The sequence below is a fragment of the Malus sylvestris genome, chromosome 10 (genome assembly GCF_916048215.2).
Source record: "Malus sylvestris chromosome 10, drMalSylv7.2, whole genome shotgun sequence".
In the NCBI taxonomy this organism is placed as follows: Eukaryota; Viridiplantae; Streptophyta; class Magnoliopsida; order Rosales; family Rosaceae; genus Malus; species Malus sylvestris.
In genome coordinates this window covers 30,582,630-30,643,577 of record NC_062269.1, presented here as the reverse complement: position 1 = coordinate 30,643,577, position 60,948 = coordinate 30,582,630, and the positions used below count along the sequence as shown (strand labels likewise).

The following is a 60,948-nucleotide window of genomic DNA, read 5'->3' as shown; positions in this document are numbered from 1 at the left end:
AATTCTATCTTTTCTTCTTAAAATTTTCCTGCAGAATTAGTCTCAATCGATCTTCTTATATAACTCTTAAACTCTTTTTCTTCTACTTGAAGCCAAAATTGAACGATAAAGATTAACATCAAATGGGGGTATGTCCACTCGTTCTTTTAAACCACTATGCACCTTTTTGTCGCCCACATCAGAAAAGGATATGATACAATGATTAATTTGAATTAATCACATAGAAAATTAGTGTTTCTTCGATTATTTTTATACATATTCAATAGTAAGATAACAAGGTAGAAGTTGTATCATGGATTCATAGTAAAAGCTTGAACCACATATATGATTATATAGTGACACGTGTTCATTCAAGCACACAGACTGAATTTCATTTCTTTTGAGGAAAATATATAATTTGTCATTTCTGCAGAAGATTATGTTAATTATTAACTAATATAGTCACAATATTTAGTCCAGTCATTTTTCATGTAATTTGCAAACGACATATACCTAAAGCCAGTAACCTGCTACACTAAATTAATATATTTTGGCCTGCATACATATTATATATACACATATGATATTATACAATACATAGGTGTGAGAGAGAGCTAGCTATGTTTCACATACCACATATAAAATCCTCATGAGTTACGATGAATAAAACAGTACTAACAAATTTCACATTATAAACATTTTACGTTGCAAAACAATCTGCCGAAAGAAACATTTATGTAGAAATATATAGAGGTTAAGTCTAGTCGTGCTCAGAGTTTTTCCTTGAGTAGTATACCGTGGAACCAGAAACATGATCTTAAAGCAGGATTAGCTATATGATATACTGAAGTTAGGGCATGATTTTGATTGTGATGGCATAAAACTGATGTATGTTTTGTAATTGATTTATGTGTGTGTGTAATATATAACTATATGGTGTAAAATGTTACACTTACGTATAACTGTAAGCTCCAAAATGCGAGGTTTATTGCTTATTATATATCATGAAGAGGAATTTCCTACACCTTTCCTGCCGATTGCTATAAGCAACGTCGATCAGTTCAGCATGAAATACTGTTTCTGTACAATTCTTTATCACCTAATGGAGTAAAAGGTGTTGTAAGTGGTCATTTATCATAGTGGTGGAAATGAGTTGAACTCTTGTATTTCGGAGTGAGTTCAAATTCCGTCGATGACTAATCTAAAATCTAATCTAAAAAAATTTATTGTTTGACAAAAATATGGAGTAAAAGGTGTTAGAAAGTCATGTACGATTATTTTAATTTGTTTTTGTATCTGCATGTCATCTTTTAATTTGTGGCATTGTTCAAACTTGGCTACGTCTTAATTGGTCTCAAATGGTAAAAGTTTCTTTTGAACTAAAAGTTTCTAATTTATGTGTGTGTATACAATCATCAGGTGCATTAATCTAAAAGGGTTTGTTTCTATATATTTTGAAAATTAAAGTTGTTTTGAAAATGTGCAAATTAACCATAAATAATATATAGTAGTAATTGTTAGGAATGAATCTCACATTGATGGGAGGAGGGATCTTGCATGGGCTTATAAGCAAGTTGAGTTACTCTACATATTGCGAATTGGTTTTATAGTAGAACCTTAACTTTTTTCATGATATCAGAGCCAGGTTGGCTCGCGTGTGAAGCCCAATGGCACACATACTCCACGTCACCCAATTCATGTTATTCACTTGTTTGGCTTGAAAATCCACCACACGTGAGGGATCCTATGAGAATGTGAAGGTAAATGATGAGTCCCACATTGGTGAAAGGAGAAACATTGCAAGAGGTTGGGTTACTCTCCATATTGCCAATTGATTTTATGGTGAAACCTCAATTTTTTTCATGGTAATAGAGCAGGTTATCCTGCATGTGAAGCTCAATGGCCACATATGTTCCACGTCACTCCGTTGTGTTGTCCACGTGTTAAGCTTAGAAATTTCTCACATGTAAAGGAGCGTGTTGAGAATGAATCCCACATTGGTGAAAATAGAGGCTTTGCATGAGATTATAAGTAAGTTTGATTACTCCCTATATTGCCAATTGGTTTTACGGTGAAACCTCAACTTTCGTTATCAATATAGTATGCACTTGTGTATAGAAGCATGTTTTACAATGACTAATTTATCACCTTCCTTGTGTATAGAAATAGAAAATCTTACTTCATTATATCTTTTTCGTATTTAACTTGCCTGTCAACCAATTGTCATAAGTTTCACCACAAAAAACAAAAAAAACATTTTAAAACCCAAACTAACTAACTTTGTTAATCCCTAATTAACCAACCTGAAACTAAAAGCATAAAAAGGTAATAAAATTCAAAATCTAGATTAATGTACTAGAACACCAAATTTCACTCAATTTATTTATATAACAATTCCACAATCATCGTACTAAAATTCAATATATATTGGACTATTCGACTATAATAAAACATAAACTGCAACACATAGTCTGAATTCACGTAACTGCAGGATAGAAACTGCAATGTATTATGTAGTTTATGATTTGAGCTTCAAGGACGAGCTAGCACGTCAAGTTTCAATTTTCAAGTCTCAGTCAGATCATTAAGAGTGAAAGAGTCATATTTTAACTATTCACAAGGGCATGAAAACCCATATGACATTTTGCATTAACCTATACTAATTAATAGCAAGGCCCATTGACCTTGCCCAAAATCAAAATTAACTATTATATTGACTTTTACCTATATTTCCTTATTACTTATACAATAATATTATTTGAACACACAAAAATGACACGTACTTATTGGCTGATTGGTTCTTACCCCCCCCCCCCTCTTCTAACAACATAAGTTTATAGGTTAGATACTTCAGAGCTATCAAGTGTAGGTCACCCAAGACCTACGCATGCAATAATCTATTTGTAAGTAAAAAAAATAAAATAGGAAACATGTCAAATTATCAAAGAGACAGGCTAAATGCCCATTTCCAACAACACCGATATTATCCTCAACTTGGTAATTGTTATTTGCACAACATCAATATTAGTTGAAGTGAGGTTATGATATTTAAACTCTTCTTTTCTTAGAGCTACTGTTGATGTGAGATATTTTGACATGCTCCCTCACGTGGGACCTAATTAGTGGGCCACACATCACATAGGAGATTTACACATCGGCAACCATGTGGAGCCAAGGGATCCACCATCATCGCGTGGGGCCAAGGGGATCCACTGATTACATGGCAGTACGGGCCCGTTCTCTGCCTCTGATACCATGTTAAATTATCAGAAGAGACGAGCCAAAGTCCCACTTCTAGCAACACTCATATTGTTCCCAACTTGATAATTACCACTTGCGCACAATTTGTCACGTGTGAGTTTTAACACAAAAGGTCTCGATATTAGTTGGAGTGAGGTTAAGATATTTAAAGTTTTATTTTCTAGAAAATAAGGTCGTTTTGAGATATTTTAATAACATTATCTGACCGTGACTGTGTGACAATTACACTTAAAAAATTACAATGACGGTATAATAAAAAGATATGACAAAGAAATACCGCTCTCTAGTTACATGGGGAGACAAATGAGGATAAGGAAATAGATATTAAATAAGAAAAGTAAACAAGAAGAATCCAGTTTCGGCCGGCTTAACAGAAAAATCTCTGAGCAAAGTTCTAAGAAAGTTCCCAACCCTCTTGTATGACAATACCTATGCCTTGTGCTTGTCTCCTGTCCCCCGCCTTCACCAACACCTCCTCTCTATAATTACAAACCGTAATTTCCGATATTTCATATTACCATCATATATCCTAGAAAACTAAAACTTGAAGTTTTGTTTTGAAGTATGAAGTCCAACCATCAGGATCATCAAGATTCAAAGACCTCCAGTACTGATGAAGAGGCTGATCATCAACCGGATGCGAACGATGACATGGGCACAGGGCGGTCGTACGAGTGTGTATTTTGCAAGAGAGGTTTCACAACGGCGCAGGCCTTGGGAGGACACATGAATATTCACCGGAAAGAGAGAGCCAAGACCAGACCTAGTTCAATTCCTACAAGTTTGGCTTCGTCGATTAGCACGGCAGTAGAAGATCAGAATCATCCGAGGGCAGCATTATACCGTGCAATTCAAAGCTACCGGCCAGGGCCGCCTCATTATTTTATAGCTCCTCTGGATGACCATATGAACTATAGAACAGATGTGCCTGCATCTAATACATCAGGGGTGTTAAGGCCCCCACATGCAAATCATATTAGTGATGAGGACTTGTGTGCAAGAAATTATATTCCCAGGCACCGGAATCTGCTAAGAGATGATCATCGGGATTGGAGATCAGGGAGTAGTTTGAGCTTGGGAATGGGCCAGCCATCGGATGATTACAAGGAGAGAGTGATTAATGGTGGCCTTGAAGAAACGGACGATGAATTGGATTTGGAGCTTCGACTTGGTCATGATCCCTAAGTTTATTTGTTAATTTTATCAAACATTTGAGAGAACATAAATTATACATTTTTATTAATTAATTTGCACACCACTTTTTAGTTGTGCGTACAGTTATGGATTTATCTGTACAAATTTCAATGTGATATTTTTTTTCATGGAAAAAAAGTGAGGAGTTATAGAATATCTCAACATCCCAAATTTTCATGGCAATTTTACTCTAACGGCCGGCAGGATTTAACGGCAGGAAGAAGGAGCAATTTTACCCAGGTACGTATAGTAAGGAAGGTATTTTGCTTCATCCATCAACACACCTAGCCCTAATTTTTGTTAGATTTTTTAAGAAGTTGTCTTATAATTTATGTCTTCTTCTTCCTTCCATTGTATATGTCTCTTAATTACAACACGCCCCCCCCCCCCCCCCCCTCCTCCTCTCTCTCTCTCTCTCTCTCTCTCTCTCTCTCTCTCTCTCTCTTATTTTACACCTAGCCAGCTAGCCCAAGTTTTGCGTATAAATTTGTACTGCTGTACTTCGTATCATATTGTATGAAGAGATTAAAATTTCTTGTTATCCAGAATTACATAATTAATTTGCTTGAATTCTTGCTTCATTAACCCATATCATCAGTTATGTTTAATTGCTTTTTTTTCAAGAAAATGAATCAACAAGTACAGGAAAACTGTTAATACTAACTGGGAAACCTTGCTTAATTCCCTGTTCAAGTTTCTCTTGTGCCCTCTGATCCGTGCCAAATGGTCCTGTGTACGTCTAAATCATCGCATACCATTGGCCGTTGTAGCTCGACTGTTCAATCCCAACTTACCATACACATTTCAGGTTAGCTCTGAGATTTTAGACTAAATTATTCTTTTTAAAGTTCCTTAAGTTACATTGGAGGGTGAAAATCCGTATATGAACATGGTATCAAATTTAGGTTGTACAAGCTTAATTTGTGCCGACAAAACTTGTTTCGTAGGCTCATTCAACTGGATTTTAGGGTCACTCTCCTGTGCTGTAAACAAATTAGTTTTCATTGTTAAGTTGTATCTGTCTTCATAAACTTGGCAATCTTTTAGATTTGTATGTAATATATAGTAATATTTGTACAAATTAAACGAAGATACTAGTATATACCCAGGTAAGATGTTAACCATTTATAACCATCATGTATAGTTTTTCTAATTTTATGAAATGATGATAACGGATTAGGCGAGTTAAACTACATATAAGGCTTGATCATCGGACTACAAAGAATAATGTTAGCTGTAGCCCTTGATGTTAATTAGGAAAATTAGTAATGTTTGAAGTGGCCAGCTGATAATTATAAACAGCGGATCTCGAATTGATGTGTTAAAGTTTTGATTATTTGGGATTGCGAATGGCATGCTTTGTGGGACTTTGGGATAATTTTCAGACTACATCTTAGATATATAATTCTTAATAATTATATGGTTTTTGTTCAATTCTATTGCTTTTTAATAATTTTGGCTTTAAAACTCTTTACTCGCTTGGAAAGGGATTGTAAAATCAAGGATGAAAAATCTTTTACTTTATACAAACGATATGTGGAAAAACAAAAATCGAACTTAACTGACTTCGAATGCAAGAATAAACGAGTCTAACCATTTCAGCTATACTCCCCTTGCAAGAATGAGAGATCTTAGACTGGAGTTTTTGTGCAAGTTAAATAGCTGCGCTGATGAGTAGTGATCCCTGCAATTATATTTCTTGCATTTGGTTTTATATTTTGGCTATCAGTTAATTTGATATTCTGAAGTGCGCATATATATATACACGTTGGAAGATTATAAATAAATTCGGAAGGACGTGTGTACGTTTTATGTGGAAGCTTGCTTGAATCTCGACACGCTCCTACAAACATGAACAATTGCTATGACCCTCCGCGCATGTCTAGAACCTTGCAGATCATTGGGTTGGCTATGGTATGTCGAGTTGCCCCTTGGTTTTCGCCTCCCAAGACCTAGGGCCGAAAGTGATAGCCCTAAAGACCTAACTAGAATATTTGAACTGTGGAAAAACTTGTGTTTCTTGTATTTTCTCTCTTCCTAAAGCCTCCTTATATAGTGGTTGGAAAATGTATATAAAGATTGAAAAGTCCATGAAAATCTCAAGTATATTATAATATGAATATCTCTTAATTTTCATCTAATTATCACATAGATAATTAGAAAGTTAATATCCTCATATGGATCCTTTGATATTTATTTATCCCATAAAATAAATCCTACAATATTAATAGCAATTACTGGAAGTTGAATATATACTAAACTATAAATAAAATATTGTACGTACATAATCGGCTAAGCATATAATTAAATATATAAAAGAGAAATCTGACTTGACCAAATGAAGTAATATTTAAATGGAGCGGTTTCATGACGATCGACTGACTTTGACCTGCCACAAGATCAACACATGTCATGCTCAGGAATGCCGACCAGCCTGCAGGGCTGTGCAGGGAACAACTTGATATTTTGATGATATGATACTCTAAACCACTTTAATTTATATTGACAAAAATACATATTAGGTCACAAAATCACCGTAACAGTTACTCAAATTTGGCTGCAAAAGGGCTACACTCTGGTCTGGCTAACTCAGATAACTCACGTTTGTTAGATGGACTTGATGTTGAAATTATATTTTAATTTTTATAATTTATATTCGTTATACATACATTCCTCCATTTGAGTTGATTGTATAAACATACATATCGATCGCTTCTAGATTGCATTTTTTAACGTTCTAAATTAACTTCCCGAAAGGTTAATGCTCCAAAGAGGTTGATCACCATCCTTGGTTCTCTTCCTGTTCTACGAGTTGATGCTCGACAAGTTCAAATCTTGTCTTTCAAACAACTAGCGACACATTATTAATACACGACTCAAAGAACTTACAATCTAGATGGAGCTTAGAGGACACTGACTTGACTGGTTGAACGACTCGCCGGAACGAAGATTTATGGACTTAGGTTAGCTCTGCAGCTAAACATAATTAGAAGATTGATAACCTCTGTCTGACGATACGGAGGCAGAGTACTTTGTACTTTGTCATGTGGTTGATGAAACGACGTATAACCTGATGCAAATTTCTGGCATTCAACTCCTACTTCATACATTCGAATATCTTTATACAAACATACCAGAATATCTTTACAAGCAGAAGGTAAACATCGATTACAAGGAAAAGCAAGCGTCTTCCATATTCAACTCAAAACTAGTGGCTGTACCAAATCCATCATGGATTAGTTACCTGGTGAGATAATATACGACTAGGAATACGACCACAAACGATGCGACTAGTGTAAACATTCTCTTGCTTGACTTGGTCTCGAAAACCTGACCAAAATGAAACCCATCACAATGTCATGAGTTACGAGGGAACCCTAGGGAGGATAAATGATGAAAAGATGCATATAATTTCGAAAGGGAAAACGAAAAATTTGGAAAGGTGTACAACGGCAGAAATCTAGAGAATGTACCATCTTAAACTTGTCCATTGTACCAGATAGCACCCCCCTCGATGAATCCATATCATTTCCCTGAATTAGATGATGCACGGTATTACAAACAACATATACCACTGTCCGGCCAAAACAAATCTAAATTATAGAGAAAAAGATTTATTAGCTGCAGCATACATACCATTCTGTCCAACATGTGATTATGGCTCTCCACCTCCTCATGTATATCACCTGACAACTGTTTGAGAGAAATGGATAAGTATTTGGCAGGGACATACTAAAACCTATGAAGCTATCTATAAATACTGACATCAATTGCTATTATCTTCAGATAATATTTTGTTAAATCGATAACTTCATAACAAAACTAGTCTTAAACAATGGAGGATTCGAGACAAACATTAAGTTCAACAGGTGATGTTTAATTACATTGTTAAAAGACAAAGGCAAAGAACCATCCGGATCTATACTCGTACTTGAATGATGTCATTGTTGCTGTATGTGTTGCCAATAAAGCATAGGGTAAAGATAAAGAAATTACGCAAAATTTTAAGACATCACCGTACTACAAATTCAAAAGCTATATTTTTCCTCCTCAACCTATTCAAACAGTTGAAGAAAGCATACCGCTGATTACGCAACAACACAGAATCTTATTGATATCATGACATAAAAACCATATATACTGAAGTCAGTCAAAAAAACTAGTAAACAATTGTATTACAACTTTACAAAGTTTCCAGGCATTGAAAGACAAGGGAATGAAGAGGGTAGGGGGAGGGGAGCTTACTCTCTTCAGCAAATTGACTCTATCTTGCAACCCGTCCACTGCCCTCTCATTATCATGTTCATCAATTTCATGGGAGTAGGAAGCTGAGGCCCTGATGCCACCCTCCTCAATGCCATCAAAAAGAGCAACTTTGTTGCCGCGGAAGTCCCTAAATATAAAGAAGATGATTTCGGTAATGTCAGAATGATCAGCAAAACATGCCATTAACAACGGATATTATTTCCTCAAATGTAACATGGGAAAACTCCACAAAATTTAACAGAATCCTTTTTTCGAAAATTTAAAAAAAGCTTCGGTAACAATCATGAGCAATCAAAGTGGTTGCAGTATCCAATCAATCAAACCATTTTCTCATCAAATTATTGCAAAGACATCCCAAACAGGCAATACCATGTCGAATGAACGCTTACTCGTATATAAATCTCGTTTTATTTTGTACAACCGAAGCAATTCGTACACGAATTGGTCCAAAACAGCCTAAACATAACTTAGCAGAAACACTGACTGAACCCGAAAACTAACCCAAAAATGCTCCAAGACCCAATTCCAATATGGGTTTTCGAGTTCACGAAATTCCCAATGTTTATCACTCAGTTACCAATCAGTACACACAACAAACAGCAAAATCGCACAGCTAAAACCACACCACTACACAGATCCAAATACAAATTTACTATTTACGTCACACGATCAGGTAAATTAGCTTCAGAATGTTCTGGAAAACGAAAGATGAAAATTACAAAACACCAAATGAATCGGATTCGTATGGGAACCGGAATCGAGCTAACCTTCGAGCATTCATGACTGCAATTCGATCCCGTCGCTGCTTCTTTGATCCTCAAATTCGAATTTTTCCAAAAATCTTAAAACTGAAACCGAAAATTAAAATCATGATAAAAGCAGAGGTGATGAATGTTTCAGATCTGAGATATTGGGAGCGACGAAACGTACCGTTTTGGAGGAAAGCGGAGGATTTTTCCCTGCGGAGTAAGAAAGGAGGGGGAAAATGGAGGGGAGGAGGAGGAGTTTTAACGACTGATCTAGCGGGGGGAGGAAGGAAGAAAGATTTTACGTTTCTGGGTCCCAAATGGATGATGGGTATGAATATTGGATAAGAATGGGAATGTTTTTAGGATTGGTTTGGTATTGTTGTGCTTTGAAAAAATGATGCTGTGAGAATAAGTGACTGTGCTGTGAGAATAAGTGACTGTAATGTGAGAATAAGTGGTTGTGAAATAAATCAGCAGAATGTTTAGTAAACTTTTTTGTAAAAGTGATTTTGGAAAAAAAAAGCAGTCTGATAGTGGATCTTTCATTAAAGGAGCACTGTACCTCCGTATGCTTTGAAAAAAAGCCAGTTTTCCAAAGCTGCATATAGCATCTTCAGTTTTTTTCTTTGATTTCAGCTTATTCTCATAGCAGCTTCCAAAATAAGCCTTTTTTTTTCAGTTTACCAAACACCTAAAACCCTCACAACTTTTTTTCATGAGTGCTTTTTTTTTTAAACACCTCACTTCCAAACCACCCCTTACTGCACTGGGATTTATTACTACTGTACTGGCAGTAAATGAATTTTTCGACTTGCAATAGCAGAATACAATCATGTTTATGCATTTTGGCGTGGTTTCATTGGCCGATTCGCCAACTAAAAATTTAACAGATAATGCTATTGCTTTGTCAAAAAAAAAGAAAAATTAAAATAGCACCATAATGTAACCAGTTACAAGTGCGTATCGAACTTGCGTTCATGTACATTAAATCTAAATCCTATTCGACTAAGTGGAAGCAATTATTAGAAGACAAAGATCGACCTTAATTATTTGACAATTATGCATATAATAAGTTACTCTACTCCAAAAATTCGTAGCGACGAGAAGGATTGACATTTACATTTTGGTTTTTTTACCACTTAAGTTGTAGTATGTACTAATGGTTAGATTGTTCAACTATTAAAGTGATATGTGAGTTAAACGAACTTGAATAAGACATAAAGATGGAGTAAACTGTTAAATTTTCTTATTAGGTTAGATTTTGCTACATGAAAACTGGTGACGCTACATAACAAATATTTATTGACTTGTTAGGTAATTTTCGAAAACGTAACAAACATCTATGGACGGGTGATACTTTTAAGAACTATTGGGCTGGGGTGGAATCTGAATAGGGTTTTTCTAACCCGGACACAGCCCATAATATATAAAATAAAAATAAAAAGTGTAAAAAAGCAAAAAATGGTGGGAATTTCATCGTCGTCTTCAATTGGCGAGCATCCAATTCTGGCCGGACTGTGATAAACAAAACCCTAATCCGTACAAGGTAGGGCTTGTTGGAATCCGAATACCTCACATCTCAAGCTCAATGGGCTCACTGAATGATGACGCCGCCGCCACCACGGCCACCACCTTCGAGTCCTCACCGGAGATGGTGAAATTTCTCTGCGACCGGTTGCTTGACCGTGCCCAGCCCATCTCGGAGCGTTTCAGAGCCTTGTTCTCTCTCCGCAACCTTAAAGGCCCTGCCCCTCGCGACGCCCTCATTGCCGGTTCGTTTTCTGTACTTGTCTGCAAGTATTGATTGTTAATCATTATATTTTCCGGAGCCAATTTGCTTGGAAATTCAGGACTTGTTTTGGATTTTCAATTTCTAGAATAAGGGTAAACTTTTTTGATGGATTGATGAGAAATTTGGAAGTAGTTGTTTTGATTCTTAAAGCGAAATTCACTATTTTATCTTTGAGCTGAAGTAAAAGTTTGGACATTGGGCAAGGGGCTGGTAGCTCGGTTATTTAAGAGCATTCTTTGTTAGAACCAAAGAACAACCACACGAGTTTCAGCAATGCAACACTAGAGAGCTTTCACAATTCAGGGAGAGTTCTTATTAGATTGAATAACACTTGTGGCTGTTAAATAGCCTTACAATGAAACTGAAAAAGGATAACAGCTGCCCACGATTTTACAGCTCCTAGAATCGTGGTAAAGACTATGTCAAAACAGAAAATGCATACTTGTCCCTTAAGTATAGGGATTATTGAATAACAACCCTAAAAGCTAGGAACCCTAGCACTAACAGAAAAACCCTAGCGATAACAGAAAACCCTAATAACTTTAACATCTTCCCTTAAACTGAATACTTCAAACATTCAGTTTACTTCTGAAAACTTGCAGATGCCCAGTAATCCTCGCAACTTCAAGAAAACATCACCCTTCAAAGGTTTTGTGAAAATATCTGCAATTTGTTCTAGAGTTGAACACTGTACCAGCTCCAGAACTTCACTTTTAACTAAGTCTCGAAGAAAATGAAACCTTACATCAATATGCTTACTACGACCGTGCATCACAGGATTCCTTGAAAGTTTGATTGTTGAGACATTATCACAATACACTAGGCTGGGACCATTTTGTTCCTGACCAAGACTGTTAAGAATTCTTCTTAACCATACAACTTGACAAGCGCTCGAAGCTGCAGCTATGAATTCTGCTTCTGTCGTGGATAAGGTTACAACTGGCTGTTTCTTTGAGGACCAAGAAACAGCCCCTGAGCTTATTATAAACACATAACCTGAAGTGCTCTTTCTATCGTCTTGATCACCTGCATAATCACTATCGGTATATCCAGTAAGCTCTTCAGTTCCTTCCTTTTTGTAGAATATCCCTAAATCAACAATCCCTTTCACATATCTCAGAGCTCTTTTTACTGCCTGCATATGAGACTCAGTTGGTCGTTCCATGTATCGACTTATCAAACTTACAATAAACATTAGATCAGGTTGTGTAGTTGTTAGGTACATGAGACTTCCCACCATCTGCTTATAGACAGTGCTGTCCACCTCAATACCTCCCTCATCCTTCGTGAGTTTAAAGCCGGGAACCACAGGATTTAGTACTGGGTTACATTGATCCATGTTGAATCGTTCTAAGACTTCCTGAGCATATTTCCGTTGACTGATGAAGATCCCTCCAGAACTTTGATTTACTTCAATACCAAGAAAGTATCTCATTTTGCCAAGATCGGTCATGTCGAATTCCTCCATCATCGATTTTTTAAATTGTTCAAACATTGCATAATCATTTCCAGTAAAGATGAGATCATCAACATAGAGACATACTATTAAAATCTTACCTCCTTCTGCTGACTTTATGAACAAAGTATGCTCATAAGGACACTTGTTGAATCCTTCCTTTATGAAATATGACTCTATACGACTGTACCAGGCTCGGGGGGCCTGTTTCAGTCCATATAAAGCCTTCTTGAGTCGATACACCTTTGACTCTTGGCCCTTTTGTTCATATCCCGGTGGCTGATCAACAAACACCTCTTCATCAATCTCCCCATGCAGAAATGCAGATTTAACATCAAGCTAGTATATCACCCAATTCCTTTGTGCAGCGAGAGAGATGACAATTCGAATGGTATCTAGACGTGCTACTGGTGCAAACACCTCTGCATAGTCAATTCCATACTGTTGACAGTAGCCCTTGGCAACCAAACGAGCTTTGTACTTGTCCACTTTGCCATTCTCGTTCAGCTTTGTATTAAACACCCACTTCACTCCAATAGTTTTCCCTCCTGGTGGTAGCTCTACCAATTCCCACGTATTGTTTTTCTCTATGGCCTGTATTTCTTGATCCATGGCATGTCTCCACTTCTCAGACTTCACTGCATCTTCAAAGGTAGTGGGATCTTGTGTAATACACAACGCCAAGTGAGCCATGCTAGCACCCTCCTCATCAGATAAGCCTTGACCCGTCTCATAATCTCTCATCCACACTGGTGGTCTTCGAGTTCGTCCCTCGTGGGGTGAACTCTCATTACTTTGCATGTACCGTTCAACCAATGAGTCACTGGAATCTGAATCAGGTTCAATTTCTCCCACAGCTTCATCTTCATCAGACTCGGGGTCATTCTCCTCCCTTGATGAGTTATTCTCTTCATCAGTGTCCCATTCAAGTTCTGTCACTATGGCTTCCTTGTGACTGTCTCCCCATTTCCACTGTTGATCCTCTTCAAACACAACATCTCGACTAATAATTATTTTCTGAGAAACAGGTTCATACAGTCGATATGCTTTAGATTCTTCACTCACCCCAAGCAAGATACACTTACAGCTTTTGGCATCGAGCTTTACCCTTCTATTGTCAGGAACATGAGCATGTGCAATGCAACCAAAATTCCTGAAGTGATCCACAGATGGTTTGTGTCCATTCCAAGCCTCCTCTGGTGTTTTGTTCTTTACAGCAAGGGTAGGGCATCGATTCAACACATGCACCGTCCAATTCACTGCTTCAGGCCAGAAAGTTTTAGGAATTTGTTTTGCTGACAGCATGCTTCGCACCATGTTCATGATGGTGCGATTCTTCCTTTCTGCAACCCCGTTCTGTTGGGGAGTATAGGCTGCAGTTAGTTGCCTGTGAATTCCATTCTCAAGACAGAAGTTTGCAAACTCATGTGAGTTGAATTCTCCTCCTCGATCTGTCCTCAGACCTTTTATAAATGCTCCAGTCTCTTTTTCAACCCGTGCCTTGTAGGATTTGAATACGCCAAAGGCTTCTGACTTTTCTACCAAAAAATAAACCCATGTTTTTCTGCTGAAATCATCAATAAACGTAATAAGGTACCTCTTATTGCTGTTTGAGGTAGGGTTTATTGGCCCGCATATGTCTGCATGGATCAGTTGGAGGATCTCGGAGGCTCTCCATAGGCTTTCTTTGGAAAATGGATCTCGATGTTGCCTTCCTACCAAGCAATCTTCACACACCCTTTGAGAGGCTATGAACTGAGGCAATCCTCTCACCATGTTCTTCTGTTGTAGTACTTTCAGCCCGTTCCAACTGAGATGCCCAAAGCGATGGTGCCATAGGTTTGCTGGATCTGTGGTGAGAGAGGAGAAACACTTTTGTTCCTTTGGAGAGCAGCGAGTCAACACTGCAAACATTTGATTGTGACTCATCGTGGTTTCTATAATTAATCCTCTCTCAGCGTGAAAGATCTTGCATTTTCCATGTTGAATGAGAACTGTAAGTCCCTTCTCTTGCAACTGACCAATGCTCAACAAGTTGTTTCTCAAATCTGGCACATAGAAAACATTTGTGATCACATGTATGATGCCATTCACCTCCATTCGCACGCTTCCCTTGCCTTGCACGGTCAAACTTGAATCATTTCCCAACTTAACTGATTCTCTGAAACTCTCATCAAGCTCACAAAACAGGTCCTTCTTGCCACACATATGGTTGCTGCACCCGGAATCCAGAAACCAAATATGCTCCATTGTTGTCTCCTTGATATCCACGAGTGCCATCAGTAGCATCTCTTCTTCTGTCTCCACAAAGTTTGCTTTCTCTTCCTTGGATTTCTTAGGGCACTCCCACTGAAAATGCCCTAGTGCATGGCAATTATAGCATTCTAGGGTTGACTTGTCAAACCCTCTACCCCGTCCTCTTCCTCTTCCTCGAAAGGTTCCTCGTCCTCGCCCTCCTTGTTGGACTCCATGAGTGACTTGGAGAGCCTGTTCATCTACCATATGTCGGCTGATCCTTTGCTCATGGACCAGTAGACTGCTTTGAAGCTCATCAATGGATAAGGTGTCCAGATCGTTAGATTCTTCGATGGAACAAACCACATAATCAAATTTTGAAATCATGGATCTCAAAATTTTCTCTATGATTACCACATCATCCATCTTCTCCCCATGAGTCCTCATCTTGTTTGCTATGGCTAGTGTTCTCCCAAAATAATCAGTGATTGTTTCTCCATTCTTCATATGGAGTACCTCAAACTCCTTGCGCAGAGCCTGCAACTGAGCACGTTTTACACGTGCAGTTCCTTGATACTTTTGCTTCAAGGAGTCCCATATATCTTTCGCAGTATCCTTCTTCAGGATAGTCTCCAATATTGATCGATCTATGGCTTGAAACAAATAGTTCTTCGTCTTCAAGTCCTTCAGCTTTAGTTCATCCATAGTCTTCTTCTGTACTTCACTGGATTCTGACCCTTCTGCTGCAGCAGTAATTCCATTTTCCACCAGGTTCCAATACTCTTTGGAACGAAGAAAGTTTTCCATCAGCATACTCCAATGGTCGTAATGACCATCGAACCTTGGAATAGCTGGTTGCACGAAACTGTTCTCGGACGCCATGTTTGTTTCTTCACTCTAGCACCTAGATTGCAAGCTGTTGATCAGGCCCCGTATCGGGGCTTTGATACCAGATGTTAGAACCAAAGAACAACCACACGAGTTTCAGCAATGCAACACTAGAGAGCTTTCACAATTCAGGGAGAATTCTTATTAGATTGAATAACACTTGTGGCTGTTAAATAGCCTTACAATGAAACTGAAAAAGGATAACAGCTGCCCACGATTTTACAGCTCCTAGAATCGTGGTAAAGACTATGTCAAAACAGAAAATGCATACTTGTCCCTTAAGTATAGGGATTATTGAATAACAACCCTAAAAGCTAGGAACCCTAGCACTAACAGAAAAACCCTAGCGATAACAGAAAACCCTAATAACTTTAACATTCTTCCGTGCACCGGTTGTCCCGAGTTTGATTTGCCCCCTCCCTCGCATGTATTAAAAGAAAAAGTTTAGAACTTTGGATGAACATTGTGACGGCAGTAATCGGTTTTACTAGATAAGTGAGCATTGATCATTAGGACCTTAGGTGTTTGTTGATAGACAGGGCGTTACACTGAACTTCTGGCATTACGATTACAAATGCTTGGAAATGGGCTGGAAGTAAACATGCTATATATTGGAGTTTTTGTTTTGTTCTTTGGTAAATATTAATGGATGTTTTGCCTCCGTAGATCTCCTGTTATAAACCATTGTGTATTGGTAATTACTGTTGTTCTAATTGGATTAAGGATATGTGGTTTCCTCTGCAGCAACGAGGGATCCTTCCAATTTGTTGGCACACGAGGCTGCGTTTGCATTGGGTCAAATGCAAGATGTGGATGCAATCCCTGCCTTGGTAGCTGTTCTAAATGATTTCTCTTTGCATCCCATTGTTCGTCATGAGGTGAGCTTTGCCACCTCAATCTACTAATATTCCTCGCGTTCTTGTAATACATCTTATTTTTCTTATTTCATTTTATGCAGGCAGCAGAAGCTCTTGGTGCAATTGGTTTAGAGAGCAATGTTCCTCTTTTGAAAAATAGTCTAGCTCTAGATCCCGCTCAGGAGGTCAAAGAAACTTGTGAATTGGCCCTTAATCGGATTGAGCAGTTGAAGGATGCTGGTTGTCAATCAAATGATGAAAAATCACCTTTTATGTCAGTTGATCCTGCTGCACCTGCTACTTATGGTTCTTCAGTAAATCAGCTAAGGTCTGCATGGTTATCATTTATATTTTTCTTCTTCCATTTATTCTAATATGTTAGATATCTGACTTGTGTCAATCATTTTAAGGGAAGTTCTTCTGGATGAAAACAAAAGTATGTATGAGCGCTATGCCATTCTCTTTGCACTGCGGAATGATGGTGGAGATGAAGCTGTTACCGCTATAGTTGATTCCTTGGGTTCAAACAGTGCTCTCTTGCGTCACGAGGTTTGTTTATTATCTAATCTATCATACTGAACTTTATAAATTTAGACCGGCCACTCGCGTACACACACACACTCTCTCTCTCTCTCTCTCTCTCTCTCTCTCTCTCTCTCTCAAAATGGCTATTTGATTTCTAAACTTGCACAAGGATGCCTATAGTTTAATGTTTCTAATTGCTTTTGGAGTATGGTCAATTGACATTCATGCAAAACTAGCATGTTTAGACCTCTTATCTGATGTAGATTTGCTCGGTGTCTTGTCACCTTCATGTCTTCTTTGCTGTGACTTTCAGGTTGCTTATGTGTTGGGCCAATTGCAGAACAAAGCTGCTTCGGCCGCTCTTTCCAACATACTTATGGATAGAAATGAACACCCAATGGTTAGACATGAAGCTGCAGAAGCTCTTGGTTCGATTGCAGGTACGACTGCTTGATATAATTATGTTTCCAAATATACGTCTGTTTATAGTGTAGTAGCTAATTGGCATTTTGGGGTTATTTAATTAAGTTACTGGTTTGTGCGTAGATGACCAAAGTGTATCACTTCTCGAAGAATTTGCGAGGGATCCTGAACCTATTGTGTCACAGAGTTGCGAAGTTGCTCTAAGCATGCTGGAATTTGAGAGATCAGGAAAATCCTTCGAGGTATGCATATCAAACTATGGTTTGAAACCGGTCAAACTCTAGATTTAGTACATCGTATCCGGAAAACGACTGAAGTCTCCGTTTTATGTGCAGTTTCTCTTCGTGCAAGCTCCTCTAGTGCAATAGATAATGACAGACAGTTTCAATCACCCGGTGCATTTCATCCGTACACCAAATCATTCCGACGCAGACAGTTCATCCATGTCGTGGAAGCATGAGGTTGGGGAGAAACAGAAGGAACCAAATTTTTTACCTTGTCCGAATCGAATGAATTAAGCTGTATTGTTATACATGTTGTCACAAAGTAGTTGGTTTGGGATTATTGGTGTTTGCGGAATAACCTACACGATCATTAACAAATAAAATCACACTGCATGGAGTAATATGACAAATGTGAATTTTTGTTCCTTCCAAGTGCCGGCCACGTGTGAGTTGGCGATCGAGCAGATGCGAGCGGTCGACCGAACCATTCACGTCGGTAGATCGAACCGTTCACGTCGGTAGACCGTACCAAGCACAGCTCTTACGTCAAAATCTCTGAAGTGACCTTTTGACATTGATTTGGTTGCAAAAAGCTTCTTTAGCACACTTTAATACATTATCGTTCAATAAAAAACGCAAGAAAGCTTCTTTTTTTTGAAAGGCCGCAGGAAAGCTTCTTTTGCACGTTGTGATGTGTTCCATATCGGGACTTAAAAGTGAGACTGTGATGATTCGGGCCGGGTCGGGTGAAAAAGGGACGGAGCCTCGGTCCGTTAAAACCAGACAGCAAGCGACAAGGAGCCCGTGTGGAGAACGAAAGTTATTCTTTCTTCTTCAAAATCCCAGCGAGGGTCTCTCACTTCTCAGTTGTAGAGAGAGAAAGGGAGAGAGAGAGGAATGGAGAACCCGCAGGCCCAGAAGCCATGGAAGGTGGAGTACGCGAAGTCGTCGAGATCGTCGTGCAAGACCTGCAAATCCCCCATTGAAAAGGAGACGCTCCGCCTCGGCAAGATGGTCCAGGCCACCCAATTCGACGGCGTCATGCCTGTAACTCACTTCCCCTTCACTCTCTCTCTCTCTCTCTCTCTCTCTCTCTCTCTCTAACCCCCATTTCACTTGCACTGTTACTCTCATTGCCATTGGCTCATAGGTATTAACCCAATACAGCAAAATGTTTAAAAAAGAAAACAAGAACCTTGAAAACATCGATAGTGTGAGAATTTTAATTTTAGAAATTTTGGATTTCTGTTATTTTTTGTGCATATTATGCTGCATTTTCAATTACTTTGCAGTTTTGTAAGTCAAAAGTCTGGAGCTTTTTGTTGGTTTTCACATTGTTTAGCATTTTAGTTACTGTTATGTAATTGGGAACTTAGTCTCTGTTTGTTTCGAAGTGACGTAGTCATTCAGAAATGTTTGATAATGTTTGTGTTAGTCGGAAAGTGTTCTCCGGCAGATAACTTTCCAAGATTACATGAGGAGATGCTTGTGAGAAATGTTTTTATTTGTTCTTTCTCAGAAAAGAGACAACTTTTCCAGCTCTATTGTGAAGTTGACATATTTATCGAAACATAATCAAGAAAACTTATCCTATTTCCGCTTGAAAAAACTGGAGCTTTATAGATTTATATTGCTGTACTTTTGTTTTCTTAATCTGCCCTCCTGTTTTCTTGTTCGATTTCCTCAAATACTACTGCATATATAAATGTTTGGTTTGTTTTTGTTTTCTGAATCAGATGTGGAACCATGCTGATTGCATAATGAAGAAATCGAACCAGATAAAATCGTACGTGTTACTGTAATGCTTATCATAATCTCCTTTGAATTTAGTGGATGAATGCGGTGATTAACTAATTGCTTTTGTCTTGCATTTAGTACTGATGACGTTGAAGGCCTTGAGCTCATTCGTTGGGAAGATCAGCAGAAAGTTAGAAGTTATGTACAAAGTGGTGGACCCCCGGACGCAACACCAGCAACAAGCAAGTTCACTACTAAAGAATGTGGTATTGAAGTTTCGCCAACTTCTCGCGCTACTTGCAAGCAATGCAGCCAAAAGATTTTAAAAACAGAGGTTGGTAATAATGTATCCCTACCATTTCTATGTTCAGGAAGTGAATTTTTGTATTCATTGTGACAAGCTTTCATCTCAGTTAATCTATAAAAACCTATCATCATTATCATCATCATCATCATCATCATATATAAGATACAATATCTTTCTGCAGTTCTAGTTAATATGGTGTAACTGAAGTTGAGTGCTCTGCAATCTGCATGATTCCTTTTTAGGGGAACTAATAAAAAGTCCCTCACGAAACTATTTTTTTTAATCGAAAAACACTTAACAACTTGTCTTATTATTAAGGACACTTTTTATATTATAAGGACAAAAAACAAAAAGGATTCAAACTTCATGAGGGTTTTGAATTGAAAAACATGTCCTTAATAATAAACATAGGTGACCTTAATGATAAAGAACCTTGTCTAAGGGTTTCTGAATAAAAAAAAGTTTTGCGAGGGGCTTTGTATTAATCTTCTTTTCTTTTTATTTCATTCTTAGGTCCGTATATCAACCAAGCCTGAAGGTCAAGGGCCTAGGAGCCTGGCATGGAACCATGCCAACTGCTTCATGGAATTATCACCATCCATCGAAGTGGAGAAGTTGCCTGGATGGGAGACCCTCCCAGTTTCTGATCAGGAAGCTGTACGTGCCTTGGTTAAGAAGGTTCCTTCTAATGCTGGCACAAAACGAAGAAAAGATGCTGGTGATGATCCGAAGTCAAAAGTTGCTAGGTCTGAAGGAGATGTGTCAATGAGCAGGGATGTGGCTGTGAGGAGTGCTTCTGATGTGGGGGATAAACTGGAGGCCCAAACTAAAGAGCTGTGGGCACTGAAAGATGATCTTAAAAAGCATGTGACAAATGCAGAGATGCGAGAAATGCTTGAAGCCAATGATCAAGATTCAACAGGATCAGAGCATGATTTGCGCGAGCGCTGGTAATATCTTCTACATTGTTCTAAGTGTGGAAATTGGCTATTTTCTTGTCCCTTTAGTTTCTTCTTTTTTGCAGTTTCACTTTTAAAAATAGTTTTTTTGATTAAAAATGGTTTTTCCGTAAATGCTTTGATTCATATTCCTTGTTTTTTAAAGGTTCACAGCTTCGCATAGGCTTGTTAGATTTTGTTGCCTGATTGTTTTCCATAATGTAGACCTCTTTTTTTGTTTCCTAGATGTACCCAGCTGTGTGTAAATTCTCGATGTGTTAATTGCTATTGGGTAATCATCGTCTCTAAGTAGATCATTGTTTTTCATCTAATTGACTTGGAGATGATATTTTGTATTGCTGTACTTGTTTAGTGCTGATGGAATGATGTTTGGAGCACTTAAGAGCTGCCCACTCTGTTCTGGTTCTCTTCGATATTCTGGAGGCATGTACCGGTGCCATGGCTACCTATCGGCCTGGAGTAAGTGTTCTTACTCTACTCAGGAACCTGAACGTCTTGAAGGGAAGTGGAAAATCCCAGAAGATACGGAGAATCAATATCTTAAGAAGGTATTCAACTTTGGTTAATTATGCGTTGGTTGGTAGACAAGTTATGAATGGAGTTTTATTTATATATTTATTTGTTTTTATTTGCAGTGGTTTAAATCACAAAAGCTTCCAAAACCTGTGCGGATACTGCCTCCATTGACACCTAGCAAGCCTTCTGAGAGTCCAGGCCAATCTCATTCATCTAACAGTACAAGCTTGGTGGATTTAAAAGTTGCTTTTCGCGGATTACCTAAAGAATCAATGGTATGCCCTTTTTTGCTCCTTTTAAGTTGTATTTAGTTTTTATCATCTGTGGAATTATCTTTCTTCCGTAGTTTCAGTTCTGTCTATCTATTTCATCAAGGGTGATATTGCAGGAAGAATGGAGTAGAAAAATTGACGGTGTAGCTGGAGTGGTTCATTCGAAGATCAAGAAAGGCATGTGCTGTTCATGGACATAATTTTGATTTAATTTTTGCATTCTTTGGTTTACGGCTGTATCAGTAAAATATGCATAATGATAGTTATTCTTGCTTACCAAAACAAAGTGCAGATACTAATTGCTTAGTTGTGAGTGGAGCATTTGATGATGATGCTGAGATGAGAAAAGCCAGGTTAAGATGCTATTAAATTGCTGGTCTTGACTCTTGAGTATATTTCTACGTTGGTTCCTTTTTATCTGACTATGATAGGTACGTTTTCAGGAGGATGAAATTACCAATTGTTAGGGAAGATTATCTGGTTGATTGCTTTAAAAGACAGAAGAAGCTTCCATTTGATATGTACAAAGTTGAAGCTGTCGGTGAATCCTCTAGCATGGTCACTGTCAAAGTGAAAGGCCGAAGTGCTGTTCATGAATCTTCTGGTCTGCAAGATACTGGGCATATACTTGAGGATGGGAAAAGCATCTACAATACAACTTTAAGTATGTCTGATCTATCAACTGGTGTTAACAGGTGTGTTCGGTTTATTCTATCTTTCGTGCTCACATATTTTTCTGGTACTAATCTATTGTTCTTCGCATCAATTGGTACTAATCATTTCTTGAATTTAAGTTGCTAGTATCGTTTCTTGCCTTGTATCCTAATGCATGACTAGACCATCATGTTTTAAGATAAAACAATTTTGCAAAATCTTGTTGAAATAGTCTCTCAAAATTGCAGTTTTCTTCTGAACTTAGGTTGGGATATAAACATTAGTTCTTATCAATAATTTTCTTTATAAATTAAAAGGAATAAAGTGTTGTTCTACTGTCTTGGAAGATGAACTTTATTGTATTGTTTTACCCATCACTTGCAGTAGTTGTGTCTTTTCTTTTCATTTTAGCTTTTTTAGAATAAACATTTGAACTCTTATTTTAGTACCGATTATCTCTCAATAAAAATTCACAATATAAATTCTTATTTCTAACTCTCTCTTGCTGTCTCTCTTTTCTATGTAAAGTTACTACATTCTCCAAATTATACAAGATGATAAGAGTTCTGACTGTTATGTGTTCCGTAAATGGGGACGAGTGGGGAATGATAAAATTGGAGGAAACAAACTGGAAGATATGTCGAAATCAGATGCGATCCGTGAATTTAAACGTTTGTTCCTTGAGAAGACTGGGAATTCGTGGGAAGCATGGGAGCAAAAACAAAATTTTCAGAAGCAAGCTGGAAAATTCTTTCCATTGGATATTGTACTGCTTGTTCTGTTCTTTCTTTTATATTTTCCTTAACTCTGTTTTTTGTTCTTAAATTTAATATCTGACTAAAACTTGAAATTTTCAGGATTATGGGATTAATAAACAGGTTTCCAGAAAAAATCAGAACAATGGGGACAGCAAATTGGCTCCTCAGTTAGCAGAATTGATTAAGATGCTTTTCAATGTTGAAACATACAGGTTAGCAAGTTTTTTTCTTTAAATGTTTGTTTCTCCCCCATCCCGTCCTTTTATTTATCTATAACTGTGAGACTGAGTACTGAGTTTTGCAGAGCTGCCATGATGGAATTTGAGATAAATATGTCAGAAATGCCGCTTGGAAAACTGAGTAAAGCCAACATCCAAAAGGGTAAACATTGAAGGGAGAATCTCTTCAATTTTCTGCAGAGCTCAATTATATACTGTTCTATATTCATACTTATTCTAGCTGTTTGGATGATAAAGTATTGTGTCATTTAACTTCGTCATTTGTCTGTTCTCTCTATTCAGGATTTGAGGCATTAACAGAAATACAGAATCTGTTGAATAATAATGGCCATGCTCCTTCCATAAAAGAAAGCTTGATTATAGATGCAAGCAACCGTTTTTTCACTGTGATCCCTTCCATACATCCACGGGTTATCAGGGATGAGGATGACTTTAAGTCAAAGGTACATAAGGGTGTTTTGCATATTCTCAAGCCAGTGGTTTCCTTCATGCCTTTTCAATATCGAAAGATGGTTTTTCTGCTCCTATGTTTAATATGCATGTATTAAATGATGTCATTGGAGTTTTTTTTTTTTTTGGTTGATGATACCAATCTCTTCCTTAATGGATTGCTTATGTTAATTTTTATGCTAGCACTGTAATATTATTGTTTCATCGTTCAGATATTATCTTTGTAACCATAATTATTTTGATAAGTTATTTACTAAAAAAAATGTGATTCTGGTATGAATAATATTTATGTTTCATTACTTTTCATATGTTAAAAGATGAACTCATGCGAAAAGAAAAAGTTCATGTAAAAGGTGGGATATTGGAGTTTGACATATTAAAAGACGTTGATGCTGAATTTACTGCTGTGATGAACATTTACATTGAAACTGATATTGGCAAGTCTGCATAGTTACAAGCAAGGGATAAAATGTTTATCAGCCTTCATTTATCCTGGCAGGTGAAAATGTTAGAAGCTCTCCAGGACATTGAAATTGCTTCCAGATTAGTTGGTTTTGATGCTGATGGTGATGACTCCCTTGATGAGAAGTATAAGAAGCTCCGGTGTGATATTGATCCAATTCCTCATGATAGTGAAGATTATCGATTGATTGAAAAATACCTTCTTACTACTCATGCTCCTACACATACGGTGGGTTATCTTGATACTCTTGAGTTTTGAGCATATGTGCTGGTGACCTATGTTAGTGTACTCAATATTTAAATGTTAATTTATAGTTTTCTTCCCCTATATCTTGTCTCTGGCATCTTCTAATGCTATCAGGATTGGAGTCTTGAACTTGAAGAAGTTTTTGCACTTGAAAGGGAAGGAGAATTTGATAAATTTGCTCCCTATCGGAAAAAGCTTAAGAACAGAATGCTTCTTTGGCATGGTAAGTTGCACTACCTATAAACATAATGTCATAAAACTTCTGTGCAGTGAGATGGGAAAGTTCCTTGCAATTTTTCTTTTACCAAGGTTGATAGAAATGCACTACTAACTCTACTAACTGATAACTTTATCCTCCTAGGTTCTCGGTTTACAAATTTTGTGGGTATACTTAGCCAAGGACTAAGAATAGCTCCTCCTGAAGCTCCAGCTACTGGTTACATGGTATCTCTCTCTCTCTCGCACATTTATGTCTATGTGATGTCTTACATGTCTCTGCGGGTGCATAGTAGTAGTGTATCTGCTCTTTCTGTAGATTAAGAGTGTAAACATTTTGTATTTCAGTTCGGCAAGGGGATTTACTTTGCTGACCTTGTCAGCAAGAGTGCACAGTATTGCTATACAGATAAGAAAAATCCTGTGGGCCTCATGCTTCTAAGTGAAGTTGCATTGGGGGAGGTGTATGAGCTCAAGAAGGCTGCGGTGAGGACATTTTCCATTATTGTTTTATGTGCTTTGGTTGTGTGTTTTGATATTCCATCTGAAATTTGACATTGTGCGTCCACTAACCCGAGCTAGTGGTATAGACTTGTCATGTGTAACTTTAGTAGCAGTTTGTCGGGGTTCTTATGCATCCCAAAAGTTCTAATGTTGGCGTGTGGAGCCAAAAAAATAATCCCATATCGATGCATCAAATTTTCCATTTCTGATTTGACTTTTGCCCATTTAACTTATTGTTATGCCGCTATCTTTCAGTATATGGACAAGCCTCCTAAAGGAAAGCACTCTACAAAGGGGCTGGGCAAGAAAATACCTCAGGAGTCGGAGTATGTAAAATGGAAGGACGATGTCATCGTGCCTTGTGGCAAACCAGTGCCATCAAATGTCAAGGCCCCTGAGCTCATGTATAATGAGTACATCGTTTATGATACAGCTCAAGTAAGTTCTAAGCTTTGTTTCTGTTAGTAATTGGCATGTGCCACATTTGACTCTTATTTCATGACTCGTTTAATAGTGCTGATTAAACAAATAGTTTACAAGTAAATCTAAAAATGGAGTTTTTGAGGGCCATTAGTAACTTTTCCGGGTGATGACATATGTGGACAGGTTAAGATGCAATACCTGTTGAAGGTGAGGTTTCATCACAAGAGGTGAGGGAGACGTATTGATGTTCAGTATTTTGGCCGCGGTGTAGAGTCAGCGGTGGTGTGTTAAGAAACTCACACGATATTTCTCTGTGCCGGATTTTGGATGAACATAGCGATAAGATCTATTTTGGGGTTTTGTGTGAGATCTTTGAACTTTTGCTTCTGGCATTGTAAAGAATGTTTTTATGAAATAGAATCAAGTCCCTCTTCTTCGGGCATTTTGTTCACTCTTCTTGTATTGTACCATTGAGGATGCCATTGTTCTCCTTGCCTCACAATATCCACAATCTTTCTATAGCATCTTTACATGGAACGGATTTACCATTCTGGTCCAATAATGCATTGTCACGTGGAGATAAAAACTTAAACATGAAATATATTATTGGACCGGAACAGTACATGACAATGAACTTCAATGTAAGTCCTTGTAGTGTATACCAAGGAATCTGTCTTTAAATGAAATCCAGTCTGGCAGGCAACTGGAGCATCTAACTGGGCTGGGATATCAGACCAAACAACAACTGGACTAGGGACCAAAAGGAAAAATTAGAAGGAGAAAAACGTAAATGTAAAACCGTCGCCAGTTGGACTACGAGTTGGTGTAAGTTGGATTTTTTTTGGGGAAAGATTTACCTAGACACAATATGTCAACTTGGCAAATCAAACAATGTATTTTAACTTTCTTACGCAATATTGTTTTAGAACGTAACAGACATAGTACTTCCGGTTGAAAGCCTATCTTTTATTTATATTTTGTTTTTATAACTTTAGTTTTGTTTTTATACATGATCGATTGTTTCAGGATGTAGAATCGTCATTTAAAGTTTAGGTTTTAGGTTGTAGGACCAAAATTTGATACTTAAGACCTAAAGTTAAAAACTCTAAAGGACGACTCTACTCTAAATAAAGAAGATGAACATATGCAAGTGGTGATTAGAATCTTCTTCCTTAACACATTGTCTCCCGAATTCAAATCTTTCTCTCTGCCTCTTGATGTAGATTGGTGTAAATATTTTTTGTCTAGTGCTATGAGTAAAAAGAAAGAAATTACGACCCAAAGAAAAAAAAAATCGTTACCGATACGGGATGAATTGAACTTGGATATGGGATCTTGCAGGCAGCTTTGCATGTGTGCCATGTGCTTGGATGATGATCAAAGTTTGACTCCAAATAAATGTTAACCTAAGCTTCCGACGTCATGTATGTGAATGGATAGGAGTTGTTTATAGAGCGAAGATCTTTCCTGGATCATCTTTGTGAGGATTCCGAGGATCCTTTAATTACATCTGTTTATCGTACATCGTGCGGCCAGTTTTCGTTAGGTATTGTTTATATGAAAAAAAGGTGCTATGGATCTAGACCTAGCATTCGTGTCGTGTTTTCCGTGTTTGTGTCGTTTTCGTATCATATTCGATATCTTAATAGGTCATATCGTGTAACACCCGTTAAAGTAAACAGGTAATATGACCAGACCCGAAATTGACCTGTTAATATTATCAGGTAATATGACCTGACCCGTTATTTGTTAAAGAAAATATATTTTAAATCAATAAACAATGAAAATGAAAAACATAACTTGACCCACAAAAAATAGAAAACATAATACTAAATTGGTATATGCATATCACACTATCACATAAATATTACTTCAAAACATAAAATAAAACAACAAATTTTTTTTGTCTTTCAAGTATTACATACTCCAAAATAAGAGCGTAATGAAAAAACATTAGTACATTACTACAAAATACCAAATGTTAAAGGATATGAAAAATGAAGGGAGTTGCATTTCAAGGTTGAGGAACCTTGCACGTTTATATATGCTTTCACATTTTTTAGACTTGTACATTAATAATTATGAATTTTATTTATTTTGAACTCTCTTAAAAATACTATTCATGAGGATTTGTATGGTTTTAAAAATTCAAATGATGATGTACCCATAGCGTAGAGCATGCGATCATGAGCCTTTGCATATTTTTTTTTTCACATTTTTCGCATTTGTAAATTAATTATTATAATTTTTTTAATGTGTTTGGTATTTTTAAATTACTTGATACTTTTATTTTTAATGTGTTTTATAATTTTTTTAATCTCACTACCTATAGTATACTATAAAAATAATTAAAACAAATTTTTTACATTTATATAGAATAACAATACATATTTAATTTACAATTATATACATATATGTAAGAAGGATAAGGTGCAAGATTGTGATCCAAGTGATGAGATTATCAATGGTCAAAATAAAGCCACTTGTCAAGAGATTAAATAGGTTGTTATACATATAGTTAGTGGTTAGAATCTGGTGGACTTGGATAAAGTTGGTTAGAGATAGAGTTAGTTGATATAAGGAAGTGGTTAACAAGGATTACTTGCTCTGCAAGCTTTGTACTAAAACACCTATATAGGTGATCATTGTAAACCTTCACAACTTAACAAAGAAAGCATTTTTACTAACTCTCTCTCTCTCTCTCTCTCTCTCTCTCTCTCTCTCTCTCATCTCTCTTAAAATCTGCAAGTGTTAATATCTTTACATGGTATCATCGCCAACCGATCCGGTGCTTCTGCTCAATCTCTAAAGCATTTCTTTCTCTTCTACACCCTCTAATTTGCATCTCTCTATAATTTTTGGCGACGGAAAATATATAAGTTGCTCAGAAAGTTGGTTTCTTCTCGTCTATCCACCAACTGTTTGATCAAAAGCCTCAGCAAAAGATTTCTGCAAAATGGTCACTGCTACTCAGTTGCAAATTGTTCAGTCACCCATCACCAATCTTGTCTCTACAGTATCCACTTCTGTTATAGTAAAACTTGATGACTCAAACTACCTTACTTGGAGCTTTCAGGTCAGATTGCTTTTGGAAAGCCATGGAATTATGGGCTTCGTTGATGGGTCAAGAAAGTGCCCACCAAGATTTGACGATGATTCTAACACTGAAGGGGTTGAAAATGATAACTACTTGGTCTAGAAAATGCATGATCGTGCATTAATACAGTTACTCATTGCCACATTGTTCTCGACTGCCATTTCTTGCATCATTGGGAGCAAGAGTTCTTCTGAGATGTGGTTGAATCTCATTGAAAGGTTCTCTGCGGTAACAAAAGCCACAATCTTTCAGATGAAGACAGAGCTGCAAAATATCAAGAAAGGGTCAAAATCAGTTTCGGTTTATCTCCAGAATATCAAGGATGCAAGAGACCATCTTGCTGCAGCTGGAGTACTCTTTGATGATGATGATATTATCATACTTGCATTGAAAGGCTTACCCACAAAATTCAACACATTTCGATGTGTGGTCAGAGGAAGGGAGAATGAAATATCTCTCAAGGACTTCATATCTTAACTATTGGCAGAAGAAGCTATTATTGAGTAATCCTATGACAATTCTTCTGGACTATCCTTTAGCTGTGCCATGGTTGCTGGAATTCAATCTGACAAAGGGAAATAACTTGTTATCGATCATGAGCAACCATGATCTTCTTCTGATCAGTCCATCAAGCATAGTGAAAGATCAAGTTCTACAAATCATAATCATGGAAATGGGTCTCATAACAGTTTCAATGAGGGTTATCACAACTATGGGAGCTATAAGGGCAATAATTTCAGAGGTAAAGGTAGAGGAAGATTTCAGTACAATTATAGTACATGGTTTTCAAATGGTAATCCTGGCATTCTTGGTACTCCAAAGCTATATCAATCGAACTGCCCAGATCACCTTTATAAGATTCCTATTTGTCAAATATGCAATAAGAAAAGTCATGTTGTTGCAGATTGTTTTCAAAGACATATCAACACAACTTCGAGCTCTCCTACTCAATGTCAAATCTGTTGGAAATATAGACATCCAGCCCTCCAATGTTACCACAGAAGCAACTTCACCTATCAAGGCAGGCCTCCAAATGTCAATCTCATTGCTATGCATGCCAATCATCAACCTTTAGCACCATTCGAACATTTTTGGATTGCAGACACTGGTGCTACATCACACATGACCTCGAAATTAGCAAACTTGGATCTGTCTACCCCATATCAAGGAACTGATACAATTACCACTGCAAGTGGTGCATGTTTGCAAACTTCTAATATTGGTGCTTCTAAATTGGTGGTACCACAACATTCCCTTACTCTTAAGAATGTCTTACATGTTTCCAAACTTTCTCAGGATTTTTTATCCATTTATCAACTCTGCAAGGATAATAGGTGCAGATTCTTTTATGATGATGTTTCTTTTTGGGTTCAGGACAAATCCACAGGGAAAATACTACTCAAAGGGCTATGTAGAGCTGGTTACTACCCTATACCATTCACCATTTCACAGAAGCAGTCACCTACACCACATGCATCTCATTTATGTTTCCTTGCAAAACCAGTTAATTCAAGCATATGGCACAAAAGACTAGGACACACGTCAAATGCAATTACTTCTGCAATTCTACTTCAATCTCCAGTTCCTGCATCACTGGACACATACTCCTCAATATGTACACCATGTTTAGAGGGAAAGTTCACCAAGCTACCATTTACTTTTCCTGTAACCAAATATGTACAACCTTTAGAGAAAATACATAGTGATGTATGGAGACCTGCCCCTTTACTATCCTATGAAGGGTTTAGGTATTATGTAACCTTCATAGATGATTGTACTCGATACACATAGATTTTTCCATTAAGAAATAAATTAGAAGTTTTTGCAATCTTTGTTCAGTTTCATGCCTATTTGTGTACCCAGTTTTCTGCTATAGTCAAAATATTCCAAAGTGATGATGGTGGTGAATGTACAAGCAATAAGTTTCAACAATTTTTGTCAAAACATGGTATTTTACATCACAAATCATGTCCATATACACCTGAACATAATGGTTTGGCAGAAAGGAAACATAGGCATCTTGTAGAAACAGCAATTACACTTCTTCAAACTGCAAAATTGCCTAACCAATTTTGGTTTCATGCCTGTGCAATTGCCTCCTATCTGATCAATAGGATACCTAGTGCTTCTTTAAATATGCAGTCACCATTTCAAAAGTTATATAACACAGTTCCTGAGATCAAACATCTTAGGGTCTTTGGTTGTGCATGTTTTCCCCTTTTAAAACCCTATAACATTTCTAAACTTCAGCCTAAAACAACAACTTGTGTGTTTTTGGGATATGTAGGATAATATAAGGGTTTCATATGTCTAGATATTGCTAATGGTAAAATTTATGTGGCTAGGCATGTTTTGTTTGATGAATCTACTTTTCCATATTCAAACCCTAGTTTACTTCAACGCTTAAAATTGTCTTCTGCATCATCACAGTTACATTCACCAAATACTTCAGGTTACCCCCATGTCACTTTCGTGTAAATCAATTAAGGACATATTATTAATGGGTTCTTCTCGTGTGACCTAATAAAGATCTGATTAGTTATTATGTTGACCCAAAACCTGTTATTTTCGTATCGTTTACGTGTTGTGTAAGAAATTGCCAGGTTTATATGGATCCACCCCTATATGTGTGTGTATATATATTTATAATATTAATTTACTACCGGTCATCCATTCATTCATGTGCTTAATTAAGTGCTTTAGTGGTAAGAGCTTGTCCAGTAAGCTGATCTGCATGCAGAAGCAGAAGCAGAAAGTTGAGCTCAGAATTATCCGTGACATGGGAATGTAGCTTTTGTTGCAAACTGTCATTTTCCTTTGTTAGGATGACGACCTTCTCATTCATTTGAGTTGAAACCTCTTCCCTTGTGGCTTCTAATCTATGCACCAAGTCACAGTACAAAACTTTTATATATGCGCCCTAAGGAGGTGGCAGCTGGTCCATAATAACTCTGATCCCACGGGAGCACCTGTTGTATTATTCATCCATGCATTCATTCATTGAATTTTACCTTGGATAAATTGGGTCATATACTTGATTGACCAAGTTCTATTTTGGTTTTGGTAAAACTGTCTTGTGAGGGACTAGCATAGTTGAAGTGACGACTTTAGGGTTTTCACCCCATACTATGGGTGCGTTGAGAAAATCTCATATTTTTACTTGTTTGATTTTGTTTATTGATACGAGTGATTGTCAAGTGTTAAAATTACCATACCAAAAGCTTGAACTTTAGAGTCCAGCTAGTCTCATAATACGTAATTGCTTAGATATAAAATTTTAAAGCACCAAACTCTGAAACTTAAAACCTAAAATCGAAGCTCTAAAGGATTATTCTTGATAAGTCAATCATTTGAAAAAAAACGGACCTCCTATAAAAAAAAAAAAAAAAATCTCTATCAGATGTTACTTGTTAGTTGATGCTAACTGAACTAGTTTTTTTTCCCTAATTAACAAAGTATCTAGACTGCAGCAACTAGGATCAGTCAACAAATCCAAAATTTTGCAGTTCTTGTGGTTCAAGTTGAGGCCAGTAGTGACTGAAGGATTTAATTTGTGACAGGTGAGATTTTGGTTTGTGAAAACGATGGCCTTATTAAACCCACTTTTGACTAGTTTTCCTTTTTGTCTCATGTGATCAATGGCATGTTGCATAACGCACGAGGATAACACAACTGCACTCACTTCATTATAGACTTCAAGATCAATCCTTCAGCTACAAGAAAGCACTTATCTCGTCATCTTCTTACGACCCAGTTTCCAAAATCTCGACCTAATCAGAAAATCTTACCTATCTCCGTTTATATTTTTGTGCCCATCTCACTAATTATGTCCTCAATCACATAAACATGAGATAAAAACATACGTATGTAGTATATTCTTCACAAGTAAGTCTTCCTCGTAACAAACACCAAACCAAACCAAAGCAGCACCAATCTTCTTCACCAAGTTGGAGGATTGGAGTCTTGAGCTTGAACAACACTAATGACTAATTAGTTTAATAAATCACTTGCGTATATATGTTTGCAACATTATAAACCCTATTTTAAAACCATATTGCTCAAGGTAACTGAATCATTAGTAATTGTCGGTAGAAAAATATGCCAGAAGAGCTGTGGCAAGTGCAGTGAGTGAACCACAATGTCACAAGGCGACAATTTGCAGCATTTCCCAGGTGCGGCGTTCGGCGGAAAATATAAACATATTCAAACCCTAAAATCCAACTTTGCAATTAAAAAATTGCTAATCATACTCGGTAGCCATTAATCATCCACGCTGGAAAAATATAAAACGAAAAAAGAAATGATTGTATTAAAAATATGATGAATGCTTAAAAAAAGTAGACCCCATGATATTACATAAACCATTAAAAATTGTCCCCTTAGAAACCTACACATAGACCTTCCTTGTCCCCCGTTCACATTGCTTATAAGACTCCCCCTTTATGTTTCTAAATGCCCCACTTTCCTCCAACTTCATCACCGTTTCCTAGTGTGCTCGTGTGCTTAATTTTCATTATATTTTCTTTTTCTCTCACCATCTCTCTCTCTCTCTCTCTCTCTCTCTCTCTCTCTCTCTCTCTCTCTCTCTCTCCCTCCTCTGTGTTTGTCTGTACCAAAAATGGCTTCTGGGGGTGCTGGCAGCGCTGGTATTGGCACTGGATCTCCTTGTGGGGCATGCAAGTTTCTGAGGAGAAAGTGTGCACCTGATTGCATATTTGCACCTTATTTTTGCTCCGAGCAAGGACCTGCTCGTTTTGCTGCCATTCACAAAGTGTTTGGCGCCAGCAATGTGTCCAAGTTGTTGTTGCATGTTCCTGTTCATGATCGTTGTGAAGCTGTTGTCACAATTGCGTATGAAGCTCAAGCAAGAATTCGAGACCCCGTTTATGGATGCGTGGGTCACATTTTTGCCTTGCAACAACAGGTAACCCTTCTCTTTTTTTTCTGTTAGAATATTAAGCTAACCCTTTTGTTTTTTAGGTTGAATTAGCCAACCCTTCTACTTTTTTTTTTGTTACACTGGAGGAATTCGAACTTAGCTAACCCGTAAATCCTTTTCTATTTTTGTCGACTTAAGCAAACCCTTTTCATCTTAGGTTGAATTAAGCCAACCCTTTTGGTTTTAGGCTAAAATAAGAAAAATACTTTTGGTTTTTGGATGGAATACGTGGTTTTAGGTTGAAATAAGCCAACCCGTTTGTTGTTAGGTTGAAATAAGCAAAACCCTTTTCATATCATTGTCTAAAAGTTAGTCTTAATTTTTCGTTCATATGTAGCTGGCATGTTTGCAAGCACAATTGATGCAAGCAAAGGCTCAACTGGCTCACCAGAGCCTTGTTGATTCAAGGAACATGGAGAGTACTCAGTGGCAGGGGAATGGGATTGGGAATGGATCAGTCACAAGCTTTCCGAGTTATACGAGTTACATGAATCCTATTTCACCCCAGAGCTCTCTGGACTCCATTGACCCCAACAGTGACATTGCCATGAATATGCAGGAGATTCAAAGTAGCAGAGAGGAGTTCTCGTACCAAATTTGTTCTAAGAAGAGACCATATAATGGTAACTTGGGGGAGCTTCAAGCTTTGGCCTTCAGAATGATGAGAAACTGATCGATCCCTACACATCATGTTTTGTTTCAAGGATATAACGGTGGCCTTTCAGATGTTTCTGTGACCAAAGATGTATATACTGAGCCTCTTTTTTTTTTCTTTCAAGAAAAAGAAATTAGCACCATTAATCATATAATCTCTCTCTCTCTCTCTCTCTCTCTCTCTCTCTCTCTGTGTTGCACTAAAAATACTACTGCAGGTGCATAAATTACTATCGGCTAATCTATAATCTTATGAAGATAATGTAGTTTTTACTGAGGGACAATAATAGAATACACCACATTGAGGCAAATTAATCTTGAAATCTGAGTCATCTTGAATTGTTAATTACATCTTTCACTTATCAAATTCAACAATAATACACGTTTGGCCCGGTTTACAAGTTTAGTGATGGGGCATTTCTTGCCACCTTCAAGAAAAAAGTTCAACTATTGTCCTCCCCATCCATTAATCTCCAATTAAAACAAAAGATGATACTTTTGGACACTCTGGCATTCAAATATCTAATGTAATTAACCTATTTTTCATGGATTTAGCTAATTCAAGCACTCTTGGTTTTGTCCCATTATTAAATAACATGAAATTATATATATGTTCGAACTTTAACCTGAGATTGCCTCTAGAAACAAATGGTGCTATTATTATATTTGGATTGACATGCAAAGGCATGTATAGCATGGTTAAAGGAGAACATCCTACACCTTTAATATTCCTGGAAATCCCATGAATAGTTTAATCTTTTCCTTATTATCAATATTGTTGGTCCAGCTGTCCTTGATAGTCATCACCAAATAACATAATTAAAGCAATAAATCATCCATGCTAACCATGTTTCTAATTCTATAACTAATATAAATAAATTTATCAACTTAATTGAGCAGCTTTCTTTATAAGGTAGTATACTCCTAGCTAGCAAAAGTAGAAGGTATTTCACTGGGATATACATCCCCTGGGAGCTAGGGTTTGACATGATGAGTTTGATTTCAAATCTATCGTCTCCCTAAATGGTGTGATTAATTAAGGGGAGATCAAGAGAATGTTATCATTGTAATTAAGGGGCAAACACACTCAAAGAGTACTTAATGGCCTCACTTTGCTAGCTTGAGGTTTTTGTTCTAATAAGTAGGTTCACCTAACATTAGTACTCTAATCCAAATTTAATATTCTCGTACCTATGATTTTGTATTCCTATATATAGACAAAGTGTCCCCTTGATTGAATGCACAAACCTAAATCATTAGTTAGTACCTCAGCAACTTTAGTTTTGTCAAACCAATTAACCAAATTGTTTCTCCAAACTCTATAATTACAAAGAAGATTATGACATATTAATCTAATTTTAAACAAGATATTAGAAGCAACAAAAAAAGGGGTTCATGGGAAAGAATAAATAATGGTAGTGAAGTCACATTAACTGAATAATTAATCTTGTTTCTTTGGGCCCATAACTGTGGCGTAGACACGAAATTTGTAGTCAGTCCAGTCAAGCGGCCTGTAACCACTTTCATACTTTGTCTTTTGCATCTTTGGCATTAAACAATTGCATTGTGGAAAAATAATAGAAAATGCACGCACCTGCAACAGTTGCACTTGGAAAGTAAAATTACGAAAAAAGGTGAACTGAAAAAAAAAAAGACATGAAGAATTGAACTTTGATAGAAAATGTATAGAAAACTAAGAGCTTCAAAAGTAGTTTAGTCTCACTTCCTTGCCATATAGTCTTTTTCTTGAAAGAAGAAGAGATGAAGAAATGTTTGGTTGTATGTGATTAAGTCTTTGTATTTTTACAAATGGTTCGCAAACACCAAGTTTTCATTTTATTTTTCCTCATAATTTATAACCAAAAAAATTCGACAATGCTACAATGACTTATGATCATCGACATAACCACCATCAACAGTGTCAGATTTGGCCAGAAAAACTAGCATTATGGCACATCTGAATATAGTGTCATGACCTAAATTTGCTGTTTTTAATGCTTTAACAAGTAGTTCTTGTTTAAGAAGGTAATTTCTCATTGAAACTCGACAAAATAAAGGAAAACTTATATTAAATAGTTTTTGTTATTTGCATTCAGACCTTTTGCGATATAATTCAACACATGTTGAACTGTGTGCAGATGATTAAATTGAGACAACATTTGTGTATTAGTATTAGGTCACAAACTCAATTTTGAAAGCTTTAAGAACATCTCTAAAAGAGATGTCAAAAAGTCCACATCAACAATAATGGTATAAAAAAAACAGCACTAGTGTTTTCCAACCGAAATGTCAATTCCTATGTGGCATGACATAGAATGGCAGCTAATGGAGTTACTGTCAAATTTGACATCATCTTCAAATCTATTTTTAGTGGATAATAAATGTTGTACAATTTTTGTTATTATCTTTTGTTTTAAAATACTAATAACAATTATCAAAGCTAAATAATGTAATTAATAATAGTTTAAATTTGACATATCAGTTGGAGAATAAAATTTACAAAAAAAATTCAATGTGCCCCATAAACCTTCAAATTTAAATTTTGTATTTAAAATTTGACATCTCCTTATCACTTGATACTATGGTCTAGTGGTACTCCTCTTCATTTGTAAATGACAAGTCTTAAGTTTGATTCACGGCAAAAACGAATTTATTGAACCACATTATTACTAGCCCATTATGAAATTAAGATAATAGTGAGTCGCTAACATAATTTTGAAATCTACAATGCATAGAGTAGTTTTATTCAAGGTTAATATGTTGATAACCATTATAATATTCGGATAACATGAGAGAATATTTTCAATAGATGGAATTGAGTAGGTAAAAAAAAATAAAGAAACTTGGAAGGTTGTAATTGTGAACTGAGGAAAAGCACGAGGGGACATTGCCTCTTGGGTTTTAAAATACCAAAATTTGACTGTTGACTATGGATACACACACGTGCAATGTAAGCCATCAGATCTTAGGGATCAGTGACAGAGAGGTTGGGGCTCCTTCTAATTCTTTACAAGTATGAAGTGCGTCCCGCTCTGCTTAAAATAATGCATGATTAACTTGACACAACCGAAGTTTTATGACAAAGAAAAAGATGGAAAAGAAGAAGTTTGGCCGCTGAAGAACGCTAATAGGATTGAATTAGATCATTGAGCTTTGTGCTGAGCTGCGTCTCGCGCGAAAATGGACAATTTTTGTCGCGTACTTTTGGAGGGTTTTGTTTAACTTTAAAGTTACTTTTGTATAGTCCACTAAAGTTAAAGATATAATGTGCATGCTTGATTTTGTCTTCTCATTGTAAATAAATGAATCAAACTCATCAACATAATGTGCATGATTGATTGTCTTGTCATTGTAAATAAATGAACCAAACGCATCAACAAGCTTATTTTATTTCATAATCCTTTTATGTAGTTTTGCAATGATTTTGTTGTAACAAAACTTGACGTGGTCACACGTAAAATTTGGTTAAAATGATGTATCTAAACGCATAAATGCATAATAGTATATGTTTTGATAGACACTTATTCTCTTCTTTTAATTAATTATTTTTCACACAAACGATATTGAAGGAGAAGATAACCGAACATAAGACTTTGTGTGCACAAATAAATATTTTTTACCACTTGAGCTTAAATTTTACTCACCCTTTTTAACCTAAGGAAATCAGCTACAGTTGGATTAGTCCTTCTTGAACTAACAAAGAATTCCTTTGTATATTTTGACTTGTGGTGTCATCCACACATTTTTTTTTACCTCTTACTCTCTCTATTAATTTCTATTTTTTGATCATCTTTAATTTATTCTATACAATGACTAAAAATTAAGAAGTGTGTGAAAAGTTAAAAAAGTGTGGATGCTATCACCCTACTTTGACAAGTAGTTTGCCTCCTTTAAATCTTTCATTTATTTTTCCTCAAATTGGTCAGATGGACTTGAATAGATTCCATGGGTCTTTGGGCTTTTACTATGACTCACTTAGGGGTTGCCCACAGAGTTAGGTCTATGTACTAATTCATGGGTTTGGTCCAAGTTAATTAGGAGTTTTAACTTTTAACTGAAGACTAGTTTGCCGTTTAATTTGTTTTACTCTCGGCTTCTTCAAAGGGAAAACTGTTGTGATATTAATTAGGGAAAATTAGAATCCTCTGCAATTTTCTAATACTCTTTAGATTAAACATTGGTTCTATTTTGAAATTTGATTAGGATGTCTAAACAATAGTCATGTCAGCATTTTTCTATTTATTTAGATTACATGTAATTATTGTGTTTTTTAATTTAAAATGTTAATTATTAAATTCCATATATATCCTTTTAGGTTGATATATTTTTGTACGTGGCCTTTTTTTTAGGAAGCCAATTTCTTCTCCCACGTTTGAGCCGTATGGTTCCTTCTCCCACGTTAGAATTATGTGATCCTCATTTTTGAATTTTGAATGGACTTATCCATTTCAATTAGTGGTTGTTTTCACTATTTTATATTGATATCATGTGAGATAATTAGATCTATTCTCTATTTTCAGAGGCTTGAGGCTAGTACGTTCAGATAATATATTTAAACGTACCAAATACGTACCAAGAAGATATATAAAGTAACGTACCAAATATGTTTTTTTAAATAAATATAAACGTACCAAAATAATATATAAATGTACCAAATACATACAAAAAAGAAATATGAACGTACCAAATACGTACCAAGAAGATATATAAAGTAACGTACCAAATACGTACCAAGGAGAAATATATGTTTAATCAAGAGGAAATATATGTACCAAATATGTTTTTTTAATAAATATAAATGTACCAAATACATACAAAAAAGAAAACAAACATACCAAATATGTACCAAGAAGATATATTAAGTAATGTATCAAATATGTACCAAGAAGAAATCTACGTTTCATGTGTAATTTAAAAGACTTTTTATTAAAATTGAATACTTCAATATTTATCTACAAGATTTTAGGTGTTTTGAGATATTATCTAAGAAAATTAAAAGGTATATTAAATATAATGGCAAGTTGCATTCATGGGTATTTTGAAAGACTTTTTATTGGAATTAAATTCTACAATATTTATATACAAGATTTTAGGAGTTTTGGTGTATTATCTAGGAATTAAAAGGTATATTTATATAATGTCAAGTTGGGTAATTTAAATTATAAAAAAGGCTACTTCTAATCCATGTGGCACCTAAATTGTAGGAAAATATTTAATCAAAACTCTAAAAGGCATAAATGTTTAATCTCAAAATTTTAAAACCTAGGCATCTATATCAAAACCCATTTATTAATTATAGCACATGTGTAATTGTGTTAACTACTAGTACATTGTATTTAAGATAGGCTTTTTATATTAGCACTGTTGATGCACAAAACTGGAAGGTCTTGGAACAACGTAAATCCGACCGTGAATCTGCAGAAAGTAAAGAACACAAGATGTATCGTTGTTCACCCTAATGTTTGGGCTACGTCCACACTGATGTTGATTGTATTTCTCTGTAACTGTATGTATGGATTACAAGTGTGAGGGGGAGTCCCCTAGAGAAAGAGAGAGTTTGAGAGTGTTTCTCTGTTTGTGAGAAGGTTGCCGGATGTGAGCCCTCTGATTGTGAGGGTGAGGAGTCCCTTTTATAGACTAAGGGCTCCTTCCCTTTTACATAGATCATGGACTCAATGTTTGGAAGCCCACGTAACGAGGCCCAATGTAATATGGTACTAACAAGCACCCCATAAAATGTTGAATGCACCCACATTAAATTTAATATTAAATAACTTATTTACCTCATGATGCAATGACAATTTTGACCTTATTAAGTTTTATAAAAACAAAAATAAAATTTTCTAAATACATCCCAAATCACTTTTAACATGGTGAATGCTAAGCTCTTCGGAAGCTAGTCAACATGGTAAAGTTCATACTTTGATCTCCGATAACTGGATCATCTATTCTTATACCGAACACTAATACTAGGTTACACCTGTTTCTTATGTAGACACTAATACTTGGCAACATAGATGACATTGAAGAAATGTGAAATAGTAGCTCGGTTGTTCTTACAACAGTGCTCAAGCTCATTGACAAGTATAATCTGTATGGGCAAGTGGCCTATCCTAAGCATCACAAGAAATTAGATGTACCTGACATATATCATCTAGCTGCAAAACAAAGGTACATACATACTGTATGATACAGGCTTCAATTATGTCTTTAAAAATGAGCCCTAGTTGGCTTCACAAGGTCAGATGACCCTTCACAAGGTCATTTTCAACACTTAAATTTCTAAGAGTAATAATTTACGGGGATTTCTATTAAAGGGAGTTTTCATCAACCCAGCTCTCATGGAACCTTCACAATGAAGTCATTGCTGATGATTTGAAACCTTTCGGCAAACTAAACGTTCAAATGGTTAGATTCAATCTCTGAAAATTAAAAATGAGTGTTATAAGATTTGAGAAATGTGGGATGTATAGAAAATGTGGGGTGTATGTACAAAATATAAGGTGTAAATTGAGAATGTGGGGTGTGGGGGTATTATGGGAAAGTACGTGGGGTGTATTAAGATACTTTTTAAATGAAAAGCAAATGTGTGGTGTATTAAGTATGTGGGGTTTATTCAACAATTTGTGGGGTGTTAATATAATAAGCCTTTAAGATATTAAAAATCTTATCATTTATGATTGCATTACTGGCAAGGTAAGGAATTCTATCATGTTTACTATAAATATAAAGGCACTAGGCATAAGAAATAACACACACAGAATTCCTCAAGCCTTTCTCCATCTCTTTATCTGCCGCACTCTCTCTTCCTTTAGTATATTAGGTCATAACACGTTATCAGTACGTTTTTGTTGTTGTGCTAAGGAATCGAAGGTTTTTTGCTACAAATAAGATTTTGAGATCTGACAATGCGCGAGAATAGTTCACCGTCTAAATTGTTGATATTTTTTTTTACAGCTTGATTGCATGCAACATTCACCATTAAGCATGAACTCTAATTTTCGATTACCGAATTATATATTTACTCAAATTGTTGTTTACAATTATATTATTTTACTGTTATTATAGTTGTGGTGAATTGCAATTGTGTGAATAAGCAAAGAAAAAAAAAGGAAAAAAAAAATCCTAATCGTGTAAGCCGTGCCTGAAGCCACGCCACGTCGAGCCGCGCTGCCGTGCCACGCTCCAGCAGCTCAAAAACCGCCGATGAGGAGCTCCAAGCCGAGCCGAACTGCTGTTTTTAATATAAAAAAAAGGTGTACTATCCACACATTCCTTGTTTTAATTTCTATTATTTGGTTTTTTTTTCAATTCATCCGATCCGACAATTAAAAATTAAAAGGGTGTGTGAGAAGTAAAAAAAAGATATGTGAATATCACACTCCTAAAAGAAAAAACAAAATGGTCAAAACGACGTCATTTGTGTCGTCTTTCCCATTGGACCAAAGACGCCATCCGCGCTCGCCTCACGCCGAGCCCCTCCTGTCTTCTTTCATTGCTTTTTGGTGAAACTGCCATCCCCACCGACCAGAAGTCGTCACCGGTGACATCCCAGTCATCCCCGACCACTTACACTGAAAAATCATGACGATTTTTCGCTAAATTTGGTTTGACTTCAGAAAAACACCTCGACTCCATTTCGATCTTGTCATTGCCATCCCCTGCCCAGTTAGAATCACTAAATGATTTTACCGTCAAATCTCATCTGGAATAAGATATGCCAAAGTGCAGAGTAAGCTTCAAGTATCTCAAGATCCATTTAACCGCAGTAAAATGAGAAATCATAGGATCTTGCATCAACTAGCAAACTTGGACTAAGAAAGTTACGTTAGGTCTAGTAAAGGTAAGATACTATAGAGCTCCTACAACCCTCTTGTAAAAAGCAGCATTATTAAATGGTTGACCATGTTAATCTAAAGAGAGAAATGTGTATAACAGTCTAGAGAGAGAAGCTTTAGAAAACAGAGAGAGAATCGAAGTGAGAGAAACTGTAATCTTGATATTTCTTAGTGAAGAAGTTAATAAAAAATGAGAGCCATAAGGCTATCTATAGCATTGCTGGGAACATACCACCTCACTAATAAACTAGCCTAATTAACTAGCTAATCAATTGACAAGTGGCATAATCAAGGCCATACATTATTATACTCCTAATACTATTTACATATGAATGGCGATGCCAAAAGCACAAGAAACTGGCCTTCAACTGACAGGGGCCAAGGAAACTCCTACCTCACCCAAGTTCGATTCCCCCCTCCCCTAAATTTAATGCCTGATGTCAAAAAAAAACTGACAGGAGTACACATAAAACACAACTCAAAATTGAGAAATTAGATACCTTTCAATTACATTATATTCTAGCTAAAAATATTAACAACTACATATATAGAATATATAGTGTACGCGATTATTTCTTTTTAACTGTAATGGTTCTGGGGGTTGAGCAAGAAAATAATAGTAAAAAACCACTTCCCTTTTTTATGGAAGGATTAGGGCACGCCTGATTAAGCAATCAATAAGCACTAGTACTATAAATAGTAAGAGGAATCACCGGGTTGTTCGGTTCAATGGTTGGGAAGCTAAGCTCCTTAGAAAGGATTGACCGAGAAGGCGACCCCTTAATCAACGGAGTTTTGTAACCCATAAAATTTGGGATAATGGAATTCTGCATCTCATTATGTTTGATATATATATATATATATAGCTGGGGTTCCTTTTTGGTCTGAAGATAGCTAGGGTTTTGATAATCCACATTGATCTCAGAATTAGCCATATCACATTTCTTAATTTGTTATTAATTAGGAAATATGAATGAAATGCTGGAGATATACTTGAAATCCTTTCACTAGAATATATAGATAGATAGGGTTTTGATCCACAGGATCATCATTCTACAATTAGCAAAAAACTCATAAGCATGCAGTTTAAGTTTAGTCCCTAAAATATTTGCATTGATGAGCACAATATGTACAATTATTTATCAGAATCAGAAAAACATGATTTTGAAAAAAGCATGCATGTATAAGCAGTCTACTACAGATTCTCACACAAAAACAAGCATCACGCTTGACAAAATAATAGTTTAAATTGCAGGTGTCAAGAAGATACAAATATCAATTGAGTTCTAATTAAGGTTTCCACTTGATCAAATGTGGTATTCAGATATCTATATTTGCATGTTTTTCAAGAAATCATGAAACAAAATCTGGGAAAGATAAATTTTTGGAAGAAGGAAATAATTAAACAAAAGGGGTTGGAAGACCAGAGTTGGGAGAAAATTTTCAGGGTTTCCTCCCAAGTTCCAATGACAGAGAGAGGTTTTGATTTCATTGGGATCAGGGCTTTCTAAATATGAGGTGCAATCCTCCTCATGTTAATATTACAAATATGAGACGTACAAGCTGCAGATTTAGATGTTATCCTTTCATGAATTAACTTCATCAAGTCATTCAATCATCTATTTTCTTAGAAACTACATAAGAATGGAAACAGGTTAGCTAGACAGGTGGTATAATATACATACATACATGTATATATGTATATATGTATATATATATATAGCAAGAGTTATATGAGGACAAAAAGGAAGCTAATTCTGAACTTCATCAAGTACTTCAATCATATATTTTCAGAAAAAACCATTCAAGAAAGGAAAACAAATAGTAAAAATGGTCTAATATATAATTATATAGCAAGATAGGAAACAAATTATATGCTTAAACATTCAGTGCGAGTAAAGAATTAAGCTAGCTAGCTGCAGCTACTTGCACCTAGTAAATCTTGAAACATTAAATTTCTATCTGATCTTATTGTTTAAGCAAATGTATTGGAGACAGAATATTCTAGGGTCATTAGATTTGTCCATTACGCCTTCAAATCAGTATATCTTTAACTTGAGATCAAATTAAACAATAAGATAAAATAATTTGTGAAATGCAACATACTAAGTTTATATAGAAAGAGCAGTATTAACAAAGCAAAACTAGGTCAAAATTTTAGGTCTACATGAGGTTCAATAAACAAAGAAAATTAGCTCAAGCAGAATATCATGAGATCTATCCATTTCTGTCAGAGACTGACCGATCAGAGAAATGAACTTATATTATTCGACTAATATATAAAATTACACTAGCTAGCCTTAACATATATATGGTACGTAGGGTTTCCACTTGTATTAACATTTCTAGGGTTCAAGTCTGAGCTTAACGATAACAACAAATTTAAAGTGAATGCTTCAAAGTATGCAGGGCTGAAATTTAAAACTGACACACAGTCATTTTAACTGATGATATATAGAACTCGTGCACCGGTATACTATCATTGCCGGTCACCTCATCATCGTGAATGCAGGTCAGTGTATCTGAAAGCCACTGGCTGAAGTTCATCAGCATCCTGAAAACCCCATTGCCTATTGTAATTCGTTTGCATGTCAAAGGAAGACATGGAATGAGAAGTGCCCTCTTCAAAGCTGCCATACGAAGAGACATTTTCATCTGGGATATTCATTGAATTTTCGTAACTCCCATTAACAGAGTTATATGAATTCATCATTCCATTCTCATAGTATGATGTGGTTCCAGCATCATTGGAATTGATCAATTTTGGCAAAGGGTTTGATGAATTTTCTAACTCATGAAACCAACTATGAGCTTCTTCTGTGTGAGAAGGAGCCTTCCCATAAAATTTCTCATTAGGGTTAGCTACAGCAGAGCCATTGAGAAAGCATTGAGCTGCTTGATCCTTAAGGGAAGCTAATTGTGCTTGTAAGCTGACCACCTGAAGATTTCAAAGCAAAAGCATATATTCATCAATCAATTGGATATATAATATAACTATAAGATAATTAAACAGCATTAGGTTTTCTATTTTTACCCACAAGTTCAAGGTCAAAAGCTACAAACCTGCTGCTGGAGAGCAAAAATATGTGAAACACAACCATAAATGGGATCTTGAAGCCTCGCTTGAGCTTCATATGATATCGTCACGGCGGCTTCACAACGATCACTCACCGGAAGGTGAGCAAGCAGCTTCGACACATTGCTTGCGCCAAAAACCTTGTGGATGGCCGAGAAATGGGTAGCACCTTGTTCATGGCAGAAGTAAGGTGCAAAAATACACCCTCTCACACATTTTCTTCTCAAGAACTTGCAGGCTCCACAAGGAGAACCAGAACCAGTCATGATTTCAATTATGTTTTAATTTAGGGATTTTGGTGATTTCTGCTCTGTTGGCTTAGCTTATCATTTGTGCTCAGCATTATTTATCACCATGTTTATAAACACTATAGGAAGAGTGGAGTTGATTATAAAATATCAATAATTAATTGCATTAGGTTCCCTTAATGGGGTACATACATCATTATTTTTTTCCCTTTTCCTTCCATCTTAAATTTGTATACACTCAGTCTCAATATTAGATTCCATTGTACCTCCTTATACGACAAAAAGAGCTACCACAAACCAAAGCCCTTTCTATTCTTTTGATGAATTCGTTTCGTTCTTTGTAGTTGGGTAGTAATACATGTAGAGCCACATTACCAATTATATATAACCTGCATTAAACCTATCTGCAAGAGAGCATATCTCTGCATCACTAGTGATCATATACTTCGAACAAATGTGGCTTAGTTTTTGTAATTCTCTTAAAATTTAATTTGAGTCTCATTTTTTCTCCAAAAATTTACTCTGTTCCACTTTCTTTTAGAACTCAATGTTCATTTTACATTGCCAGAATTCCGTTAAGTTCATGAAATATATGTTAAGTTTGCTCATGTATCTTTCAGGTTGTGGCGACACGTGTCGAATAAGAATTGAGTTACACAAAAAATATGGAATAATTGAATTACAGGGGAAGAAAGTGATATAATTGAGTTCTAGAGAAATTCCAAAAAATAAGCCTAACTAAAATATTATATTCATCTAATTTACCCCTCGATAAAATGAAAGCCGGCATTGATTGGTAAAATTTGGACCGCGGTGAAGGGGATGTTTACGTTCGAACTAATTAACTCTAGCCCCCGACAAAACTGTGGTCATTAGACAAGCTCACATCACTAACTAGCTATTTAATTAGTTTGGATAAGAATTAATTAAGTAATCAATCCAGGTTAGGGAACTGCTGGCCCCTTTAATTCACAGAAATAGGAGACACAAGTATATATAATTTCAATAGTTTAATTAATTAGTACGGAGTTGCACATATGGGAGAACATTTTTAATCAGATCCAATTAGTATGATGAATTTATAAAATCTTAAACATATATTTTTGGTGGAATATTGTGCCAATGTGGTTATTGGATTAATTGGGCATAATCTATAAAATCCAAATCGTACGTGCAAGAGGCATAAGGATATAGAAGAAAAGAAATGAACGATATTCGACAATGAATGAAACAAGAGAATGACATTGGAATGCAACACTGGCTGCCCAGGGAAGCACAAACATAAGGAAGAGAGAAAGGAGATTTTCTCCTCCGTCCTTTCTCTCAATTTATTTGTTTAAGTTATGGAGTCACGGTTTGTCTGAGCAATACAGTGTATATTAAATAACTAATCTTATATTAATCATAATCACTTTTACTTTGCCACCCACAGCTACAAACATGTAGACGTGCGGTTAGGTCCTACACCTCCTAACTTAATAATGACACCCTAACTTAATATAACTATATATCCCCCATCTTTCCAGCGAAATTAACTTAGCTACTCAAAAGATAAGGAGGAGTTCCTCCTCTAAATACCAAGATTTTGATCATAAGCACAATGTTTTATAAATTGGCTTTGACACGTTTTGAGTAGCTAAGTATTATTCTTTTCCAACTTCCTTTTTTTCATTTTGGTTCTGTATATCGATTTAATTTGTGATCCTAATAAATGGTATAAATTTTAGTAAGGATGTAACTGTTTGGTTATAATTTATACTAGTTTAAGTAAGGGCTAACTACATTTCGCACCCTGCAGGTTTGGTGGGATTTTCAAACTAGGTCACGAGGTTTGAATTTTCTCATTTTGCACCATAAATTATATATTGAAATTGTATCAATTTATGTCTTTCTCAAAATTTATAAAATTGATACATTTCAACTCCAGGATGTAAAATGAGATTAAAACTTCATGGCCTATTTTGAAAACCACCTCAAAGATATTGTGGGAGCTATATTATACTTCAAAATTATCAACATACGTGCAAGAGACTGATCTTAACAATTTAAGTTTGAAAACAGAAGTTGAGATTTCCTTATAAATTCAATTGGCAATATAGAGAGCAACACTTCTTGTATGAAAACTGCTAAGTATATATGGTACCTGTGGACGTGATTTGGTTTGGGTTTTTTGTTTTGGGGGTGGGGGTGTTGTTTTGTGCTCGGCAATGGAGCCATATGGGCCATTGGCAGACGTTTTAAACAATGGGGGAATGACTTTGAATCGTGTATTTGTTGGCCACTTGAGCATGGAAATAATGTGCAGAAGGATATGGACAAGAAGGTTTACTAATGGATAGAAGATATATAAAATAATTGTTCTTTGAGATATGTGTATAGTAGGAATTCAACTAACCTTCAAAAGAGAACATCATGGCGTACACACCTGTCTAAACTTTTGTCTTAAAACTTTTAGGGATAGTTAAATAAATACTCACAAGCATGCATGTTTCATTTCATGTGATGCTAACATTTTCTCACATTGTCTTAAAACATCTCCATTTCATGCCATGCATTGTATGGTGATTGGCCATTGCTCACATTTTCTCCTTTTTTTTTTTGCCACATTGTCAGTACTTTATTTGCGCCCCATTATATTTTGCGTTCATTAGACCGCCTTTCTTCAAATGTTTCGAAACTTTTATTCTCTCTCAAAGCACTCCAGGTCTTATGTTCGGTATATCTATTATCGATTGTGTAAAAGAAAAAACTTTATAAATACATTTATTCTAACCCCCACTGAGTTTTTGTCTTTTAAACTAACATTATACTTTTAACGTTACATTAGCCAGCAGTAACCATTGAGAGAGAATGTGGCTGACGAAATAGAGAGGGATGATGAGAACTTAGGAAAGGAAATGACATTTTGCAAAACACCACTGCAGATACATAAGGATAAATTGAATACTAGAATTGGGAATAGTATACTTAGTTTCAAGTAAATTCCAATAAGATAAAAAGAAATTTTAAGCTTTGGCAATTTAAGTTTTTATTAATAATAATTAGCTTTGGCAGTTTTGCTATAGCGACGATATTAAGGAGAACAGCAGACCACGGTGTAGAGTTCGCCAAGATGACCAGACACTGATTTTTGGAGGTTGTTAGCCAAGGAAGGTTTCGCAACCTGTGACGTTTATTTTGGTTCGTCCATATATATCGGACTCCTGTTAAGAAAACAATATTACGCACAGTATGATGACATCAATATGAAGAGCAAGAATTTTTCATGTGCGATTGACTCCTATATATAACAAAAGTTTTTCATGTTTGGTAAACCCTATAAAAAAACACTTTCCACACATGGAACATGTTGTAAGGAAACATAGACACATACCTCAAAACAAAACGGGCTTGCAGAGAGGAAACATAGGCACATTATAGAGACATTCATCACTTTATTACAAACAGCCTTATTACCACCTTCATTTTGGTCATTTTTGCTTCTCAAGCCTTAGTCTATCTCATCAATAGAATGCCTTCATCAACATTGGACAATAAATCGCCATTTGAAGCTTTGTTTAACTCCATTCCTGAGATTCATCATCTTAGAGTGTTTGGTTGTTTATGCTATCCTTTGCTTAGACCTTATAATCATACCACACTGCAACCTAAAACTAGAAAGTGCATGCTTCAAAATATAAGGGCTATATTTGTTTTGAAGTCAACAAATGCATTTTCATATCCCAATTTGGTTTCTCAATGCTCAAGAGTGAATACTACATTGCCTATAGTGTCATATCTACACATGTATTAACCCTAAACCTTAACAATGTTCTAGTTACACCTCAGTTTAATTCTTTGCCCATTTCATTATCACGATCAGTATCCTATACACCAAGCCTAGATTCTATACCTATGCCAACTGAAGTTAGCCCTGCAAATCTAAATGCCCATAGTTCTGCATCTCTTAATGACAATAACTCTGCAACTCTGAGTGATTCCAGTTCTAGTTCTTCTACTGCAAGTTAACCCAGTACTAGCACTGCACATCAATCTTCTCCTTCACTCTCTGTGGTTCTTGAATTTCAGGGTGAACAACTTCAAGTGGTTTTGTCTATACCACTATTGAACCTTCATCCTATGCAGACTAGATCTAAGAGTGGCATTTCTAAAAAGGTTTCTTTATTAGCTTCTGTCCATGAACATGGTGGTGTTGATCTTACTAAGGTTGAACCTGCAACTTACAAATCAGCATTAAAATCTCGAATATGGTTGGCTGTAATGAAAGATGAATTGAGTGTTCTTCATAATCAAATAACCTGGTCTCTAGTACCTCTTCCTCCTCACAAAAACTTTGTAGGCTGCAAGTGGGTGTTTAAGATTAAAAATAATGTTGATGGTTCTATAGGGAGATATAAGGCTCGATTGGTTGCAAAAGGGTACACTCAAGAGGAAGATATAGACTATGGTGAGACATTTAGTCTAGTGGTTAAGCCAACCACTGTGAGGTTAGTACTTGCTTTGGCTGCTCACTTTAATTGGACTCTCAGACAACTTGATGTGAAAAATGTTTTTCTGAATGGTGTGTTACAAGAGGAAGTCTATATGGCTCAACCTCCTGGTTTTCTGGACTCTACTCACATTGATTATGTCTGCAAATTACATAAGTCTTTATATGGTCTCAAGTATGCCCCAAGGACTTGGAATGATAGATTTACTAGTTTCTTGCCATCTTTGGGTTTTAAATCCACATATAGTGATTCCTCTCTATTTGTTAAAGTTGTGAATGGTTCAGTTGTGACCTCTTCTTATATGTTGATGATATTATCATCACAGTAGTGCATCTCAAGCTATATTAGATATTATTCATGCTCTTACTCAAGAGTTTGATATCAAGGACCTAGGACCTTTGCACTACTTCCTTGGTATTCAAGCTGTTCACAAGAATGATGGATTATTTCTCTCTCAAGATAAATATGTTAGTGATTTGCTTAGTAAAACTGAAATTGAGATGTCCAAGCCGTGTGTTACTCTTTGCCTACCCAACAATATGTTGTTGAAGGATGATGGGAAGCCATACAATAACCCAACATTGTATAGAAGCCTTGTGGGAGCACTTTAATACCTAATTACACGACCTGATATTGCAATTGTTATGCATCAAGTTTATCAATTTATGCAGTGTCCTGTAGAAGCTCATTTTGTGGCAGTTAAGCGGGTTCTGAGATATCTCAAAGCTACTAAAGGTTGTGGACTTCATTATACCAAATGAGGATTGGATTTACAAGTGTTAGTGATGTTGATTAGGCTGAAGATCCCAATGATAACAGGTTTACTATAGGTCTGGTTGTTTTTGTTGGCTCAAATCCCATTTCATGGTCTTCAAAGAAACAAAACACTGTTTCTTGTTCTTCTACTAAAGCAGAGTATCGAGCACTATTTACAACTGCTGCTGAGATTGATTGGATTAAACAATTGTTACAGTGTCTGCAGGTTCCTATTTCTGGTACACCTACACTATATTATGATAATCTCTTTGTTATTGCCCTCACATGTAATCTTATCATGCATCAGAGAACAAAGCATATAGAAATTGATGTTCATTTTGTGAGAGAACTGGTGGCTAAACAAGTGTTGTTGGTTCAATTTGTTACTTCACTCGAGCAGTTTGCTGACATATTAATTAAAGGATTGTCTTCACGCCTTTGTTCTGGACTCATAGTGTCAATCTTAGACTCAATTTTATTGTCCCTGAGCTTGAAGGGGGATGTAAGGAGTAACCAATCTAAAGGTTACTCTCTTGACATGTGTCATAAGATTAGGCAGTTAGTTAGAGTTTGTTAAATGGTTAGCTTATCTTGTAAGCTACCATAGTTACATATAAATACTACAATGTTAATGTACTGAGTTCAGTTAGTGAAATATCAATACAATTAAGATAACTTCTTCTCTAAGCTTTCTCTCTTCATTTATGTATGCTCTACTGTGTTCATCTTCTCTGCTGCATAAGATCAGCCATGTTTAATACATGTTTGTTATGAAAAAAGAGTTTACTATTGTTGGTTGATGTCTATAAGAATTTATCATTATGGTAAACTATTTAAGAACAAAATTTACACGTCGTAATCCCAATCAAGAAAGAATCTTAAATTTAAAAAATTGTTTTGGCAATTTAACAAATGTTTTTAAGTTTCGAAATGTTTTTAACAAATGCTTTGCCACTTAATACTACGGTCTTGTGGTATTCCTATTCACTTGTAAGTGAGAGGTCTTAGGTTCGATCCTCGCCAAAGACGAATTTGAACCACATTATTGCTAGCCCATTATGAGACTAAGCCCACCCCCTCCACCATAGTGTAATTAATATGTTTGTTCAAAAAAAGAAAAGTTTCAAAGTGGAAAATGATTCAACAAAAGAGAAAGTGTATAATAATTTGTCGACCTCTACCCACACGAGTCCATCTTTTTCTTCTTCTTTTTTTCCATTTTTTTTGCCAAGACATTTTTTACATTTTAAACTAATTAAAAACTGAATTATTTTAAGTAATCCACGACACACCCCGACTGGAGTCGAGGCATGATGGCCGTCATCCGAAGGTGACGTAACATAAAGTGTAGTGTAGTGGAAAATGTGAATAAATTTAAACCTAAAAGTGCCTATATATAAGAGTGCACTATGAGCAGGAATGAACCCATTTCACACGTGATGACAGAGTATAAGTAAAGTACAGTAAGGTAAAGTAAGAGTTCTACCATCAAAGGTAGCCACCTATACTGAGATTTACCAAGAATCCTTGTCGATACAAAAGTTCAGCTGCTAAAACCTGGAGGGGCGAAAAACAAAGGTGAGTGGGCTTGAAAATAAAGTTTTATAAAAACCTTTCTGAAAACATTATAACCCCTCGCCGTAAAACAAGTATAGTTTCCAGAATATGCTTAATACGTATAGTATAAAAATACTTACCATAACCTGCAAAATCTCAAGAATTCATTATGGCACAATATCTCGAAACTAAGGGCATGACATCCAAAATCACAAAATCTCAACAGTAATATACGTAAAATCAAGTGCTCATCAATCTATGCTAGCACACAAGTCGGAGTCGCCTAATGCAACCTATACGACAGGACTAAGTGTAATCATAATATACGCTCTAGTGCTACAATCACGTAAAGACTGTGTTATTCATGGTCACCTACGAGTTGGAGTTGCCTGATGCAACCTGTATGATAGGACTGGCACCTACTTGGATCCAAGTCGATCGAGGAAAATTAGTTTAAATTAGTTCTAGTTTTGGTTTTAATTTATTCACATTTTTTAGACTAAAGTTTATAAGAATTAGCAAAATGACAGAATTTATTAAATATGCTACATCCTACGGGATGCACATGTATGCTTATAATCTTTGATGCCATAATTATATCTACGACTATGAATGTTAGTATGTTGACTAGAATTATTGAATTGTTATGGCATGCTTATATTTATGTAGTATGCTCATCATTGTTGCACCCCGGTGTTAGTGCTCGCCCAAGGCCAGGGCTAGTCTTTCACGTGTTTGTTCACCTCTGCACCGCACGCTTGCTTTGGATCTAAGTAGGTGCCAGTCCTATCATACAGGTTGCATTAGGCAACTCCGACTCGTAGGTGACAACGAATAGCCCCAGTCTTTACGTGATTGTAACACTAGAGCGTATATTATGATTACACTTAGTCCTATCGTACAGGTCGCATTAGGCGACTTCGACTCGTGTCTTAGCATAGATTGATGAGCATCAGTTCAGTCGTACAGGTCGCATTAGGCGACTCCTACTCGTGTGCTAGCATAGATTGATGAGCACCTGATTTTACATATATTACTGTTGAGATTTTGTGATTTTGGATGTCCTGCCCTTAGTTTCGAGATATTGTGCCGTAATGAATTCTTGAGATTTTGCAAGCTACGGTAAGTATTTTTATACTATATGTATTAAGTATATTCTGGAAACTATACTTGTTTTATGGTGAGGGGTTACAATGTTTTCAGAAAGGTTTTTATAAAACTTTATTTTTAGGCCCACTCACCCTTATTTTTCGCCCTTCCAGGTTTTAGCAGCTGAACTTTTGTATCGACGAGGATTCTTGGCAAATCTTAGTATAGGTGGCTACTTTTGATGGTATAACTCTTACTTTACCTTACTGTACTTTACTTATGCTCTGTTATCACATGTGAAATGGGTTCATTCCCACTCACGGCGCACTCTTATATTTAGGCACTTTTAGGTTTAAATTTATTCACATTTTCCACTACACTACACTTTATGGCTTCGTCACCTTCTAGGTGTCGGCCAACACAGCTCAATTCGGAGTCCAAGTGAGCATTCCGGGTCTAGGTGTGTCAATCCATGTGGCAACACATGATTAGCTTTGTGAATCCCACATGAGTTCCAATTCATCATACTAAAAGATTCTTTAATTATTCCTTGTTATTTCTTTTTGTTATTTCTTCTTATTCTTCTTCCTCCACCTCTAAATCCAATTCATATATATTTATTTAATTTTTATAATCAACCCATGTAATAGGTTAATTGTATTTATCAACCTATATGACATATATATATATATTTTATAATCAACATGTATCACCGATTAATGTATCTTGCTTGTAGGAGTATTATGTTTTTGTATCTTTTAGTTAGATTTCATATCTCGCTTATAAATATATTATCTATTGATGTATTTGTCGTATGTTGTGCAGGTGGATTTATGTTAATATATTAGTTTTTTTGTTAGAAAATATTAAGTAGATTAAAAATAAACTAATTTTTTAATTTTGAGAAATTCAAAAATACAATAAAAAAATGCATGAAATTAATTTTTTATTTTATTTATCTCTAGTATTGAAAAGAATGTAAAATGAGTTTAAAAAAAAATAGAAACGAAGATAAGGTAATAATGGGCCAGAACCTAATAGTATGTTAATTTTTGGACCCATATCTAAATGCTCCTAGATTTTTAATGAAGTTGGGTGACAAAAATAACATCGATGAGTAGAGCTAGACATAAGGAACAAATATGATGAGCTACTTAATACTATGGTGTATAGTCTAGTGATATTTATCTTCACTTGTAAGTGAGATATCTTACGTTCGATTCTCACCAAAGACGAATTTGAACCACATTATTACTAGCCAATTGTGAGGCTTAGCCTAGTCACCCACCCCCGTAGTATATATAATATCGCTTGTTCAAAAAAAAAAAAAACAAATATGATGAATTTAAATAAAAGACCATCTACTTAGTACTACGGTCTAGTGATATTCCTCTTTACTTATAAGTGAGAAGTCTTAGGTTCGATTCTTGCCAAAGACGAATTTGAATCACATTATTGCTAGCCCATTATGAGGCTAAGCTCACCCCTCCCTTTAGTGTAGATAATATCGTTTGTTCCAGAAAAAAAACATGAAAAACCAAATTGATGAGTTGATAAAACATAAAGGATTAACTGAAATAAAAACTTTTATAAACGAAAATTGTTAAATTGAATTTAAGAAAAAGAAAATATGAAGATGACAAAGGATGAGGAGACAACAGGTTAATATTCTCAGGATTGCAGTGTAGGTGGTGAATAAGAAATCCGCGAATCGAATCTACTTCTGTAATTCTGATGTTGACACTCTGCACGAATGGCACTGTTTCCCCAGACCTGAAGGCCCCACATCTACCAATTGCCACGTCATCACCAGCTCGAGGAATGGCAAAACGATAAAATTAGAGTCCTCAGTTCCATGTTTCAGAAATTGTCTCTTTGGTCAATGACTTGCAAATAATTACTAAGCAGGATCTCATATTTTATTAGGGAGTTTTAACGAAAAGCTCACGGTACTGTTCACTTTAACGAAAAACCACATTTTTACACTAAAAAGTCAAACCTGGTACTATTCACTTTACCCTTTATTTTGTCCTTATCGTTAAAACTCAAAGTTTTCAAGCCCTTTTTATTAGTTTTCCTATTTTATTAACCATTCGTGTTTAAGCCTTAAATTATCATAAAATACTTCAGCATTTAGCCTTTTTTAACGGAATGGGTGAAGTGAGATCAAAAGAGTTGAAAATATCAGTTTCAGGGGGCGAAATGAGACAAAACCAATTTTAATGGGTAAATTGAGATTAAGTGGCAGTTTCATAAGGCAATTCCACTACTACAAAAGGGTGTTATAGTGTCAGTAGGTGGTGTCGCTTTAATCTAATATAGTGGCGGATAAGACAGTTACGACACTAACTGAACATGACGTCGAATTTACTGTTGCTTATAAGCGTCATAAAATGTTTATGTCGCTTTTAAACCGACGTAAACATACATTTTAATAATTTTAAAACAATGGTGTCGCTTTTAAGCGACATAAAGTATTTTTTAAATACTGGTATCGCTTTTAAGCGACACAAATTATATATATATATATATATATATATATATATATATTAAATTAAATTTTATACCCCTAAAAACTATAATAATTATATATATATATATATTAAATTAAATTTTAAAAATTGGTGACCATTGGATTGGCACGATTCAATTGCTTAAGTGTTATACATACAAAATAAATAAATTTAAATCTACTTAATAAATAAATATATATATATATATATACACACACCATGGAACTTGATTGGATACGAATTCTACGAAACTAATTTCGACGGTTATAAACGAAAAATCACGATTTAACGGTTATTTTAACTCCGATTTTGATGATTTTTTATAGTTACACTCATTGACCCTATCTCAATACAATAAATGAATTTGATCTTCAATTTAAAATATTTACACTAGTGGATACCACAAATCTTACGTTATACTTAATGAAAGTATAAATAAAACTCTAAGTGTTAGTGAATCTATCGTTTTGATGAGATACATATCCTACGAAACTAATTTCAACGATCCAAGCGTCAAATTTGTTTGTATATGCTTCGAGATCGCATATGCCAAAAAGCACAAAAAACAAACATTCAGAGATCAAATAACGGGGACAAAAATTTTGACGGTTATAAACGAAAAATCACAATTTAACGGTTATTTTAACTCTGATTTTGATGATTTTTTTACAGCTACACTCCTTGACCTTATATGAATACAATGAATGAATTCGATCTTCAATTTAAAATATTTACACTAGTGGATACCACAAATCTTATGATATACTTAATGAATGTATAAATAAACTCTAAGTGTTAGTGAATCTATCATTTTGATGAAATACGCATCTTACGAAACTAATTTCAATGATCCAACCATCAAACTTGTTTGTATATGATTTGAGATCACATACGCCAAAAATCGCAAAAAACAAACATTCAGAGATCAAGTAATGGGACAAAACTTTTCGACGGTTAAAACGAAAAATCACGATTTAACAGTTATTTTAACTTCGATTTTGATGATTTTTACAGCTATACTTCTTGACCCTATATGAATACAATGAGTGAATTCGATCTTCAATTTAAAATATTTACACTAGTGGATACCACAAAATCCTATGTACTTAATGAAAGTATAAATGAACTCTAAGTGGTATCCACTAGTGTAAATATTTTAAATTGAAGATCGAATTCATTCATTGTATTCATATAGGGTCAAGGAGTGTAGTTATGTAAAATCATCAAAATCAGAGTTAAAATAACCGTTAAATTGTAATTTTTCGTTTATAATCGTCGAAAAGTTTTATCCTGTTACTTGATCTCTGAATGTTTGTTTTTTGCGATTTTTGGTGTATGCGATCTCGAAGTATATATAAACAAATTTGACGGTTGAATCATTGAAATTAGTTTCGTAGAATGCGTATTCTATCAAAACGATAGATTCACTAATATTTAGAGTTCATTTATACTTTTATTAAGTACAACATAAGATTTTGTGGTATCCACTAGTGTAATATTTTAAATTGAAGATCAAATTCATTTATTGTATTGATATAGGGCCAAGGAGTGTAGCTGTAAAAAATCATCAAAATCAGAGTTAAAATAACTGTTAAATCGTAATTTTTCATTTATAACCATCGAAAGGTTTTGCCCCGTTACTTCATCTTTGAATGTTTGTTTTTTACGATTTTTGGTGTATGCGATCTTAAAGCATATACAAACAAGTTTGACGGTTGGATGGTTGAAATTAGTTTTGTATAATTCGTATCCCATCAAGTTCAATGGCATATATATTTATTAAGTAGATTTAAATTTATTTATTTTTTACGTATAACACTTAAGAAATTGAATGATATGTATATTTAAGCCGATCCAATGGTCACCAATTTTTAAAATTTAATTTAATATATATATATATAATTATTATAGTTTTTAGGGGTATAAAATTGTTAAATTAATATATATAATTATTTTAGTATTGTTAAATCAACAATGAAAATTTCCATACAAGGGTTGGCGTGGAAGAAATTCATTTTCTTGAATCATTACCGTTGCCTACCGAGTTCGTTAATCATGCAAATGCCGACGACGAGCTAACAGATGATGACAGGGAAGAAACATATTAATTATTTTATGTATTAATTAGACTATGTTTCAATTTGTGTGTGACGATATCTTATCATAAAATTAAATTTATGTTTTTTTATTAAGTATTATATATAAATTAAATTTTATTTATTAAAATATTATATCAGATAACATAACTGCTTATTTTTAAATTTTGGGTTAAACTTTAATTTTTTTGGGCGGGAATTTTCCCGCTTGTTTCAACACCACTTGCATGTTTGTCAGGCTCACGTCGGTTTGAACCGACATAACGTTTTCTTATTTCCACGCAACCTGCGATTACAGTATGTTTTTCAGGCTTGCGTCAGTTTGATCCGATGCAACATTTTCTTATTTCGACGCCACTTTCCTAAGTCTGTTAGGCTTACGTCGGTTTTAACCGACGCAGTTTTTCCCTTATTTCGACGCCACTTGCCTTTCAGTAAGTGTGTCAGACTACTTGACTTAGTATCGGTTTTAACCGACGCTAAGTCCAAATATTTCGACGCCAAGTGCATTTCAGTCAGTGTGTTGAAAAGAAACAATAGAGCTCAATATATTAGGGTAACAAAACAGTCCTTATTTCTCATCTCTGAACCCTTTTCGAAAACCTGTGTTGACGTAATTTTTTTACAAAATTTCTTCTTCTTGAAATGGGTAGTGGCTGGAAGGGCAATATTCCCTAGAGGGTTCCTCTCCCCCCTGTGTATGGAGCGTCATCTTTCAGCAGCTGAAAAACTTCCAGTGTTACCAGTTTCAGTTCGCCATCTTTCAGCAGCTCAAAAAGTTCAACATGCCACCATTAACGGCCTCGGAAGAAGCTCCCTCACCGGAACAAAGCTCATTGTGAACCCCACTTGCCAGAGCATCAGAACTAAAAACATCAGATACTAAATGGATATTTGAAAATGGTAAATGCTTGTTGTCTCTTGTTCTTATATGCATTGTGATGGGTGTGTAAATGCTTGTTATCTCTTGTTCTTGTATGCATTGTGATGGGTGTGTTGAGTAATATTACTGATGTGGTCTGTGGTGGTTTAGGAGTGGTGCTGTGGTGGCCAAGTACGGAGACAATAGCGTCTGCTTTGACCTTGAGGATCTGGGCAACACCACAAGGAAGTGGGATTTGTATGGTTCAGATGTGATGATGATCCAGATGTTAGTGAATATTCTGGTGATTTTTTTGGTTGTTTAAGAAGAAAATGAAAAAGAAGTGAAGAGTGTAAGACCAAGTCGTTAGTCTGTTTGTTTTACTTAGTTTGAAGTGTTGTTTTTTATTTCAAACTCTTATCTCTTTGGAGTTGGATAGGCTTAGGACTTTGTCAACGTCTTTAAGCTTTCTGTTTGTATATTTGAATTTCAAACCTACCATGTAAATTGGGTTTTCAAACCCTGAATGTAATCTGTACATTTGGTTATAAAAATATGCAACCCAAGCTTTTTTGGGTATGCAAATTGATGTGAAACAACTTTCTTCTCAATTTTACAAAACCTGCAGTTCTTAAGTTTGTATAAAGAGCTAGCCTCAAAAGAAGTGAAGTTCTGTTGATTTTATGGACGACAGCAGCGTAATTGTTTTATTTATGGAGATGTTAGGTAATGTCGGTTACGACCGACAATAGATCGATTATTTTATTTATTTAACTTACGTGATGTCACGTGATGTCGGTTTGGACCGACAGTAAGTGTGACATTTTTATTGTTTGTTTGTTACTTAATGTCGGTTTTGACCGCCATCATATCAGATTTTCATGTCGCTTAAAAGCGACGTAAGAGCTTATCTCATTTTTAAGCGATACTGTTGTTCATTTATATTTTATATTACTTTACTTCTTTGTGGCGGATTAAGGGGTTTAAGTGACGTCATTACCCTTTTGTGACGGTAGTATTGGTGTCGGTTTTTCTATGCGACATTGCACGATTTAATGTCAGATTTTTATCAAAAATCCGACATTAATGGGTGTTTCTTGTCGGTTTTTCACCGCCACTGATGTGCCATTTTGTAGTAGTGTTCAATTAATAAGCCTATAATTAATTGAAAGTTGAAAGGTGAAACGTTAAGCAATTCAAATCTATTCTTATTGACTTGAAAAACAAACTTGTGTAATTTTTCTATTGCACTTCCCAGACTTCTAGACACCGAACCCTAATCGGCTAAACCCTTTGATTTTTGTCGCATTCCCAAAACAAACACCAAATAAACACCATTGTTTATTCTAATCAGTTCCCTTCTTAAATAGACAAAACTCTCAAACTCTCAATCTTAGACTTTTGACTGCAAATTGATAATGTAATCGAAGAGAAAATGTATCATTTTTATAGTTTTTCTTTTTGAGTTATTGAGATTTTTTTCTATATTATGGTAATGGACCAATGGTTTGGTATTATGTCATAAGAAAAATTGAATGAATTTGTTAGCTATTTTACTAATTGGACAAGAATTAGTTGAAAAATTAGATTATATAAACTTAATTAATACACATTTGCGTCTAAAAACGCGAGATGTATAATATTTAAGTAATGCTTGTGTTGATGCACAAAATCAGTGAGGACTTTGGTACAACATAAAGTGTTAAGTTTGTGACCTTTGCTAGATTGCTCCGTTCACTAGTATGGATAAGTATGTAAATGGATAGAGATAGGGAAGCAAACACAAGATATACGTGGTTCACCCAGATTGGTTACGTCCACGGAGTAGAGGAGTTCTCATTAATTGTGAAGGGTTTACACAAATACATAGGTTCAAGCTCTCTTTTAGTGAGTACAAGTGAATGATTTAGTACAAATGACATTCGGAAATATTGTGAGAGAATGATCTCTATTTATAGAAGAGAGTTTACAGTTTCATTCTGACATTGACATGTGTCGTGTTGTGATTGACTTCTGATCGTTATGATTGGCTTCTGATGTCGACATGTGTCACGTTGTGATTGGCCTCCTGGTTGGAGGGAAACTCTTCTGGGTCCTTGACGGTATAACGTTGACCGGTGCTCAGTAGTTTCGGGATTGG

The 60,948-nt window shown here is 35.7% G+C and overlaps 6 protein-coding genes across 6 annotated transcripts; 4 read left to right on the top strand and 2 right to left on the bottom strand.

The window, feature by feature from the left end:
• The first annotated feature begins 3,586 nt into the window (after positions 1-3,586).
• On the top strand, positions 3,587-4,590 carry LOC126586888 (transcriptional regulator SUPERMAN-like). The gene has a single exon (XM_050251853.1). The coding sequence runs from the start codon at positions 3,805-3,807 to the stop codon at positions 4,423-4,425; it is 621 nt and encodes a 206-aa protein (XP_050107810.1). The 5' UTR covers positions 3,587-3,804; the 3' UTR covers positions 4,426-4,590.
• A 2,924-nt stretch (positions 4,591-7,514) lies between these two features.
• LOC126588069 (bet1-like SNARE 1-1) lies at positions 7,515-9,784 on the bottom strand. Its single transcript, XM_050253206.1, has 6 exons — positions 9,631-9,784; positions 9,468-9,548; positions 8,680-8,827; positions 8,071-8,127; positions 7,908-7,967; positions 7,515-7,764 (listed from the first exon to the last, which is right to left on the bottom strand). The coding sequence occupies exons 2-6, from the start codon at positions 9,479-9,481 to the stop codon at positions 7,675-7,677; spliced, it is 369 nt and encodes a 122-aa protein (XP_050109163.1). The 5' UTR covers positions 9,482-9,548; positions 9,631-9,784; the 3' UTR covers positions 7,515-7,674.
• A 1,110-nt stretch (positions 9,785-10,894) lies between these two features.
• Positions 10,895-18,259, top strand: LOC126586309 (deoxyhypusine hydroxylase-B-like). Its single transcript, XM_050251119.1, has 7 exons — positions 10,895-11,221; positions 16,565-16,698; positions 16,779-17,005; positions 17,088-17,226; positions 17,516-17,642; positions 17,749-17,867; positions 17,961-18,259. The coding sequence occupies exons 1-7, from the start codon at positions 11,038-11,040 to the stop codon at positions 17,991-17,993; spliced, it is 963 nt and encodes a 320-aa protein (XP_050107076.1). The 5' UTR covers positions 10,895-11,037; the 3' UTR covers positions 17,994-18,259.
• Positions 18,260-18,523: 264 nt separating this feature from the next.
• Positions 18,524-26,044, top strand: LOC126586308 (poly [ADP-ribose] polymerase 1-like). Its single transcript, XM_050251118.1, has 19 exons — positions 18,524-18,896; positions 19,586-19,635; positions 19,725-19,920; positions 20,407-20,843; positions 21,205-21,400; positions 21,488-21,643; positions 21,757-21,817; positions 21,933-21,993; positions 22,084-22,335; positions 22,823-23,060; positions 23,152-23,264; positions 23,357-23,433; positions 23,574-23,734; positions 24,241-24,432; positions 24,565-24,673; positions 24,812-24,894; positions 25,015-25,152; positions 25,426-25,608; positions 25,777-26,044. Exons 1-19 carry the CDS (start codon positions 18,747-18,749, stop codon positions 25,822-25,824), a joined length of 2,901 nt encoding a protein of 966 aa, XP_050107075.1. The 5' UTR covers positions 18,524-18,746; the 3' UTR covers positions 25,825-26,044.
• A 7,115-nt stretch (positions 26,045-33,159) lies between these two features.
• LOC126587392 (LOB domain-containing protein 16-like) lies at positions 33,160-34,459 on the top strand. Its single transcript, XM_050252433.1, has 2 exons — positions 33,160-33,614; positions 33,967-34,459. The coding sequence occupies exons 1-2, from the start codon at positions 33,309-33,311 to the stop codon at positions 34,300-34,302; spliced, it is 642 nt and encodes a 213-aa protein (XP_050108390.1). The 5' UTR covers positions 33,160-33,308; the 3' UTR covers positions 34,303-34,459.
• Positions 34,460-44,340: 9,881 nt separating this feature from the next.
• LOC126587551 (LOB domain-containing protein 14-like) lies at positions 44,341-45,500 on the bottom strand. The gene is made up of 2 exons (XM_050252627.1): positions 45,185-45,500; positions 44,341-45,059 (listed from the first exon to the last, which is right to left on the bottom strand). The coding sequence occupies exons 1-2, from the start codon at positions 45,461-45,463 to the stop codon at positions 44,619-44,621; spliced, it is 720 nt and encodes a 239-aa protein (XP_050108584.1). The 5' UTR covers positions 45,464-45,500; the 3' UTR covers positions 44,341-44,618.
• Positions 45,501-60,948: the final 15,448 nt, after the last annotated feature.

Coding starts and splice junctions, on each gene's coding strand:
- LOC126586888 (XM_050251853.1), top strand. CDS start 3,805: ATGAAGTCCAACCATCAGGATCATCAAGATTCAAAGACCTCCAGTACT.
- LOC126588069 (XM_050253206.1), bottom strand. Junction 7,968..8,070: donor ATCACATGTTGGACAGAATG/GTATGTATGCTG, acceptor CATCTAATTCAG/GGAAATGATATGGATTCATC. Junction 7,765..7,907: donor CAATGGACAAGTTTAAGATG/GTACATTCTCTA, acceptor CATTTTGGTCAG/GTTTTCGAGACCAAGTCAAG.
- LOC126587551 (XM_050252627.1), bottom strand. CDS start 45,463: ATGACTGGTTCTGGTTCTCCTTGTGGAGCCTGCAAGTTCTTGAGAAGA. Junction 45,060..45,184: donor TTTTTGCTCTCCAGCAGCAG/GTTTGTAGCTTT, acceptor TGAAATCTTCAG/GTGGTCAGCTTACAAGCACA.
- LOC126586309 (XM_050251119.1), top strand. CDS start 11,038: ATGGGCTCACTGAATGATGACGCCGCCGCCACCACGGCCACCACCTTC. Junction 16,699..16,778: donor ATCCCATTGTTCGTCATGAG/GTGAGCTTTGCC, acceptor CATTTTATGCAG/GCAGCAGAAGCTCTTGGTGC. Junction 17,006..17,087: donor TCTTCAGTAAATCAGCTAAG/GTCTGCATGGTT, acceptor AATCATTTTAAG/GGAAGTTCTTCTGGATGAAA.
- LOC126586308 (XM_050251118.1), top strand. CDS start 18,747: ATGGAGAACCCGCAGGCCCAGAAGCCATGGAAGGTGGAGTACGCGAAG. Junction 23,061..23,151: donor AATTCTTTCCATTGGATATT/GTACTGCTTGTT, acceptor TGAAATTTTCAG/GATTATGGGATTAATAAACA. Junction 24,433..24,564: donor CTCATGCTCCTACACATACG/GTGGGTTATCTT, acceptor TAATGCTATCAG/GATTGGAGTCTTGAACTTGA.
- LOC126587392 (XM_050252433.1), top strand. CDS start 33,309: ATGGCTTCTGGGGGTGCTGGCAGCGCTGGTATTGGCACTGGATCTCCT. Junction 33,615..33,966: donor TTTTTGCCTTGCAACAACAG/GTAACCCTTCTC, acceptor GTTCATATGTAG/CTGGCATGTTTGCAAGCACA.